This window comes from Lactuca sativa, chromosome 4 (assembly GCF_002870075.4).
Source record: "Lactuca sativa cultivar Salinas chromosome 4, Lsat_Salinas_v11, whole genome shotgun sequence".
Classification (NCBI taxonomy): Eukaryota; Viridiplantae; Streptophyta; class Magnoliopsida; order Asterales; family Asteraceae; genus Lactuca; species Lactuca sativa.
This window is the reverse complement of record NC_056626.2, coordinates 168,258,013-168,330,101: the sequence shown is the minus strand read 5'-3', so window position 1 is coordinate 168,330,101 and position 72,089 is coordinate 168,258,013. Positions and strand designations below refer to the sequence as shown.

The 72,089-nt window shown below is 36.7% G+C and overlaps 2 protein-coding genes across 2 annotated transcripts; one reads left to right on the top strand and one right to left on the bottom strand.

Moving 5' to 3' along the window:
* The first annotated feature begins 16,724 nt into the window (after window positions 1-16,724).
* LOC111889054 (secreted RxLR effector protein 161-like) lies at window positions 16,725-17,299 on the top strand. The gene is made up of 2 exons (XM_023885189.1): window positions 16,725-16,850; window positions 17,003-17,299. The coding sequence occupies exons 1-2, from the start codon at window positions 16,725-16,727 to the stop codon at window positions 17,297-17,299; spliced, it is 423 nt and encodes a 140-aa protein (XP_023740957.1).
* A 40,786-nt stretch (window positions 17,300-58,085) lies between these two features.
* Window positions 58,086-61,080, bottom strand: LOC111889062 (protein indeterminate-domain 7). Its single transcript, XM_023885198.2, has 3 exons — window positions 60,399-61,080; window positions 59,670-60,069; window positions 58,086-59,251 (listed from the first exon to the last, which is right to left on the bottom strand). Exons 1-3 carry the CDS (start codon window positions 60,610-60,612, stop codon window positions 58,216-58,218), a joined length of 1,650 nt encoding a protein of 549 aa, XP_023740966.1. The 5' UTR covers window positions 60,613-61,080; the 3' UTR covers window positions 58,086-58,215.
* Window positions 61,081-72,089: the final 11,009 nt, after the last annotated feature.

Sequence of the window (72,089 nt, the reverse complement as noted above, 5' to 3'; positions counted from 1 at the left end):
GTTTAGTCCAAAATTTTCAAAAACCTGATTTGGAACAGTTTGCACTTTAAGAAAAATTGTTGCCTTTTCTTTTAAAACCTTTGATCCTTTATTTTCACAAATACGAACAAACTCAATTGAATTTTCAGAGATCAGGTTTTTCTTTGGTTCAGATTCAATTTTTACAAATTCAGAGCAATCTACCTCATCCTCTACAAAAATTTCACTCATGTCACTTTCATCAAATTCAGAGACATTTTCAGTGTCAAACGAATTTTCTGAACTTAATTTTGTGCAGAACGAGTCAAATTTTTGCACTGTATCAGATTTAATTTGCTCTTTATCTTTCTCATTCAAAAGTTGTTTCAACATATCCTTGTGCTCTTTGGACTGAATGTACGCTCCAATTTTGTCAAGTCCAACTTTGTATGAATCAGATACATCATCACAGGAAACAATGGATTCACATTTGTAGCATTCTGCATCAATTTCATCCTCTTTCAATTCAAGAAATGGTAAAATCATTTTGTGTATATACTTTCCTATTTCACAATCAAGATGTAGTTGAGTAATGTTAAAATATAACCTCTTTGCAATTAAACAGAAAACATTGCTTTGTTTTAACAAAGCTAAATTGTCTCGTTTTAAATAAATAACATCATCCCTAGACCTAGTCAACTCTAACTCCAACTTCTCTATCCACATCCATCTCTCTTCAATTTTGTTTGTTACCCTGATGATTTGATCATTTAGGTTAGAATTACTTAAACATGTTCTTTTTAAACTATCACTAAAACTAGAGACAATATAATTCAAATCATTTAATTCAGATTCATAACGACTGACAGGAATATTAAGAGACTGGAGTATAGATTGTACCTTGCTGATGACCTTATCGCACTTACTCATGTGTTCAGAAACAGGTCTCGTAGCAAAACGGTTTTCTGAGTCTTGGCTGCCATTACTTGCATATCCCCTCTGTTTTGAGACATCGTTGCTAATCATCAGAAATCTTACCTTGTACTCTGTCACTTCAGACTTCACTATGAAACATCCACCATGTGTGGGCTTGCAAACTTCATCATCTTCCAAATTTGTTGACCAGACTTCAACACGTCCAAACTCATCAACATCCTCCTGCACAATCAAAGTAGGCTTATCACTATCAACACTCTTTTTCTTTCTAAGCTCTTCTATCTTTTGGAGACAATAAGCTTCATCCTTCTCTTCTTCCTTCTTATCACTCGTTCTCCTTATCATGCATTCTTGGAAAAGTGATTCTTGCCATGACAGTAGTTGCACTTGTAACCTGAATGTAACATCCGAATTTCCAGGTATGATAAAATGAGTAATTATTTTAGAAGTTATGAGGAGTAACTTGACGAGTTGGTGCCTTAAATCGTCGAGTAGGATCGCGACTTGGTGGCGTGGAAAATGAATGGACTCGACGAGTCGGCAAGTTGACTCCCCGAGTCAGCGCTGTTAGCAGAAACCCTAATTCTCTCGGGTCTGGGCCTATTTAAAGGCACTTATAGCCTCCTTGCCCCCTCCCATCAGTGTCTTCGTCCCTTGAGAGAAACCCTAGAGCTATTTGTGATCTAAAGAGGAGAGAGAGGCTAATTGGAGGTCATTTCTTGGAGAAAAAGGTCAAGGGTGTTGCAAGGATCTCAGAGGAGAGTTGGTGGATCAGTCTCATCTTCATTTCAAGCTTCAGATCTGGTACAAGCTCTTGCCTCCCTTGTGTTTGAGTAGATTTCCTTTGGTTGTTAAGTTAGGGCTTGTATCACCTTATTGATGGGGTTTTGGGTGCATCCAAACCCTTTTTCGAGTTATTTTGTAGATATGGACCTTGTGAGGTCCAGAGAACCAAAAAGTAGGCTGCCATGAATGAGTAACCTTGGAGCTTTGAAGCCATGAAGCTTCAAGGGAGTCATAATGATGTATAGAGCAAAATACACCATGCATGAGCCTCAAGTTCAGACCTTTACGTGACTTTTGGGTAGTAGGAGATTAGATCTATGAGTTTGAGTTACAGATATGACCGCAGGTGGCTGAATGAGAAATTGTTGGAGCCAACTTGTCGAGTCCATGGGATGACTCGACGAGTCGTAGCGGGTTTGACCGAGTAGCCTTAACCCAATGGTGGCTCACCGAGCTGGGAGTCAACTCGGAGAGCTGAGCGAGTCCTACGAAGAATTCAGAAGATGCGAGGGGACTCGGCGAGTCGCATGGGTTCACTCGACGATTTGGGTCAAATGTGGACTGTTGACTTTAGTTTGACTTCTGTTGACTTTGGGGTTTTGGTCAACATAAGTAATAGAGACCTTGGAGGGGTAAAATGGTCTTTTACACACTTTAAAGAGTTAGAAAGAAAAAGAATCGCCTTCGATTATTTGAGTCGTGAAAAGAGTAATAATAAGAGATATTCATCCTTTGTGTTAGGAGAAGGCTAGTTCGAGATCTGAGCGTGAGGTTATTTGCTCACCTGCTAGCCGAGGTGAGTCTTTTCACTATACTTTACCTCGAGTGGTAGTTATGTGTGACCGGAAGGTCTTATGTGCTTACATTGAGTATTATGTTATCCTGTTGTATGTGGTATGCTATGCATTATGTCTTTGTGATTTATGTGCGAAGTTATAGACCAGAGGGTCCAACGATCCGTGAGGCCGGAAGGCTCACAACCAGACCGGGCCGGAGGGTCCAAGAGCTAGACCGGACCGGAGGTTCCAATGAGATACGGGACTGGAGGGTCCCGTTGAGACACATTGACCGGAGGGTCTTACAGAGTATAGCCTCGAGTGGTGAATTGTTGTATGTGGTATTTTGGGGAACTCACTAAGCTTCGTGCTTATAGTGTTATGTGTTATGTGTTTCAGGTTTTCTCAGTATCGCGGGAGGGCACCGGCTTGATTGTACACACATCAGAGACAGAGTTAAATTAAGAGGATCTTGGAGTTTTGATATGTGTGTGTGTATATATATATATATATATATATATATATATATATATACAGTTTTTGGATATGAGATTTAATGATTTGAAATTGTGACATTTTGTGATAAATGTGTTTTTAAATTGAAAATTTTGGTTTGAAAATCTACGGTGTTACAAGTTGGTATCAGAGCCTTGGTTTGAGGGATTCGGATACACCTTCGGGCATATTTGGACTCAAACTGAGGATTTGAGAAAAGTTTTCAAAAGAAACGATTTTTCCAAAACAAGTAAAAGATTTCAAGTGAAAGAGGAAAAGAGCAGTGTGTACAATCAGCCAGCGCCCGAACGGTGATTTTCCAAAATACCCTTACGTTATGTGTTATGAGATATTATGCATGCTAGAGTAGGCTAGGTATTCATATTTAGGAATAGAGTGGCCTGATTGTGATGCCTTAGCCTAGGAGTTGCTGCTATCTGTGATGCACTTTCGAGTATGTGCTGAGTGAAAGTATCCAGCAGGAATCCTTTAGAGAGGGATTTGAGTAGAGGAGTAATCTGTTGGATTAGTGTCTAAGCCCGTAACTATATTTGGTAAGTACTTGACCCAGTTGTGCATGGTCCTTTTGGGTTGCCTTCACCAAAGCAACTTGACTGGAGAAATTAAATAGAGATAGAGGTTATTGTGATCTATTAATATGTTATAAGAATAATATATTAAAGGAAAAATCATATTTGTTTAATTAATATTGGTCAATAATTAATTAGGAATTAATTTTGTGATCAAGTGTAATTAATTAAACTAGAGGGGCTGAATTGTAATTATAAGATAGTTGCAAGATAGGGCAATATTTATGCTTGTTAAAGGATGGACGAATTCAAGGATAAGGATATCCTTAAAATCGTCCAAGGATAAGTAGATAAGGGTTTTTCAAGACTTATCTTGTGGTTGCTTGGTGGGCAAGCAACTGGATAAGGATAAGGACTGAAACCCTAATCTAAACCCTATATAAAGACCCCTAGGCCTTTAGAATTCATACACATGCTCCTAAGAGGTCCCAAGGACGAATTCCATCTCCTCCTTCCTCTATCTTAAGCCTCTCCAATTGCTTGTGGTGTTTGTGAGCCATTAGAGGCACTACACTTGTGGTTCTTGCTTTCAAGACTTGGGATTTGAAGATTTAAGTTGTTATTGCAATATAACAACAAGAGGTATGTAATCCAATCTTGTATGTTAATTTCGAAAATAGCAATGCACATTAGGGTTTTATTCTTGTGTTCATAATGTTGTGTATCTAATAGTGAAAACATAGATCCAAACTAGGGTTGCATGCACACTTAGGATTGTTTGTATAAAACCCATCAGTGGTATCAGAGCCTTTGGTTAACTTGTTTTCAATTAGTTTTATTCAATTATATGAACTTGACAAATTAGGGTTTATAGCCAATAAACCCTAGGAGGCCATAGATTTCGAGATTAGGGTTTCCTAACGCTAATTTGCGAAAATCTTGAAAGGGTTTTTGAATCCTTTCCTTTCAATCCAAGATTTCGAAATCTAGGGTTTGCAAACCCTTAGATTTCGAGATTTGCCTCATTCCCCATGATAAGATCCTAAATTTTAGGTATTTGGATAATCCCATATCTTGTAATTATCCTTTAATAGTTAAATATGGTAATTAAAGATCATGAATTATCCCATCCCTATTTTCGAAATTTATAGATTTAAGGGATTAGGATAACTTAAATGTTTAAATGGTAATTATCTTTTAGATTTAGATAATCCCTTATGATTTGATAATTTAAATTAATAGTTTAATTTAAGATAATTATTAAATCAAGAGTTTTAATAATTAAAATTTTAATTTAAGTGACATTAAATTTCGAAAATTTTAATTGAAGATTAAAACCCTAGTATTTTTAAAATGTTTAAAATACACCCTATACTATTCTATTATTACAAGCTTAAATATATATATATATATATATATATATATATATATATATATATATATATATATATATATATATATATGTATAATTAAAATGCTAGTCTTACCGTTAGTAGGCCTCATTCACGAAGCCGGTCTATAAGGTGGGTATAAGGTTGCGGCCTATAAAATGGCGCTTAATGGGTGTACACTCTCACCCATCTCTTGCTTGATCGGTGGAGGGTCGTTAGCCGAACGGGTAGGATAGGGCAACCTCATTCTCTCATTAAAAGTATAATAAGAAATACAAAGTAACTACATGTTTTCTAAAATTTCCCAATCTTAGTTACTTTAGGAAAAGTGAATTTGATGCAATCCCATGAAATTACACTTTGCACCTTGCTAAGAAGTTAGTGGAGCGTGCGTGGTTTACCGACACACTAATTGGTTCTAAGCGAAGGTGGCAAAGGGTGATTCGTTGTTTATCATAGTTCGATGGAGCGTGTGTGGTTTACCGACACATCGAATAGGTGATCGTTACAACGAAGGCACCATGTGAATTTGCATGGTAATTCACACCCACTTTGTGATCCTCGATATCCCAATCACAAACGAGAGGGGCATATCGAGATTTAAACATGCCATTGAAAAGTTTCAATGAATCTCATCCGAACCTAGGAATTCTCAATACATTTAGAACTTAGAGTTAGGTTTTTCATGATGGAGAATTAGTGAATCGTCATTCACTTACCTTCAAATTATGTGCATTTAGATTACGACATCCCTTTTCTAAGATGTAAATATTGTTGTTGGATCCTAGCCCTAATTTTTTCTAATTGGGTGATAATTAGGGATTCATATTCTAATCTATCTTTGTCCTTTCTATTTGTAGATGTCGAAGACAAACAACACTGCTGATAGTTCTTTCACATTGATGAGCCTTTGTCAAAAGGTCACTTTCGATGGGACGAACTTTAGCGAATGGATAAGATACATTCTCACGATCACTCGCTACGAGGACAAGGAGTATGTCCTTGATGAAAAGCTCGAGAAGATCAATCCAGAAATCGCTACTCCGGCTGAAATGAGTGCTTTTGAGACTCATGAACGTGATGCAACGAAGGTTCACTGCATCATGATAGCCACAATGAACTCCGAATTCCAAAAGTCCTATGAGGACATGTATCCATACGAGATGCACTAAGACTTATTGGAGAGATAACACCAAAACGCGAGACAAGAGCGTTATGAGATTTTCACTAACATGATTTCCGCTAAGATGGGTCATGGAGAGTCTCTTACCGTGCACCTGCAAAAGATGCAAAGGTATGTCGATTGTCTTCGCAAGTTGAATGTTGACTTTGGGGAAGACTTGGCAATCGACATGGTGCGTCACTCTTTGCCTCCGAGCTACAATCAATTTAGGATGACCTACCACATGAACAAAGAGGAGGTCACACTAAGCAAGCTCCAAGGTCTTTTGAGGGTCGCTGAGAGCAACTTCAAAGACAAGTCTGTTGCAACAACTCCCAATCCACCCACTGCTCCTGTCTTGGCTATTGGTCAAGGGAAGTGAAAGAAGAGGAAGGCTTCATCCAAGAACCAACGCAAGGTGAAAGCCCGAGATGGTGCCTCTTCTAGTGGGACCAAAGTTGATCCCGCTAAGCCCTGCTCTAACCCTAAGGAGGATGAATGTCACCACTGCCACAAGATAGGACATTGGAAGAGAAGCTGCCCAGAGTACCTGCAATCCATCAAGGAAGGAAAGATCAAGCCATCTTTCGCAGGTATATACACAATTAAATCTAACATTCTAATCATGCTATTTCTTGGGTTCTTGATACCGGTTGTGGTTACCACATTTGTTCTAATGTGCAGGGACTAAAAAGAAGTAGGGATGTGGAGCAAGGAAGGATAAATCTAATCATGGGAAACAGAAGATCGTCGCCTGTAACCAAGATTGGAGTATATTCTTCAGTGCTTAGGAATAGTTTATGTTTAGATTTAGAAAATTGTTGCTATTCGCCAGAAATGGCCAGAAACATCATTTCATTTCATGGTTTGTTTAGACAAGGTTTTAGATTTTCTTTTAATAATGAGAATGGTTCTATTTTAGCTTATCTAAATGGTGTCTTTTACTTTGAAGCTATACCATGTAATGGAATTTATGAAACTATTATGATTGTTGATAACTTAGGAAATGATGTTTTGAATATAGATTCTTCCAATAGTTTGGATAAAGCATCCTTGTGGCATATTCGTCTTGGACATGTCAACAAGAAACGCATAGCCCAACTCCAAAAGGATGGAGTGTTGGAGTCATTCGACCTTAGGGAAGATGACACGTGCGAGTCTTGTTTGCTTGGAAAGATGACTAAGTCACCCTTCGCTGGTACGTGCGAAAGGGGTGAAGGTTTATTGGACCTAATACATACCGATGTATGTGGACCGTTTAAATCAACCATGAAGGATGGGAACCACTTCTACGTGACTTTTACCGATGACTATAGTAGATATGGGTATATCTATTTAATCAAGCAAAAGTCATAAACTTTTGAAAAGTTCAAAGAGTTTAAGAATGAAGTGGAGAATCAATTGGGCAGGAAGATCAAGATGCTTCGATCCGATCGAGGAGGAGAGTACCTAAGTCTTGAATTCCACGAATATCTCAAGGAGTGTGGAATAGTTTCGCAATTGACGCCACCTAGGACACCACAATTGAATGGTGTGGCAGAAAGGCGTAATCGAACCTTATTGGATATGGTTCGCTCTATGATGAGTCGTGCTTCACTATCAATCTCTTTTTGGGGGTATGCCTTAGAGACTGTCGCCCATATCCTTAACCGAGTCCCTACTAAGAAGGTTGCCAAAACACCTTACGAGATGTGGACGGGGAAAGCTCCTTCGTTGGCACATATCAAGGTTTGGGGTTGCGAGGCTTTCGTAAGACGAGACACTCACGACAAACTTGAACCTCGAAGTGAGCGATGTATTTTCATCGGCTACCCACAGAAATCCTTTGGATATCTCTTCTATAGAACGAAGGACAATGTTGTCTTTGTTGCGAGGAAAGGAGTTTTCCGAGAGGGAGAACTCATAGGCCAAGAGGACAGTGGGAGGCAAATAGAGCTTGAAGAGATTCAAGAGTCGATAGATGAAGGAACCTCTACCGCAGGCACTCAACCCGAGGAGGAAACTCCGGTTGAACCAATTGACGAGTCCTTACCTCTTAGACGTTCCGATAGAGTTAGAGTTCAACCCCGGTTTTATGGTTTTCATATTACTACCGAAGGGGACACGTATATTAGTGATGGTACACTAGTAAATCTTGATGAACCTAATAGCTATAAGGAAGCCATGGCAGGCCCGGAGTCTGCGAAATGGAAAGAGGCGATGGATAGCGAGATCCAATCCATGTATGATAACCAAGTTTGGAATTTGGTTGATCATGTGCCCGGACGTAAGACCGTTGGGTGTAAGTGGATCTTCAAGAAGAAGACCGACGTGGATGGAAAGGTACACACATATAAATCGCGATTGGTTGCGAAGGGCTTTACTCAAACTCCCAGAGTTGACTATGAAGAGACCTTCTCACCAGTTGCGAAGATAAAATCTATTAGAGTGATGCTAGCTATTGCCGCATTTCATGATTATGAGATTTGGCAAATGGATGTCAAGACCGCTTTCCTTAATGAAAAGTTGGCTGAGGATGTTTACATGGCTCAGCCAGAAGGATTTGTGGATCCGAAGCATCCGAATAGAGTGTGTAAGCTTGAGAAGTCCATTTATGGACTTAAGCAAGCATCTCGCAGATGGAATCTCTGCTTCAATGAGAAAGTCAAAGAGTTTGGATTTGTACGAAGCGAAGATGAGTCGTGTGTATATGTCAAAGCCAGTGGGAGTATAGTAATCTTTCTAGTTTTATATGTCGATGACATATTACTCATAGGAAACGACATCCCGACTTTGCAGGAGGTTAAGTCCTGGCTCAGGAAGTGCTTCGCTATGAAGGACCTCGGAGAAGCTTCTTACATTTTGGGAATAAGGATAGGAAGAGAAAGAAGTAAGAGACTAATTGGACTTAGTCAGAACACTTACTTAGAGAAAGTACTAAAACGTTTTAGTATGGAAAACTCGAAGAAGGGAGAATTACCGATACAAAGCAATGCCAAATTGAGTAAGACTCAAAGTCCGAGTACCGAAGCTGAGATAGCTGAAATGAGCCGAGTTCCATACGCTTCCGCAGTTGGCTCGATCATGTACGCTATGACTTGTACTCGCCCTGATGTAGCCTTTGCTTTGAGCATGGTTAGTAGATATCAAGGGAACCCTGGCAGAGCACATTGGATTGCTGTGAAGAATATCCTTAAGTACCTTCGGAGGACGAAGGAATGGTTTTTAGTCCTCGGAGGGAGTGATGACTTGAAGGTGCGAGGGTACAGTGACGCCAGCTTCCAAACCGATAGCGACAACTATCGTTCGCAATCGGGCTGGGTCTTTACCCTAAATGGAGGAGCAGTGACTTGGAAGAGTTCCAAACAGGAAACAGTAGCTGATTCAACGTGCGAATCAGAGTACATAGCAGCGAGCGAAGCGTCGAAGGAGGCAATATGGCTGAAGAACTTCATTGGTGACCTTGGAGTTGTACCCGCCATAAAGGAGCCCATGGAGATTTTCTGTGATAATGAAGAAGCGGTTGCCTTGACCAAGGAACCGAGGGATCATGGTAGATCTCGACATATCAACAGAAAATATCACTTCATTAGACATCGTATAGAAGAAGGACAACTCGTAGTGAAGAGGATATCATCGGAAGATAACCCAGCAGATCCGCTTACGAAGGATCTGAGTAGGGTTAAGCACTTGCAGCATGCTAGGAGTATTGGGCTGAAGGATGGTATTAGCATAGATTAGATAGTTTTAGAAACGTGTAATAGATAAATGTCATTGACATTTGATGATTAAATAAAGGAGTTTTATTTATAAGTAAAGCTACTGTCATATGTTAATTGTTTAACTATTGTTTCAATTTTCGCATGTTTTGACTTCCAGAATAATTGAGTTTATTAGGAATAATCGAATTATTCAAATTATCCACAATCGTTCATGTGTTGGAAGTAGATATGAATGAAGATTGTCATGAATTGGTGCGTAGATTGTCTAAATGGTATTAGACATAGCAAAGGGTTGATGCGACGTTCGTGAGTGCTTATGAACTGGTTTTGAGCATTGGAATAAACCCGTGCTTGCTGGAATCACCGTATGGAATATGATATATAAGAGGTGATCGCAAGACGATAATATCATATAGTCTTAAAACCTAGATATATGGTTTATTATTTGCTAATTGATTGTACATTGATAATGCGAAAACGCATTGGTAACTCAATGTTATAAAACGCATTGTTGTGTATAGTTGATTATTGAATAAGTAAATGCATATAAGTCGAAGTTTATCTGTAAATTTTATCCTAAGAGGGTAGAAGAGATATCTCGGCCGCTCGATGATTTGATTTGACTTATGTGCCGGGCCTGGTCAGAATTAAATTGATGTGTTCGATTAAGTTCTATGTCAAATAAATCGGGGATCGAGAAACCTAAATGCTTGACTAATCATTCCATAGAATTGTCAGCATGATATCTAACAGAGGAGTGTACGATCCCTTATCTAGAGGACAGGTTACTGATAAGATCAGAGTTTGACAGCGTCTTTGAGAGCTACGATTGCTAATCGGGTTGCACGTTACATTTGTGGTTACTAGACTTATCCAAGTGGGAGACTGTTGGATTAGTGTCTAAGCCCGTAACCATATTTGGTAAGTACTTGACCCAGTTGTGCATGGTCCTTTTGGGTTGCCTTCACCAAAGCAACTTGACTGGAGAAATTAAATAGAGAGAGAGGTTATTGTGATTTATTAATATGTTATAAGAATAATATATTAAAGGAAAAATCATATTTGTTTAATTAATATTAGTCAATAATTAATTAGGAATTAATTTTGTGATCAAGTGTAATTAATTAAACTAGAGGGGCTGAATTGTAATTATAAGATAGTTGCAAGATAGGGCAATATTTATCCTTGTTAAAGGATGGACGAATTCAAGGATAAGGATATCCTTAAAATCGTCCAAGGATAAGTAGATAAGGCTTTTCAAGGCTTATCTTGTGGTTGCTTGGTGGGCAAGCAACTGGATAAGGATAAGGACTGAAACCCTAATCTAAACCCTATATAAAGACCCCTAGGCCTTTAGAATTCGTACACATGCTCCTAAGAGGTCCCAAGGACAAATTCCATCTCCTCCCTCCTCTATCTTAAGCCTCTCCAATTGCTTGTGGTGTTTGTGAGCCATTAGAGGCACTACACTTGTGGTGCTTGCTTTCAAGACTTGGGATTTGAAGATTTAAGTTGTTATTGCAATATAACAACAAGAGGTATGTAATCCAATCTTGTATGTTAATTTCGAAAATAGCAATGCACATTAGGGTTTTATTCTTGTGTTCATAATGTTGTGTATCTAATAGTGAAAACATAGATCCAAACTAGGGTTGCATGCACACTTAGGATTGTTTGTATCACAAGCATGTTCTGGACGAAAAGTGTCTGGAGGAAGAGCGAATCTGATTATCCTCATCGCATTGACATTACTTAACAGCTTTTCTTTTTTGTCTTGAGGAACATCTTTAACATCAACAAGAAGAACATTGTATTCTGTTTGACTCTTAATAACCCTCCTTGTGGCAGTGTGACTGAACGTCTGCTGAATCAGAGCTTCCCAAATTAATGTTCCATGATCTTCAAGACCAAAAATGTAGTCTTTGAAGTGTAAGGCCCAGACTTCATAGTCTTATGGGAAGAGAATAGGGATCCTGGTAGTAGAACCAATATTGTTGGATAGATTGAAGGAAAGAGTATGAGGATCTTCCGGTTGTATGATGTTGATTCACAAACCTGTAAAGAATCAGATGTGTAAAACGATAATCGAGTTTAGTGCAAAATAAGGATCAAGATCCAATGTCTACCATCGATGAAATGATGAAGGCAGCAAGAACAGATCCAACAAAAGTGGAAAACCCTAATTACAGTCGATAGAAGGATTGCATATGTTTTACACAATCTCCTGCTCCGATACCAATTATTGAAACAATAAACTTAAGATCGATAGATCCTTTAACAGAAAAGTGAATCAAAACAAGAAGAAAAACTGATCAAGAAATTCCGAATGATTATATTATTAAAGCCTTAGAAGAATTTTGTGTGAACTTCTCTATAAAGGCGATGTAGGGCAATACAATTGATAACCCTAAAAACGTTGCATGCATGAACTATAAATAGTCTAACGCTAAAGTCATTAATACTCGGATGGACAGGCCCAGCCCGTTACATTATGGACTATTCTAGTACAAAACAATTGACTCAAAATTAGTTATCCAAAAACCACACATGGTGGGTGTTTTGTAGTAAAGTCCGAATTGCAGGAGTATGAAGGAAGATGCCTAATGGTTCAGGAAGGGGTTTTCTAACAAAGGGGCTATGCGACTGATGGCGGCCAGGCCTGAGGAAATTGTTTTGCTGTGAAGCATGTTTCTGAACAGGTGAAAGAATGTGATAAGGTCATCAGTAAGGTACACTCTATACTCCAATCTCTTAATATTACTATTACTCGTTATGAAACTGAATTAGATGATTTGAATTATACCGTCTCTAATTTTAGTGATAGTTTAAAGAGAACCCGTCTAAGTAATTCTAATTTAAATGATCAAATTAGAAGGGTAATGAATACGAGTGAAGAGAGAAGATTATGGATAGAGAAGTTGGAATTAGAGCTCACTAGTTCAAGGGATGATGTCATTTATCTTAAGAGAGACAATTTGGCACTTTTGAAACAAAGAAATATTTTCTTTTTAATTGCTAAGACTTTATATTTCAATATCACTCAATTGCATCTCGATTGTGAAATAGGGAAGGGTTTGCTCAAAATGATTTTTCCCTTTCTTGAATTGAAAGATGATGAAATCGATGCAGATTGTTACAAGTGCGAATCCATTGTCTCTTCTGATGATGTTTCTGATTCTTATCATGTTGGACTTGAGAAAATCGAGGAATATATTAAGTCTAAAGATCACAAAAACACGTTAAAAAATTGTTATATTAAAAGGATAAAGAACGAATCAAATCAAATACTATACAAAAATTTGATTCATTATGCGAGAAATTAAAATTCAGAAAATAATTTCAATTCTGAAAACATTTCTGAATTTGACAAAAGCGATATGAGTGAAATTTCAGTAGAGGATGAGATAGATTGTTCTGCTTTTGTTCACAATGCTGATGAGCCTAAGAAAAAGTTGATTTAAATGCAAAAGCCACAATTTTTCCCAAAGTATAAGCAGTTCCAAACCAAGTTTTCATAAAACTTGGACTGAACATAGATGATACTTCAAAACTAACGTCCATTGTTAATAATGATAATACTGATGGTTGGGATGAATACGTTTGGTCTTGAACAATAGACAACACAAAATAAACAAAAGGTCTTTCTGAAATGACCTCATGGAAAACAAAAGGAAAATATGTTTCGGAACCACTAAATCGTGTAGACCTTCATTATCATCAGGCAGGTCCAAGTGGCACGAAGGTTGTCCCCAGTGAAATCTCTTCTGAACAACATGAAACGCTAGTCAGAAAATAGAAACCTAAGTTTAACGTTCATATGTCTGATGAAGAAATTGTTGCTAAGAAAATGTAAATGGATGCTAGATATAGGAAAAACTTACACGAAAGAAACTGTTTTTGGAAAAATAAGAATTCCAATCAAAATTCTGTTAATTCAGAAAGATTTTCAATTCAAAATACGAATTATTCTCCAATTCAGAAACCAAAATCAAAATCTTTTTCATAACTACAAGTTTCAAAACCTATTGAAAAGCCAAAATCTAATTTTCCTCCAAAAACACAATTTTCCAAACCTATTAAAATATCTATAAATATAAAGGGCAAAGGTAAAGTTGCTTCAGAACCCGAGAAATCTCTCAAGGAATACGAAGCAAACTTGAAAAGGGAAGAAAAGGCTTTTGCGACAAAGATGGCTCCGAAATATAAAGAATTTATTCAACGAAAGGCTCCTTCTGTTGAAATTAATCTCGGTGATAACAAATTAGAAGTTTTCAAAATCTTAAAAGGCAAGAATTTTGTTTTGCCGAAGAGATCGTTATGGGTTGATAAGTCTAAGATTTTTCCTGTTCTTAAGAAATCCTCGCCAGGACCCGAGATGGTTTGGGTTCCTAAATCTCTTTGAATTTTATAGGTAATGCGTGATGAACAGTACAACTCTAAATGGTTTATTGACAGTGGCTATTTGCGTCACATAACTGGAAGGAGAGAAGAACTAAGAGAATTCTGATCATTGAAAGATGGTGCCAGAGTAAAGTTTGGAAACAACGCCATAGGGGAAATCAAAGGCTACGCGATGATTATGAATGGCGATTCTCCATCCAAAAGGTAGCTTATGTAGAAGGCATGCAACATAACCTAATAAGTGTCTCGCAATTGGTTGTAGGTACTCGACTGAAAGTGTCATTCGATGATGAGGGTTCAGAGATAATAGAGAAGAAATTAAAATTAGTGCTTCTGAAATCCAAAAGAAAGGGAGAAATGTATCCTTTGAACTTAAAACGGATCAAAGGGAAGCCTTATATTTTCCTTCTTATGAAAGCATCCTCAGATGATAGTTGGTTATGGTACCGAAGGCTCTCTCATCTGAATTTCAAGGATATCAACAGACTTGTACTTGGCGATCTTGTACCATGACTACCTCTTCTATAGTTTGAGAAGGAACATATGTGTGCTGCTTGTGAACTAGGAAAGCAAAGTAGAAAGAGTCATTTGACAACCATCAATACTAAAATAATTGAGCCACTGGAACTTTTGCACATCAATCTTTGTGGCCCATCTACCATCGAAAGCATTTGTGGTAATAAGTATATTCTGGTTATTGTTGATGACTTTTCAAGATTTATGTGGGGTTTCTTTCTTAGATAGAAATCAGATGCCACTTCGAAGTTGAAGGATTTCATCAAGCAGATCGAGCTTTAATTACGAAAGCTCATTTAGAAAGTTCGTAGTGATAACGGTTCTGAATTTAAAAACCAAGCATTTAAAGAATTCTTGACAGAAAAAGGGGTTCCACACAGCTTCTCTGCTCATTACACTCCTTATCAGAATGGTGTTGTTGAAAGATGAAACCCCTCTCTTTGCGAAGCTGCAAGGACCATGTTATGCTTCGCGAATATTCTGCTTTACTTTTGGGCTAATGCCATCGGAACTATTTGTTTCACTCAGAGCTGCTCCCTGATCAATAAAAGATTCTTAATCACACCTTATGAGATTCAGAATAATTAAAACCTAACGTTAAGTTCTTTCATGTCTTTGTTTCCAGGTGTTTCATATTCAATTCCAAAGAGAATAAGAACAAATTTGATGTGAAAGAAGACTAAGGAATCTTTTTAGGGAACTTTCTTAATTCAAAGGCATATAGGGTTCCGAACAAGAAATCCAAAAAGATCGAGGAAACCTATTATGTCACCTTTGACGATAATTATCTAAATAACTATTAGAAAACTGATTGTCCATCTGAGGAGATTTTTCCATCGATGAATCCTATGACAATTCATCTTTCGAATCTTTATGAGGAATTTATGAACTTATTCGATGAGCCTGATAGATCCATTTCCTCAGAATCAAAGGCTAAAAATAATCAAGAGGACAAATTGAAAAAGATAGTAGATGACGCTGCTAATAACTTTGAGTTCACTCAAGTGCCTTCGATTCCTAACGCCTCTGAATTTCCAACATAGGAAGAACCTTCTGATTCTCCATTACAGAGGGAGGGATCCTCTTCAAGCTCCAATTCTAATCCTCATTTCTAGCGGGAGAATCCTCTATCAAATGAAGGAACAAGTTCAAATGTCCAGGGGGAGAATGAAAATAATGATTCTGATGTACCATTGGAATTTGAGGAAGTTTATGCCGAAGTCGATCCAACTTATGATCCATGTTTTCCTCCTTTGACCAAATGGACTAAAGATCACCCAAGAACTCAAGTGATTGGAGATTTATCCTCATGAATTCTAACAAGGGAACAAAAAAAGCGAAACAAACACATTATTTTCAAAAATGCAATTTTGCATGTTTAATTCATTCATTTCCAAGATTGAGTCTAAAACGGTGAAGGCTGCTCTTGATCATGTTGATTGGGTTCAATCCATGCAGGAAGAACTCAATGAATTTGAGCATAATAAAGTCTGGAGATTAGTCCCCACTCCGAAGGATGTTTCAGCCGTCAGAATGAAATGGGTGTTTTGGAACAAAATTGATAAGGGAGGCAACGTGATTTGCAATAAAGCACGATTAGTTGTGAAAGGATACTGCCAGGAGGAAGGTATAGATTACGAGGAGACATTCACACCGGTTGCAAGACTTGAATCTATTTGGATTTTTCTTGCATATGCCGCTCAAAAAAACTTTGAAGTTAATCAATGGATGTGAAGTGTGCTTTTCTGAACGGTGAACTCGAGGAAACGGTCTATGTGGAATAGCCACCAGGTTTCATAAATGAAAAATATACAAATCATTGTTTTGTTCTCGATAATACTATGTATGGATTGAAACAACCTACAAGGGCATGGTATGAAACCCTTACACATTTTCTGAAACAATCCAAATTTAAACAAGGCTCGGTTGACCCAACCTTCTTTTGCAAGAAAGATGGTGACCACTTAATGATCATTCAAATTTATGTTGATGACATCATTTTCGGATCCACAAATCCTAAATTAACTGCTGAATTCCAATATTTGATGGAAACTAAATTTGAAATGAGCTCAATGGGTCCTATTAGCCTTTTCCCTGGTTTAATCATTAGACAGAGTTTAGAGGGTATAGTCATTAACCAAGAAGAAGCCTACACAAAGACCTTGCTTGCGAAATTCGGTATGGTGGGTGATTCAAAGGTAAAGGATCTAATGGGGTTTGGAACGAAGCTTACGCCATCCTTGGACAAGCTGACTACAGATATTCATCTATATCATCAGATGATTGGGTCTTTAATGTATCTAACATCGAGTCGTCCAGATATAATGTTTGCTGTTTGTTATTATGCTAGTTTCAAGCAAATCCATGTGAACCTCATATGATTGTTGTAATGAATATATTCCGATACCTCAAAAGAACCACCTCTCTTGGAATTTGGTATCCTTCCAACTCTGGTTTCTTTGTGCAAGTGTATTCAAATGCTGATTTTGGTGGATGTGGTCTCGATCGCAAAAGAACCTCTGGGGGATGTCAGTTTCAAGATGGAAAACTTTTTAGTTGGCAATCCAAGAAGCAGACTTGTGTCTCCCTATCTACTGCAGAAGCTGAATACAATGCAATTGCTTCATGCACTTCTAAAGTTGTATAGATTCAAAATCATCTAAGGGACTATGGGATCAACATGAAAGGATTCCATTATATTGTGATTCAGAAAGTGCAATCAGAATCTGCCATAATCTAGTGTAACACTTAAATACAAAACATATAGCACGACGATATCATTTTATAAAGGATCACGCTGAGGATGGAAATGTTGAAGTACACTTTGTTAGATCCTCTGATCAGTTGGCTGATATCTTCGTAAAGGCCTTACCTGAAGCTACGTTCAATCGTATTTTACAAGGTTGCCGAATGATTGAAGCTGACTTAGTTCCAAAACCCCTCTCGTAATAGGAATTTACTGTGCATGTTCCGAGCTTCAGAATGGTTCGGATTTTGCAGTTCATATGGGTTTTGGAATGCCTCTATATACTTTGTACATTTACTGTCTTCCGATTGATTCTAAGCTTCGAAATGCTTTGGAAGTCACTGTTCATTTATGCTTATGAATTTATTTTTTTACTATTTTTCTTTATTATTTTCTGTTTTTCTTTCATTTGTTTTTAGAAAATTATAGAAATAAAAATCAAAAATATTTTCTTTATTTCTACTTTATCTTTTGCAGAAAATTTAAAAATCAAAAATATTTTCTTTATTTCTGTTTTATCTTTTTCAGAAAATCCAAAACTCAAAAATATTTTCTTTATTTCTGTTTTATCTTTTTTAGAAAATCCAAAAATTACAAAAATACTTTTCTTTATTTGTGTGTTATTTTCAGAATATGTTCATGATTTTGGTGTAACTTCTTGTTACCCCCAATTCAAAATGATGGGGCAGGTATAATTTCGAATCTATGTCCTAACTAAGTGTCCCTAGAAGCATATTGCTGCATGTTCATATTTCTTTATTTGTGTGTTATTTTCAGAATATGTTCATGATTTTGGTGTAACTTCTTGTTACCCCAATTCAAAATGATGGGGCAGGTATAATTTCGAATCTATGTCCTAACTAAGTGTCCCTAGAAGCATATTGCTGCATGTTGTCCTAAATCTCTTAAACTTTATGTTTGAAGCGTTAATGAAATTTTGATTCCGATCATTTCTTCCCAATCAGGCTGAAAAATCACATAAGTCATGAGCTACCTTACTCTTCTCACAATGAGTGAAGAGTTGAATGCTTTGTCACTTCTTTATAGCAGAGGTACACTTTCTTCTTCGAAACCTACCTCCTATTTCTCAATCAAATTCACATTCATAAAACGTAACCCTTGAGACTCTCAACAATTACCACTGAGATTTATGGTTACACAACATCTGTGTTGATGATCTTAAAATCATTATTACCATGATTTGAGTGAAACCCAAAATCCGACACACTTTTCTGAATGGACGGTGAACAATCAAATGTTCTAGCATTTTCACCAACGAATTGATGATTAAAACCTTTTTGTTTGTACGATTATCATGTGAAATCTCATTTTTCTTTTTGAGTGATCTTAATGAAATGTTCTTGAACGAAGTTGTTTCTTCCTAAAAGATCTAGATTTTTTACTTTTCTTGAGATTTCCATATTATCCAGTCGCTTAAGCAATATCCAAAGCATACTTGTTCTTATGGCTACAATGGTTAAACAAATACTTCAATCCGATTTTCGAACTTATGTTGAGTTTCAGAATTTGATGGAAGCTTAAACCACCCATGCAACTTACTAAAAAAAATTCTTACACTATTTATTAATAAATAGATGATTGTAATTCAACGAGAGGCCACACCAGCACTTCCGAGAGTCTCTTAACTTAGAAGGAAGAGATCGTTGCCTGGGATCCATCTGAATTTCATGTCATTTTTCTTTGACATCACAAAATTCCAAAATTTTATTTTGCTTTATTTCTTTTTCTTTGGCACACTCTTGCACAAAAATCTTTATGATTTTTCCAAGTCTTGTATTAATTCATGTGGATTATTGCTATTCCGAGAACAAGTTATGGTGCTAGAAAGGCGGTTCCCTGGGGATAAGGTTTCAAAATAGGAGCATATATTTCAAATTCCTTACATTATGCATTTCACTTACAACGTGCTTGAAATATACAACTGCCACATTGTCACACACCCGAACCAGACGGCAGAAACGTCTGGGGGCTTGCGTGTGACATCATCTTGTAATATCATCACAGTTGTATATAATTGAAACTAGACAACACCATCATCATACATATCAAAATACAACCAACATTGTTTACATCAAGTACAATATCTTACAACACATGTCCAATATATTAAATGTATGATGATAACAAAATAAAATAAATTCCACATTTCCTGCTGACCTTTCCGCTTAACGATTTCCTAAGAATACAAGTTATTTTGAAAACGTCAACATATATAATGTTGGTGAGTTCATAAGCATATTTGAATGAAAAGTTTTGAATTATTTATAAAACTCAAGAAAATCCGATATTTTCAAAAATAAAATGTTTTGAATGTGATATATCGAAATCAAGTATTTATGCATGAGTGCTTTCAGTATTTGGCATGTACAAAATGTAATCCAGATAAAAACCTAGTATTTTCTGTTGCAAGTAAAAGATATTGTTTAACTATGTATTACCCCAGAAAATCTTATATTTTTTGTTTATAAAAGTGTTGTGGTCTCAACCCTAAGACCGAATAACAGTATATGTAGGTTTTTGTATCCATAAGATTTTATAGGTATTCCATAAAATTATGTTGGAGAGGATTTCTAAGTGAGCCGTTTTAACCATACATGATTATGACGAATTCGCTTGTCGTTGCGTCCTTAGGCGTCGACTTGATTTACGATAAGGTTTGTCACACACTCACACTAGACTGGCCTAGTCTAACTGTAGTGAAAATGTAACAACCCGAAGTTGTTCATCACCGAAAACCCGTTCTACCCGAATAACTCGTCGGAGATCGAAATGTCCCATTATCATTTTTTGGCTTAGTTATCTAAAATTTTATATTTATTTTCGTTCAATGAGGGTCCAAATCATTTAGGAACTCAAGAATTTAGCCCAAAACAATTATTTCATAAGTTTTAGAAATATCCTCGTCGGGTGACGAAAACTCAATCGGGTGCGACCCAAAGCATCGTTTAAGGCCGGTATCGGGTAGAATTCCACCGTGTCCAAGTTTTAGGGACTATATAAACATGTTTAAGCACTCATTTGAAGCTTTTTCCTTCTCTCTCTACTCTCTCTCTAACCTCTCTCCAAAATCCAAAGATTAAGTGTCCAAAACTCAAATTTAAGGCTTCAAATCCTTAAGGTACCTTCCTAGCCTTAATCTATAGCATGTTTAGCTTCCAAATTAGACACTTAAGCATGAAATTGGACAAGATATGTGAGTTTACGGCCCAGGAGGCAGCCTAGGCCGTAAACTCCATTTTGAAGGGTTTTTAGCCCTTAAACTCCTTCCTAGACTCAAATGGACTTTAGATATGGCTAAGGGGCTTCAAGATATGGACTTAGAACACCTAAAACTATAATTTTGTGGACTTTGAAGGAGTTTACGGCCAAGGCATAAGCTTGGGCCGTAAACTCATGAAAATGGTGTTTTACATGTCTTTAAACCCTTCCAAATCACCCCTACAGCTTAGATATGAATTATAGGACTTTGATTCTTGCATTTGGACACTTGAAACATTAATTTTGAGGGACTTAGGTGATTTTATGGCCAAGGAGAGTTCTTGGGCCGTAAACTCCATAAAACTTGGCATAAATCTCATTCTAAGGTGTTAGAAAGCCATCCAACACCACCAAAAGCCTTGGAATAAATCAAGGGACCAACCAAAAATACTTTAAGGGCCTAAAACACATCTTTTATGGTATTTCTAAGAGTTTACGGCCAAGACCTGTTCTTGGGCCGTAAACTCCAAAATTTTTGGTGTTAGAATGCAAACTACACACCCCTAAGGCCCTTAGATGAATTTTAGAAGTCCATTCATGCAAGTTTTAGACCTTGAAACACCTTGTAGCTCCCTATATTAGAGTTTACGGCCATGAAGGGGGTTTCATGGGCCGTAAACTCCATAAATGCCTCATATGTCACTTGTAAACTCATTTCTAGGCTTGTGGGAATTTTTAGAATCACATGTGATTGATTTTAACAACTTAAAAACACTAAATCTTGGAGAATTGAGAGTTTACGGCCAAAGAACCCATGCCTAGGCCGTAAACTCCCTTATGTGTTGTAAATGATGTTTTTAAATTAATCCAAGCCTTAAGAAAAATTAATCCAAGCATTTCCAAGTGTCCATATCCATTTATAACCCAAATTTGCACTCTAAACCACCCTACCATGAGTTTACGGCCATAAACTCATGGGGAATGGGTGTTTTTGACCTAAAACTCTTGTATAAGTTTACTCATGGGGAGTAAACTCAAGTCCCAAGTCCCTAGTGTCATTTCTCATCCCTAAACGCCACCCGGGTCCCTCCAAACACTCGTATCGGAGTGTTTTCGCGACTAGAAGCAATGGTCCCTATCCAACAATCAATCTATGTCCTAATTAGATACAAATGTGTATCTTTTCATTATAATTAGGAACCTCGTGTATTTACAAGCCCCGGATCCACTCTTAGCATCCAAATCGTCATACTTCTCGTCCGGTGAGTTCATACCCCTACGCCTTTTTCACTGTTTTTAACTGTTTTCAGGGGGGAATACAAGCAAACCAAAACTGTTTTCAAATCATAATATCTATGTATTTCAAATAATATCTGGCAAACTTATAAACTCTTTTACTCCTTATGTATTATGTTGAGCATAAGGAATGATTTATTAATTACAACTAAATGGATTTTAGTTAAGAAAATAACCAAACTAATTAAATTATTATGGGAATAATTTGGGGTTCTATGTTTCTCTTTATATCACTTACTGATCTCTGTACTAATTTATTAGATAAACTATGTCTGATTCAGTTTATCTCCGTATCATTCGAATGTTTTGCCAGATAGTCTCATTGTATGTAACTATTTTTACTGTATCATGTCTTAAAACCTTTGTATGTTTGTTATCGTATATGAATCCTGTGAATAGTTTAATACTAGTTTGTGAGATAGTCACTACCCTTTATGGATGATCAAGTAAATCCTCTCCGGAAGTGTAACCAGAGTCTCCTGGAGGGAGAGCGAAGAGTTTGTGAATAGATCTATTCGGGACTGACAATCCCACACCTTAACTGCTAGCTACAGTTGGGCGGTCACGCCTGGGGTGACAAATTCTGGATATCATTCGACGTCTGACTAACGTCAAGGAGGTCTCGTTGTCGTATCAGTATGGTTACCCGACTCACAATACGTATTAATATGAACTTATTCACAGCTAGGATCTGTTTAGAATCTATATCTTGTTCGGGATGGTAATCCATGGTCTTGTAATCTATATCTCGTTCGGGATGGTAATCCCATGGTTTTATGTCTATACCTCGTTCGGGATGATAATCCCATGGTCTTGTGTCTATATTTCGTTCAGGACGGCAATCCCATGGTTTTGAAACTAAATCTTATATGGGATGTTAATCCCATGATTTTATCAAGCTATCTTATATCTAGTTTCGGGATAGTGATCCCATGGTTTATCAAACTAATTATATCTACTTTCGGGATAGTGATCCCATGGTTTTTATCGAATTATCTTATAAATGGTTTGGGATGTTAATCCCAAGGTTTTCAAAATATTTTCTATCTACAGTTCGTCAAAATTATAGTTTTGTATATTAAACTATACTATGTGTTATTCTATCAATCTTGCATTTAGGAAAATATGGGATTTTCCTGGGGTTAACTTATATCTGATAACAGAACTGTAACGAAAGATAACTTAACTACTTTACATAAGAAAATATGGGATTTCTTGGATATCAAATCTTTTCAAAAAAAACTAAAGGAAATCGATACATTTTCACAAAACAAAACCGCTTATGAACTCACCAGCTTTATGCTGATTTTCAAACTGCTTGTATTCTCAGGTCCAAGTTAGACAGGTACCCGGCGATATCTTTTGGTGAAGATGGAGTGCTCCAAAGACTCGTCTCTTTTGTTCATATGATATATGTATAACTTTTGTACAATTTACTTTTGAACCAAATGTAAATTTTCATATATAAGTAATGTAATGGTTGTTTACTGTGATTACTATGTACATTGGATTTGATACACGACATGGAGTCAACCCCGGGAACGTTTCCGCCTTTGGTTTTCGGGGTGTGACAGATTGGTATCAGAGCCCTTGTTTATAGTGAACAGAGTATACCAAACCTTACATGGTATAAAACTATAAACATTAAGGGGCCTAAGTGCTCTGAACTAAAAGTATCCTACAAGATATAAGTATTTTCAAAAGTATTTAAGTATGCCGAGCCGTCGAAATCCGTAGCTACAAGTAGAACAAAACATAAGTAAATGGGTGTTGTACACTGCGGTTAAACCTGGGCAGTTATGTAGTCGTGTCTAGGGTCTATATAGCCTGGCCAACTATATTCGTTCGAGACACGGCCAACATGTGCTTGGGAGTGACTGTGGCATGCGGCATACCTAAAACTTACCCAATATCCCAAACAACAAATCGTCGCTGCAGCGAACCATGAAATACTATGGGAGTATTTCTCGAGCCGATCCTTTGTAGAAATTCTCGTATACGCGTTCTTCCTGGATTAATTCTCTAACGATAAAATGTTCTATCTTGATAACTCCTTTCTGCTTTATCGCTTTGTATGATGCTATATTTTCCATGATGAGATATCTCCTGTCCCATATCTCTTGATTCAATTCAGAGGACTTATGATCCTCTCTTTCCTGATCTTGTTAGATCACGATGCCTCCAAGAAAGAGACCCAGCTCAACGAACAACAACAATCCTCCTTTTCAACTTGATCTTGCATCACTTCAGACAGTTCTGACTGCTGCAATGGTAGCAGCCATGTCGCAAATGAACTCTAGAAATTCAGGAGGTGATCCCCAACACCAAAACCCAGAAGATAGCCAGGGACACCAAAAAGGGGGTTCCTATAAGGATTTCATGAACGCAAAACCGACATTCTTCGATGGCACAGGGGGTGTCATTGCCTTAACCCGATGGTTCGAGAGAATCGAATCAATCTTTGAAATATGCAGCTGTTCGGAGTCTGATAGAGTCAAGTTTGCTGCCTGCACCTTCCTAGACAAAGCCCTGACTTGGTGGAATGGCCGAGTCAAATCCTTAACTTTACCTGTAGCCAATGCTATGGGTTGGGAAGCTATGAAGGAGCTTCTTCTCGCAGAATATTGCCCTCGGGGTGAACTTCAGAAACTAGAACATGAACTATGGAACCTTAAGATGAAGGGTTCTGACATAGCTGCTTATACCTCAAGATTCGATGATCTGGCATTACTTTGTCCGGGAATGGTTACCCCGGAAAGTAAAAAGATAGAAAGGTTCATCTGGGGGTTGACCCAGCCAACAAAGGGGAATGTATTGGCTGCGAAGCCAGACACGTATGACAGTGCCAAATGTCTTGCGAAAATCCTGATAGATCACGAAGACAACTCTGATGAAGAAGCTACTACCCCCGAGCCAGTCACTAGTGGAGGCGGAAGTAAAAGGAAATCCTGGAACAAGCGTAAGGCCCAGAGTACGCAAGGGTCTTCTAAGAAACAACAAATGGTAGCAGTTCATGCTGCTACTGCCCCTGTTGCTGTTTCAGCTGTAGGTTCCACAGCCCAAACTCCTGCCAGTGGATACACTGGTACTCTTCCTTGGTGTAGTAAGTGCAACTACCACCACCGTATTCCTGGTCCATGTCGCGAAAGGATCTGCGACAACTGTGGTAATAAGGGCCATCTTGCGCGAACCTGTAGAAAACCAGCCAAGCCAACAAACCAGTCGTCCGGAGCGGGAATTAGTCAGGCCTGCTACAATTGTGGTGAAGCTGGGCACTTCAAAAGAAATTGTCCCAAGACAGCTACGACCACAAATCCCTCTGATGCCGCAGGTATATCTCCCTTTGATAATTCTTATGCTTGCAACTCTTTTCGATTTTGGGTGCAAAAAGGGAAACCTGTTATCTATCTATTCGAACATATTCTAAACTCAATCCTTTGAATGTAATCGAAATGTATACCGTCGAGACGACTAACTAGTGAGATAGAGAACACTAACTTCGTATTTATAGATTGAATTCTCGGCCCGGAAGACTATTCTATTCCATTCGATTTATAAAGGGGGAAACTTTCCATGAAAATACTTTGATGCCATGTTTAACCAGAAATGACCAAGTTTTTGTTCGCGTTGTTATCTTTACTTTCGAAAGGGCCGCTCGTTAGATCTTTTTCTCGACCCGATTCTCGTGATCTCCGGCATCAAACTTTCGTATCATTCTATGCCTTAGAACTCAAAAGTTTTCCCAATGTAAATTATCACGCATCCCTCGTTTCTGTGATTATTGAGCAACGGGAAGTTAGCAACTATTCCCTCTAAATGTCTATCCCGAAGGACTCCCGGAAGTTTCTTTCGAGCATCTAGTTTAGTCTCACATCAAACCTTTCGAGATCTTCGTAGAGATCGATTCTGTAACCTTCAGGTTTCGGATGCCCTTAGAGCTTGGTAATATCTATCTAGACCATCACGTCTCGAATCCTTAGAAACGTCTGCTCAACGAAAGCCTAGTGATTCCTTTGAGGAAACCGAAGTCATTCAGGGTTGGAGCTTCCACGAGAAAACAGATTGATATCGTGAATTGAGAGAGAGTCAAGAAGCGAAACCAAGGCATGTTCCAATAATGAGAATTCACTAGAATGCCCAATAGAGACCTGATTCCACTTGAGAAAGTGAAGATCCGAAGCAACAAATCCATTCGTATCTCATTCCAATCCATGACCTGTATCTTATTCCTTGAATTTCGGGACGAAATTCCCTCTAACGGGGGGATAATGTAACAACCCGAAGTTGTTCATCGCCGAAAACCCGTTCTACGCGAATAACTCGTCGGAGATCGAAATGTCCCATTATCATTTTTTGGCTTAGTTATCTAAAATTTTATATTTATTTTCGTTCAATGAGGGTCCAAATCATTTAGGAACTCAAGAATTTAGCCCAAAACAATTATTTCATAAGTTTTAGAAATATCCTCGTCGGGTGACGAAAACTCAATCGAGTGCGACCCAAAGCATCGTTTAAGGCCGGTATCGGGTAGAATTCCACCGTGTCCAAGTTTTAGGGACTATATAAACATGTTTAAGCACTCATTTGAAGCTTTTTCCTTCTCTCTCTACTCTCTCTCTAACCTCTCTCCAAAATCCAAAGATTAAGTGTCCAAAACTCAAATTTAAGGCTTCAAATCCTTAAGGTACCTTCCTAGCCTTAATCTATAGCATGTTTAGCTTCCAAATTAGACACTTAAGCATGAAATTGGACAAGATATGTGAGTTTACGGCCCAGGAGGCAGCCTAGGCCGTAAACTCCATTTTGAAGGGTTTTTAGCCCTTAAACTCCTTCCTAGACTCAAATGGACTTTAGATATGGCTAAGGGGCTTCAAGATATGGACTTAGAACACCTAAAACTATAATTTTGTGGACTTTGAAGGAGTTTACGGCCAAGGCATAAGCTTGGGCCGTAAACTCATGAAAATGGTGTTTTACATGTCTTTAAACCCTTCCAAATCACCCCTACAGCTTAGATATGAATTATAGGACTTTGATTCTTGCATTTGGACACTTGAAACATTAATTTTGAGGGACTTAGGTGATTTTATGGCCAAGGAGAGTTCTTGGGCCGTAAACTCCATAAAACTTGGCATAAATCTCATTCTAAGGTGTTAGAAAGCCATCCAACACCACCAAAAGCCTTGGAATAAATCAAGGGACCAACCAAAAATACTTTAAGGGCCTAAAACACATCTTTTATGGTATTTCTAAGAGTTTACGGCCAAGACCTGTTCTTGGGCCGTAAACTCCAAAATTTTTGGTGTTAGAATGCAAACTACACACCCCTAAGGCCCTTAGATGAATTTTAGAAGTCCATTCATGCAAGTTTTAGACCTTGAAACACCTTGTAGCTCCCTATATTAGAGTTTACGGCCATGAAGGGGGTTTCATGGGCCGTAAACTCCATAAATGCCTCATATGTCACTTGTAAACTCATTTCTAGGCTTGTGGGAATTTTTAGAATCACATGTGATTGATTTTAACAACTTAAAAACACTAAATCTTGGAGAATTGAGAGTTTACGGCCAAAGAACCCATGCCTAGGCCGTAAACTCCCTTATGTGTTGTAAATGATGTTTTTAAATTAATCCAAGCCTTAAGAAAAATTAATCCAAGCATTTCCAAGTGTCCATATCCATTTATAACCCAAATTTGCACTCTAAACCACCCTACCATGAGTTTACGGCCATAAACTCATGGGGAATGGGTGTTTTGGACCTAAAACTCTTGTATAAGTTTACTCATGGGGAGTAAACTCAAGTCCCAAGTCCCTAGTGTCATTTCTCATCCCTAAACGCCACCCGGGTCCCTCCAAACACTCGTATCGGAGTGTTTTCGCGACTAGAAGCAATGGTCCCTATCCAACAATCAATCTATGTCCTAATTAGATACAAATGTGTATCTTTTCATTATAATTAGGAACCTCGTGTATTTACAAGCCCCGGATCCACTCTTAGCATCCAAATCGTCATACTTCTCGTCCGGTGAGTTCATACCCCTACGCCTTTTTCACTGTTTTTAACTGTTTTCAGGGGGGAATACAAGCAAACCAAAACTGTTTTCAAATCATAATATCTATGTATTTCAAATAATATCTGGCAAACTTATAAACTCTTTTACTCCTTATGTATTATGTTGAGCATAAGGAATGATTTATTAATTACAACTAAATGGATTTTAGTTAAGAAAATAACCAAACTAATTAAATTATTATGGGAATAATTTGGGGTTCTATGTTTCTCTTTATATCACTTACTGATCTCTGTACTAAGTTATTAGATAAACTATGTCTGATTCAGTTTATCTCCGTATCATTCGAATGTTTTGCCAGATAGTCTCATTGTATGTAACTATTTTTACTGTATCATGTCTTAAAACCTTTGTATGTTTGTTATCGTATATGAATCCTGTGAATAGTTTAATACTAGTTTGTGAGATAGTCACTACCCTTTATGGATGATCAAGTAAATCCTCTCCGGAAGTGTAACCAGAGTCTCCTGGAGGGAGAGCGAAGAGTTTGTGAATAGATCTATTCGGGACTGACAATCCCACACCTTAACTGCTAGCTACAGTTGGGCGGTCACGCCTGGGGTGACAAATTCTGGATATCATTCGACGTCTGACTAACATCAAGGAGGTCTCGTTGTCGTATCAGTATGGTTACCCGACTCACAATACGTATTAATATGAACTTATTCACAGCTAGGATCTGTTTAGAATCTATATCTTGTTCGGGATGGTAATCCATGGTCTTGTAATCTATATCTCGTTCGGGATGGTAATCCCATGGTTTTATGTCTATACCTCGTTCGGGATGATAATCCCATGGTCTTGTGTCTATATTTCGTTCAGGACGGCAATCCCATGGTTTTGAAACTAAATCTTATATGGGATGTTAATCCCATGATTTTATCAAGCTATCTTATATCTAGTTTCGGGATAGTGATCCCATGGTTTATCAAACTAATTATATCTACTTTCGGGATAGTGATCCCATGGTTTTTATCGAATTATCTTATAAATGGTTTGGGATGTTAATCCCAAGGTTTTCAAAATATTTTCTATCTACAGTTCGTCAAAATTATAGTTTTGTATATTAAACTATACTATGTGTTATTCTATCAATCTTGCATTTAGGAAAATATGGGATTTTCCTGGGGTTAACTTATATCTGATAACAGAACTGTAACGAAAGATAACTTAACTACTTTACATAAGAAAATATGGGATTTCTTGGATATCAAATCTTTTCAAAAAAAACTAAAGGAAATCGATACATTTTCACAAAACAAAACCGCTTACGAACTCACCAGCTTTATGCTGATTTTCAAACTGCTTGTATTCTCAGGTCCAAGTTAGACAGGTACCCGGCGATATCTTTTGGTGAAGATGGAGTGCTCCAAAGACTCGTCTCTTTTGTTCATATGATATATGTATAACTTTTGTACAATTTACTTTTGAACCAAATGTAAATTTTCATATATAAGTAATGTAATGGTTGTTTACTGTGATTACTATGTACATTGGATTTGATACACGACATGGAGTCAACCCCGGGAACGTTTCCACCTGTGGTTTTCGGGGTGTGACAGAAAAACTCAGGTGTGGGGTGTCATCCCGTATACACAAACTCTCGCTCTCCCTCCAGAAGACTCTGGTTATAACTACAGGCTACGATCATACACTCTAGAGGTGTCAACCGACATGTCTCATTAGCAACCTTGACTAAGTTTACGTGATTATTGCATTATGTTATATAATGTTTGCTTGTATGTTCCATGTTTTTAATAAAATATCCAACGAGTATGTAAATGAATGTATGAGGCCCAAAACACATGTAGTAAGCCCAATATGGCCCATTAAACATGTAGTGTATAGTTTGGGTCCAATAAGCATGTATATGGGCTACTAAGGCCCATTAAACATGTAATGCATAGTTTAGATCCAATTAGCATGTATTAGATCCAATTTGCATGTATATGGGCCACTAAGGCCCATTAAACATGTAATGCATAGTTTAGGCCCAATAGGCATGTAATTCACATCTTTAGTCCAATTGTATGTAAGTTGACATTTTTGGCCCAAGGACCCATAAGTTGATGTATCCGACCCATTGATATAAAAATTTACATTTTTGGCCCTTTTTTTTTTAAATAAAATGACATTTTATGCCCAAGTTTTGTAAAAATAACATTTTCGGCTAATATATATATATATATATATATATATATATATATATATATATATATATATATATATATATATATATATATATATATATATATATATATATATATATATATATTTCGGTTTTCAGCCCGTTATTATAAGAATTTACATTTTAGCCCATTTTTAATAAAAACTACATTTTCGGCCCAAATTTAGTATAAATAACAATTTAGGCTCAAATTTGAATAAAGTGTCACTTTTAGCCCATAAAACCGTAGATTTTCATTTTTGACTCAAATTTGTATAGAATGACATTTTGGTCCACAAAAATCATAATTTTTACATTTTGGGCCCAATAGCCGTAAAGGCCCATGATATGGCCCATTATGCGAAAATTTCACTTTTGGCCCCTTAAATGTCACAAATATCATAAAGACCCACTTTTTAAAAAAAAATGGCTATTTTGACCCTTGCAAAAACCGTAAATGTCTAGAAGGTCTCATTTTTTTTGTTTATTTGTCAAAAAATGGCCCCTTTTCAAGATTTTGTTTAGTTTCTTATGAATCTTCACATGTTTAACACATTTATCTTTATAGTAAGTTGTAGGAAGTGTTTTAGTTTAAAAATATCACAACTTTTAGTTAGAATTTTCGAGATCTATGGTGTTTCATCACCTAATCATAACTTAAATCAAGTAAAACACCCATAACATGCATAAATAGATAGATCTACCACATGTGCAACTTGTACTCTCCCCCAAAACATGTTAAAATCGACAACAAGGGGTATGAAACTCATTTTGCTTTGAGTTTCTCGGTTTGATGAAGAGATGGAAAAAGATGATGTGATTCTCGGCCTTAGCAAGCTCATTGAGATGATTTTTGAACTTAGATGATCCCAGTGATGTATGATCCACAATTTGGAGCAAATGAGTAACAAGTTTTAACAAAATTATGAAGTTAAACTTGGTTAAGTAAGAGTAGATTACCAATTATGGATGAGGACTTGATGGAAACTTCTTAGAAGAACCCTCCAAAGGTCACAAAATTTTGAGGAGTAGAGAGGAGTTGTTGTGAGAGTCTTGAAAGTGTTTTAAAGAAAATAGGAGGTGATGGGAGGGTTTGTTCGGCCGAGGGGTAGAAGAAGAAAGGGAGAAGAGATTAGGAATTTTGCATGAATGATAATAGATCTCCTTGAGATATGTGATTATCTAGATACATGCTAGATAATTATTTGTTGTCAAGGTTTAATCAAACCTTCTTCCATTTATTTATTTATTTATTGTTTGTTTTGGGCTGAGAATTAGGCTAGGAAGAAGGGAAATGGAATAGTTTGGGCCCATTCTTGGTTTTGCTCGATTTTTATGTAGATTAATAATGTTTTTCGGCCCATTGGGCCCCTTATTATGGTTCTCGGCCCAATGAAGCCCAATGAAAGAGTTTACAACCCATTAGGGCAAGTGAAATCGTTTATGGCCCAACAAAGCTCATTAGAGATAAGATGTATTATTCTACATTCACATGGTCCAAAATGCTAAAGTTTCATGATTGTGGGTCCAATTAGATCCCAATTAGGGTTCCTAGGCCCAAGATAGTCAAGTTGAAGGTTTATTGGTCCATTAGGCCCAATAAGAGAATCCTAGTTCATACTATACTTGAACCGAGATTTTTAGGGTTTTCAACACATAATTGACTATAGGAGATGTAGTGTATAACATTTTGAGCTTTACTGAAGAATGTTGATTAAGTTTGTTGTCATTGAATGAGCATAGGGTATAATATCAAATTAGGGTTACAAATATCACAATAGAGGATGTTTACGTGAGACTAGAATTTCCTAGCCGTAAATGCTAGTTGTAACATCATCCCCCCATTAGAGGGAATTTCGTCCCGAAATTCTTTTGAGAGATGGACTCAAGAATGATACAATAGATGAGGGTACTTCTGCTTCATCTGGTATTTGCGTTCCCATGTGAATTCCACTCCACTCTTAGCATTACATCGAAGTTTCACAATCGGAATGCAGCTCTGCTTCGTACGCTTCACTTCCCTATCCAATATCTCAACTGGTTCTTCGACGGACAGGAGATTCTTGTTTATTTCGATATCTTCTAAAGGAATAACAAGAGTTTCTTTTGATAAACACTTTTTCAAATTCGAGACGTGGAAAACGGGGTGTACATTGCTGAGCTCTGAAGGTAGCTGCAACTTATAGGCTATTGGTCCAATTCGGGCGAGAATCTCGAACGGTCCGATGTATCGCATGTTCAGTTTTCCCCATTTTCCAAAACACATCATTCCTTTCCAGGGAGAGACTTTCAAGAGTACCCGGTCTCCGACTTGGAATTCAAGAGGCTTTCGTCGTTTGTTAGCATAGCTCTTTTGCCGGTCTCACAATGCTTGAAGTCGGGCTTTGATTTGGATTATCTTTTTGGTTGTTTCTCGAATGATCTCTTGCCCCTTGAGGGTGCTGTCTGGTGATTGTCCTTTTTCTAGTTGGATGTCACCCACCTCAGCCCAACATAGAGGCGATCTGCATTTACGACCATAAAGAGCCTCGAAAGGAACAACCTTGATGCTCGTGTGATAACTGTTGTTGTATGAGAATTCCACCAAGGGAAAGTGGGTATCCCATGACTTGCCGAAGTCAATCACACATGCCCGTAGCATGTCTTCGAGTGTTTGTATGGTTCGTTCACTTTGGCCATCGGTCTGAGGGTGATAAGCGGTGCTCATGTCCAATTGTGTTCCCATTGCCTTCTGAAGTGACTGCCAAAACTGTGAGGTAAACCTACTATCTCGATCCGAGATAATAAACATTGGCACCCCATGAAGTCTTACGATCTTCTTGATATAGATTCGCGTCAACCTTTCCATCTTGTAAGTTTCTTTTATTGGCTGGAAATAAGCAGATTTTGTTAACCTATCGACGATTACCCAGATAGCATCCAATCCATCTGTCGTCTTAGGTAATTTGGCCACGAAGTCCATCGTAATCCTTTCCCATTTACACTCGGGTATTACGGGTTGTTGTAATAGTCCCGTGGGCTTTTGGTATTCCACTTTCACCTTGGCGCAAGTGAGACATTTGCCCACGTAAGTGGTGATCTATGCCTTCATATTTGGCCACCAATAATGTCGCTTTATGTCCATGTACATCTTATCCGAACCCGGATGGATGGAATATCGTGTCTTGTGGGATTCGTTCATGATCATTTCTTTGAATCCCCCAAGTTTAGGGACCTAGATTCTGTCCATGTAATAATAAGCCCCGTCCTACTTGACTTCAAAGTTCTTGTCCATCCCACACAATGTTTCATTTGTGATGTTCTCTGGCTTCACCGCATCAGTTTGGGCTTCCTTGATTTGTGAGGTTAGGTGGAATTGGATTGTTATTGTTAAGGTCTTCACTCGACAATCTGAGTATTCTTTTCTGCTTAGGGCGTCGGCTACCACTTTAGCCTTACCCGGGTGGTACTTGATCTCGCACTCGTAATCATTTGGTAGCTCAACCCATCTTCGCTGCCTCATGTTTTATTCCTTCTGATTCAGAATGTGCTGGAGGCTTTTGTGGTCGGTGAAAATGGTCCATTTTGTACCGTAGAGGTAGTGCCTCCAAATCTTTAGGGCAAGACCACAACTCCCAGCTTAAGATCATGAGTGTTGTAATTTACTTCGTGTGTCTTTAGCTGTCTGGATGCATAGCCTATCACCTTTCTGTGCTGCATGAGGATACAGCCTAACCCTTGATTCGAAGCATCACAGTGGACTACGAAATCCTCAGTTCCCTCTGGTAAGGATAACACTGGTGCACTACAAAGGGCTCGCTTCAGGGTTTAGAAGGCGGCTTCTTGCTTTTCCGTCCATTTAAAAGGCACACCGTTTTGTGTCAACGCGGTAAGGGGTTTGGCTATCTTAGAGAAATTCTAGATAAACCTCCGGTAGTAGCCTGCGAGACCCAAGAATTGATAGATTTCTGTTGGGGTTCTCGGGACAGCCCAACCTTTAATGGCCTTTATCTTGGAACGATCTACGTGAATCCCTTCTTTGTTAAATACATGACCCAAAAAGTTTACACCGCGGATCTAGAATTCGCATTTGGAAAGCTTCGCAAAAAGTCTTTCAGCCCTTAGGGTTTATAAGATTTGACGGAGATGTTGACCATGCTCTTCTTTGCTTTGAGAGTAGATAAGAATATCGTCGATGAAGACAATCATTAATTTATCCAGGAATGGGTAGCAGACTCAATTCATGTGGTCCATAAATACAACAGGGGCATTTGTTAGACCGAAGGGCATCACGACAAATTCTTAATGACCGTACCGTGTTCGAAAAGCAGTTTTAGGAATATCCTCTTCCCGAACTCAGAGTTGATGATAATCGGACCATAGAACTATTTTTGAGAAATAACTAGCTCCTTGAAGCTGGTCAAATAGATCATCGATTCATGGAAGTGGGTACCGATTTTTGATGGTAAGCTTATTTAGTTCCCTATAATCGAAGCACATCCTGAAGGATGCATCCTTTTTCTTGACAAACAAGACCGGAGCTCCCCAGGGTGAGAAGCTTGGTCGGATGAATTCTTTGGTCAGCAGCTCGCTTAGTTGGCTAGATAAATCCTGCATTTCGGCGGTTTCTAACCTGTAGTTCTGGAAATACATCCGGGAAGTCACATGCCCCTGGAATGTCCTAAATGTTTACTTCCTCTTTGGTATTATCCACTACATGAGTGAGGAATGCGTAGTTCTTCTTGTGTAGGCACTTTTGTGCCTTGATGCACGAGATAAGGCGAAGATTTGCGCCAAGTTTATCACCATAGATCATTAGGGTTTCGTGATTGGGGAGATGAAGGCGAACGACCTTCTCGCAACACATAATATCAGCATGGTGGGGGCTTAACCAATCCATGCCGATTATCACATCAAAACTCCTAATATTTACTGGCATCAAATCTATTTGAAAAGAGTGATTATTTATTGTTAATGTGCACCCTACATATATATCTTTGGTTGTTTCAGTTTTCCCATTAGCCATTTCCACTGTGAAGGATTCGTTGAGCTTCTGGGGTTGTTGATTTAGTAAGTGTTTAAACTTATTACTAACGAAACTTCGCTCTGCCCTACTATCAAATAAGATGCATGCGTATGAGTTGTTAAGTAGAAACGTACCTGTAACAACTGTTGGGTCCTGCACTGCTTCACCTTGACCCATTGTCAACACTCTTCCTGATGTTTTTGCCTCCTGATTGTTTGCTTTGGGGCAGTTATGCCAGAAATGGCCGGTTCCTCCACACCCATAGCAGGTGTGACTGGCCCCAGTATTGTTGTTGTTGTTGTTATTGTCGTTGTTGCGGTTGTTTTTGTTATTGCTGTTGATGTTGTGGTTTGACTATTGATTTTGTTGTGGATAAGTTCTGCAGTTCCTTGCAGTGTGACCCTTTTGGTTGTAGCTTGTGCAGTGCATCTCTCTGCATTCTCCCTGATGGTGAATATTGCATTTGCTGCACTTAGGTAGGGTCCCTGAATATTGTTTAGGATTATTTGGTGTGGATGAGGCTGCAGCATGTGGTGTTGTGGTAGCTTGAGTAGTAGCATGGACAATCACAGTTTGTTGTTTCTTTGATGCTTCTGAATTTTATTTTCCCTTCCGCTTGTTGTTTTTACCTTTCTTGTTCTCACCTTCTTTCTTAACTTCCGTTTCTCCTACTTTGGCACCCTTTTTGTTTCCATGATCGTACAATTTCTTGGCTAGCCTCTTTGCACTATCATACGTCACAGGGTTTGCTGCAATTACATTCCCTTGGATTAGCGCGGTCAATCTCCAGAAGAATCTCTCGATCTTCTTCCTTTTAGATGTGATCATTCTGGGACACAAAAGAAACAGCTCACTAAACCTTCATATGTACGCATCGATGTCGGAGTTTTGAACCGTGAGGTTCCATAGCTCTTGTTTCATTTTCTGAATTTCTCCCCTTGGACAGTACTCAGCCAACAACATTTCCTTAAGTCTTCTCATGGCATCGCGTTTGCCACTGGGAGCGTCATGGCCTCTACATGACCATTCCACCAAGAGATAGCTTGATTAATGAATGTGTAGGCTGCAAACTTGACCTTGCACCCATTCGGACATCCTTAGATTTCAAACATTGATTCCACCTTCTCTATCCATCGTTTCAGGGTTATTACGCCTCCCGTCCCATTGAAGGTTCGAGGTTTGGCGTTGGTGAAGTCCTTGTAGGTGCAGGTTCTTGTGGTTCCGTGGTTTGTTCCCTGATTTGTGCTTCCGGTCCCTGCCCGTTGTCTTCTCCGTTGTTTCCGTTGCGAATCTGTGCAAGTGCTGCAGTGACCACAACGGACACTGATGCTTGGAATGCGACTGAGTTTATTTCTGTTGCAGTCGGTGTCGTGTTGTTTCGACGGTTGGGTCTTTGAGGCATCTTTCTGTCAAAGAACGGAAAGACGTTGAGCACCCAATGTATTTAGTTTCACGACTTCTTGGTTATAGTATAGTGTTAGTGATTTATTTGTGTATAAATGAGTGAGTGTATACAATCAACATGTAGTAAAAGTAATAGAACACATAGCAGATCACAACAACACGATAAGATATATATATATATATATATATATATATATATATATATATATATATATATATATATATATCATTTCCACTAGTAATAATCATTTTAATATAGGGAAAATTTGCTAAGAAAGGCATACAGTACATGGGGAAACATATGATCTGACAACATGACGACCCTATGAGTAGTGTAATCACTTAAACATATGGTCGATAGTACATAGAGTTAAACATAAAAAGAAAATCATAACGATAGTGCATAGATGTATTCTAGCTGCGTCGGGTGAGTCTGGTGGTGCTGACGATGAGGTAGAGGCGCCCTGAAGTCTAGCCAGGTGGTGCTCGGCATCCCGAAGCCGGGCTTCCAAAGCTGCCTGAAGCGCCTGGTAGTCCCTGACTACCTCATGTGTCATCCTCTCCGTGCGCTCCATTGCAGATCTCATGGCCACCATCTGGCCAGCAGTTTCCTATGCCTGCTCGCCGATATCTCGCGTTCTCCTCACTATCACAGGCAAGGCTCGGTCGGCGGGTCCACCGTGACTCAAGTCGTAGTAGTCCTGGTTCATACCAAATGGGGGTCGCACCCCTTGCTGGCGGCTCCATCTCCAGATGTCGTGTGCCCATGGGGGCGTAGGTCCATTGTGTCCCATCCTGTATGGGGGCACCCTATCCATGTACGGAGGATTGATAACTTCGGACCCCGTGTCCGAGTCATATGTGTCGCTGCCCTTATAATGCCCGTAGATCCGGGCTAGTCAATTTATAGACAATAAGCGTCAAAAATAACTTTTGATAGAAGATTGTTTAGAATAAATAATCTTAACCAAGTTGTAGTATATGTCACAAGGTTTCCGTGCATATAAAGAACGCTGAAATCCGAGTTATAACGAAGAAGTTATGACCTGTCGAAGTTTCGCGACAGATTCGGTACGACGCTGTAGGACGTAAATAGTGAATTTACGAAAAAACAATATTTAGCCTTAGTGATCTAAATTAAAGTCATAGAATACGTTAAACCGAGAGCGTGCATAAAAAGAACGTCTAAATCTGACTTCGTATGAGGAAGTTATGATTTTTCGAAGTTTCGACTTAGCAGTATGCAGCCCAAAGTTCGAATATGAGATCGAGTGATTTCTAGCTGAAACAATCTAAACGAGAATCGAAGATCTCTTCGATAGTAGTTCAACGGTAAAAAGACAGACAAAAACGGACGTTAGATGAAGAAGTTGTGAATTCCTAACGGAGTTTTCCTGTCCCGGCCTACTAAAAGTAATATAATAAAGTCAAAATTAGCCGATGGAGTCTAAATGAAAGTTGTAGAGCATAGTCTCACCTACGCGTGGATATAAAGAACGTCAAAAACGGAGCTCATATGTAGAAGTTATGGATTTCTGAAGTTTTTAAATAAATAAAATAAATAAATAAAAATATTAATTTGGAGCTTATCCGAAGTCGTGACGCGTCCGGTCTGATCCACCTAGTACGCCCATCGTACATGTCGACAGCGGAGTATGCCCAGCATAAATCGGGGTTTAGCACCCTATAAATAGAACATGAGGGCTATCGATCTTGTTTGCTAATTTTCCACTTCTTCACCCTTTTTCTTTCTTCTACTTGGCAAGAAATACGCCCCCAAGCTCCGATATCATCTCGAGACCCGAAGCAAGTCCCAAAGCCCTGAAGATCCCAAGAAGAAAAGAGTTTCCGAGCCGAAACTCTGCCCACGAGAAGCCCGATGTGTGAAGATATCTCGGTTTCATCGAAGATTATTATTTTAAGAGCCGTAGTGCTGTCCGAGCATCGTCTTATCATGTGAGTGCATAGTCTCTTTCATAAACACGATTTAATACAAGTATTGTTGAATGTATTAAGTATACGTTTTGAGTGAGTGTGTAGTTACTTTCTTCTAACACATAGATATGAAGTATTTGCTATGAAATACATGTTATGTGTTTATATATTGTTTGTTTACTTGAGATGGATGTTGAATGAATGTTTTATACAGGTTTTTAAATGATTTAAACTATATATGTAATTTATATCTACAAATATGTCGGGTAGAACATGGGTAGATGAAATAGTTGGTGTGTGAGGAAAGATGAGTTGGAGGATGAGACGAAAGATGATATAGATCATGAGATCAGGGTGGCAGGTGAAAAAATGAGTGAAACCTTTACCTAAACGATGGCCCCGTCATTCAGCAAAGTAGGGATGACAACCATGGACTATTCTAGACAGTCCAATGGAACATAGCAGGCTTGCAACTTGTAGGCGTTGTGAACTTGATGTTCACCGGTGTACTCTAAAAACCCTGGTGACTATGAGACTTAGTGCCTAAACCCTCGTGACTATGAGACGTTGTACCTGTTGTATAAACCCTGACGAATATGAGACGTAGTGCCTGTTGAATAAGCTTTGGCGTCTATGCGACGTAGTGCCTGTTGTATAAAACTTGGTAGAAATAGACTTTGTGTCTATTCCTTAGGTTAACCCTTAGGAATGAATGAACGAGGAATAGCTGATTCTTAGGGTAAAACCTTAAGAAATAAAAATGATAATGGGGATGGGTAATTAGGTTGATTCTTTGATGATTAAATATAATAATTATATTATTGTGGGTTGAAAATCCTATATGCTCACCAGGCTCCCAAGCCTGACCCACTCAGTTTTCTTTGTATAACACATAGTGGCATAAGAGCATAAGTTGGTTGGCATGACGAGAGATTTTGGATTATAGATCAGTAGTTATAAATAACTGTTGTAAGGTCTATTTTATAGTGTTTATGCTTTTGGTATGTATCGGAACATGACATCTCGAGATTTTGTTATTTAATGAAAATACATTTCTTTAAAGAAATGTTTTGATAAATTCTTATCACATTTTGTTTTGGGAACAAATTCGGCAAGAATTTTCATTAAACGATTACTCTGATTTTAAAACAAAGCATAAACAAATCGGTCTTTTATGGCTGTTAAAATTGAGGATGTCACATCCCTCTACCTCCTCCTCGTCCGAGTCGGCTACCGGTTCTGCCGATCCTTCCATGGGTTCCTCCTCAGGTTCTTCCGCGGGTTCTTCCTCGGGTTCTAAACAGCCACCATTTCCCTTATTTGGGAAATAGGGATCCCCAGGATGATGAAATCCGGCTATAGAGTCTGCACGAGGGGTGTAAGACGTTGTAAAAAAATGTATGCATATAGTATTTCCAAAATACTCCTATAGTATTTTAATTATTTGTGTTTGAGTTTCCTGAGAAGTTTTGGATACAAGGTAAGCTTCTAGGTCCATTTCCCGCCATGATTACTCCAAACACATGTTGGTCATATTTTGAATAAATATAGTTGATCAGGCTATATTTATCCCCAATATGACTACATAACTGTTCTAGTTTAATCACAGTGTTCCATTTCCTCCAGAGACTTTTAGCGTTATAGTTTTAATGCAAACCTAGGTATTCATTCTATTCAGAGTGTTTTAGTCCCATTGTATTTATAGTTGCATATCAAGTATGATTAGATATGTCAGTTCACTATAAACAATGCTCTGATATCAATCTGTCACACCCCTGAACTAGACGACGGTAACGTCCGGGGGCATGCGCGTGACTTCATCTTGTAATATCATCACAATTGTATATAATTGAAACTAGACAACACCATCATCATGCATATCAAAATACAACCAACATTGTTTACATCATGTAGAGTATCATAAATTACATGTCCAATATATTAAATGTATGATGATAACAAAATATAACAAATTCCACATTTCCTGCTGACCTTTCCGCTTAACGATTTCCTGAGAATACAAATTATTTTGAAAACGTCAACATATATAATGTTGGTGATTTCATAAGCATATTTGAATGAAAAGTTTTGAATTATTTATAAAACTCCAGAAAATCCGATATTTTCTAAAATAAAATGTTTTGAACATGATGTATCGAAATCAAGTATTTATGCATGAGTGCTTTCAGTATTTGGAATGTATAAAATGTAATCCAGATAAAAACCCAGTATTTTCTGTAGCAAGTAAAAGATATCGTTTAACTATGTATTACCCCAGAAAATCCTATATTTTCTATTTATAAAAGTGTTGTGGTCACAACCCTAAGACCGAATAACAATATATGTATGTTTTTGTACGTATTCCATAAAATTATGTTGGAGAGGATTTCTAAGTTAGCCATTTTAACCATACTTGATTATGACGAATTCTCCTATTGTGCTGTCCTTAGGCGCCGACTTGATTTACGATAAGGTTTGTCGCCCTCGACTGGCCTAGTCTAACTGTAGCGAACAGCTCAGGTGTGGGGTGTCACCCCGTATAGATCTATACACAAACTCTCAGTCTCCCCCGAGGAGACTCTGGTTATAACTACAGACTACGATCATACACTCTAGAGGTGTCAACCAATATTTTTCACTAGCAACCTTGACTGAGTTTACGCGATTATTGCATTATGTTATATAATGTTTGCTGGTATGTTCCATGTTTTTAATAAAATATCCAACGAGTATGTAAATGAATGTATGAGGGCCAAAAGACATGTAGTAAGCCCACTATGGCCTAGTAAACATGTAGTCTATAACATCAGTCCAATAAGCATGTATATGAGCCACTAAGGTCCATTAAACATGTAATGCATAGTTTAGATCCAATTTGCATGTATATGGGCCATTAAGGCCCATTAGACATGTAATGCATAGTTTGGGCCCAATAGGCATGTAATTCACATCTTTAGTCCAATTGTATGTAATTTGACATTTTTGGCCCAAGGACCCATAAGTTGATGTATCCGACCCATTGATATAAAAATTTACATTTTTGGCCCCTTTTTAAATAAAATGACATTATATGCCCAAATTTTGTAAAAATAACATTTTCGGCCCATATATATATATATATATATATATATATATATATATATATATATATATATATATATATATATATATATATATATATATATATATATATATATATACTGACATATTTGGCCCAAATATTTATATATTTCTGTTTTCAGCCCGTTATTATAAGAATTTACATTTTTAGCCCATTTTTAATAAAAACTACATTTTCAGCCCAAATTTTGTATAAATAGCATTTTAGGCCCAAATTTGAATAAAGTGTCGTTTTCATCCCACAAAACCGTAGATTTTTATTTTTGACTCAAATTTGTATAGAATGCCATTTTGGTCCACAAAAATGATAATTTTTACATTTTGGGCACAATAACCGTAAAGGCCCATGATATGGCCCAATATGCGAAAATTTCACTTTTGGCTCCTTAAATGTCACAAATATCATAAAGACCCACTTTTTAAAATAAAATGGCTATTTTGACCCTTGCAAAAACCGTAAATGTCAAGAAGGTCTCATTTTTTTTGTTTATTTGTCAAAAATGGCCCTTTTTCAAGATTTTGTTTAGTTTCTTATGAATCTTCACATGTTACACATTTATCTTTATAGTAAGTTGTAGGAAGTGTTTTAGTTTAAAAATATCACAACTTTTAGTTAGAATTTTCGAGATCTATGGTGTTTCATCACCTAATCATAACTTAAATCAAGTAAAACACCCATAACATGCATAAATACATAGATCTACCACATGTGCAACTTGTACTCTCCCCCAAAACATGTTAAAATCGACAACAAGGGGTATGAAACTCACTTTGCTTTGAGTTTCTCAGTTAGATGAAGAGATGGAAAAAGATGATGTGATTCTCGGCCCTAGCAAGCTCATTGAGATGATTTTTGAACTTAGATGGTCCTAGTGAAGTATGATCCACGATTTGGAGCAAATGAGTAACAAGTTTTAACAAAATTATGAAGTTAACTTGGTTCAGTAAGAGTAGATTACCAATTATGGATGAGGACTTGATGCAAACTTCTTAGAAGCACCCTCCAAAGGTCACAAAATTTTAAGGAGTAGAGAGGAGTTGTTGTGAGAGTCTTGAAAGTGTTTTAAAGAAAATAGGAGGTGATGGGAGGGTGTGTTCGGCCGAGGGGTAGAAGAAGAAAGGGAGAAGAGATTAGGAATTTTGCATGAATGATAATAGATCTCCTTGAGATATGTGATTATCTAGATGCATGCTAGATAATTATTTGTTGTCAAGGTTTAATCAAACCTTCTTCCATTTATTTATTTATTTATTGTTTGTTTTGGGCCGAGAATTAGGCTAGGAAGAAGGGAAATGGAATAGTTTGGGCCCATTCTTGGTTTTGCTCGATTTTTATGTAGATTAATAATATTTTTCGGCCCATTGGGCCCCTTATTATGGTTCTCAACCCAATGAAGCCCAATGAAAGAGTTTACAACCCATTAGGGCAAGTGAAATCGTTTATGGCCCAACAAGGCTCATTAGAGATAAGATGTATTATTCTATATTCACATGGTCCAAAATGCTAAAGTTTCATAAATGTGGGTCCAATTAGATCCCAATTAGGGTTCCTAGGCCCAAGATAGTCAAGTTGAAGGTTTATTGCTCCATTAGGCCCAATAAGAGAATCCTAGTTCATATTATACTTGAACCGAGATTTTTAGGGTTTTCAACACATAATTGACTATAGGAGATGTACTGTATAAGATTTTGAGCTTTACTTAAGAATGTTGATTAAGTTTGTTGTCATTGAATGAGTATAGGGTATAATATCAAATTAGGGTTACAAGTATCATAGTAGAAGATGTTTAGATGAGATTAGAATTTCCTAGCCAAAAATGCTAGTTGTGACACACATCTTTCAAGGCTGATTTATCGGGATATAGAAACGTCAAAGAGTGATTTTCTCTCACCTATCATGACGTATATAACAGTATCGAAGGTTTATTTTCTCTTACCACTCACAAAGTATTCAAACGTCTAAAGGTAAAAACCCCTTTCTCTCTTCACTGTTCATCGTCTTCTTCGACTGCTACAATGGTCGGATCCACTAAAACAACATCCTTTGCTGATCAATCAACATTTGTGATCATGCTGAATCTCAAGGCTGGTCAAAATCTCATTCTTGATCTGTACTTGTCTCGATACAATGATCTACTAAAGCCGATGATCGAATGTATGAAATATTCTCGACTTGCACAAACTTTAACAATGGCAGAATCGATTCAGCTGGTTCATCTCTCCAAGGTGTACTCTTCTGCAGCATAGATTCAGGCTGATGGTCTCATCACCTTTAAGGTTGCCACTAATAGGACCTCGATCAAAAAAGCTCGTTTCTACAGAATGTTAGGGCTCGATTTGTCTAAAGGTCTTGTTGATCTTGACTCGATTTCGTCAACTGATCTCATCAACATATTTTACCAGATGGGATATATTATGGATATCTCGTTCCGGTCAAAGTTCAGGGAGCCCAATCTTCCTCCAATATGGAATGGGCTATTCACATTATTGTTTAAAAGCTTTTTGAAATGAGTAGTAGGTTTAGATAGTGCAGGTAAGATCTTCTGCACCATAATTTATGGCCTCTACTATGGGATAAATCTTGCCTTTGGTTCCATCCTCTGGACGCAACTCATTCAGAGTACTTGGTCTTCTACTCGCAACATTGAGATCTTGTGTGCATGTTTCTGGTCAATTGTTGTAAAACGAGCATTGGTTCGCTTCAAAGTTCCTATCTTAGATGACTCTATTGTTGTTGTGATTCCAATCCTTCGAACGTCGACATTTGTGATATCTGACCCACCTAAGTTCACATTCGTAGGACCAATTCTAGAGGTGATGCTTGCAAAGGTGCCTTCTTAAAATGAGATAGTGAATGTGTATCGCAAGTTTCCTGGTTCTGGTGCTCGCCCAATGCCAGAAGAATTGCAAAAGACGATTGAGGAGACAAACAAACCGAAACGGGGTGCAAAGCGAAAGGACAAAGTTGTTCCTTCTGAGGAAGTCAAGACTCCGAAGAAGAAGGTTAAGAAAACCGCTTGCAAACCGAGGTAACCATCTCTAATGGTTCAGGAGGCCTAAAATCCAGAACACATTCTGATCTTCGTGAGGGTGATCAAGTTCAAAACAAAGTGGAAGATACTGCAGCCACTTCGATACCACCTACTATAACTCTAATTCCGAAGGTATCTACTCCCCTTACTTCATCTACTACCATCTTTGATTCTTTCAAATGAACACTACACCATCCTCTCCAATAACCACTTCACCTTCAATCATAACCACTATACTAGTAACCATTGCTCCTCTACCAAAGATCTATGTGGGTGTTACTATTCTACATATTTATGTTCCCCTATCTAACCCATTCTTTACGGATTCCACGACCACAACCACAACCAAGGTTAGTACACCTGAAGTCACTGTCAACGTATCTGATACCAGGGCAGGTGTCGATTTTGGTGTTACTAAGGGTCCTGGCACATCTACTGCTTCACCTTTCCGAGAAGATGACCCAGACATCATTTTGGGGATGATCAAGAAGCTTTTCAAGATTTCACTTTCAGCACCTTTAACATTCATTAGAACAACGATGGTGATGATGCTCAAATGACTCAAGGGCAATTTAAACACCTTAGTGCCAAGTTGGATTGAATTTTGGAGTCTTCTGTCATTTCTTCCAACTATGAGTTCATGTTGAAGTGACACATAGCAATGGTTGACATGCTCACAAAAGAGAATGCCAAAGTCCTTGCCGATTCTACAAGGATTATCCAAGCTTCTGAGAAAACCATTGCTGAAACAACTGAAAAAGTCAAAAAACTACATGATGATGTAACAAAGTTTATGGCTGACTTCTGAAGATCTTCAGATGAGAACACCGAGTGTGTTAATAACGTTATTGCACGTCTTGGCTCTACACTACAAATAGAGAAAGAGGCATTTTCGTGTGTTCGCTCCATAATTCAAGTTGACAATTCTGAGCTTAATATTGTTATTGAGTCTAAGATTGAAAAACTTTAGTCCGACCTCGCAGCAGAAAACAAACTCATGGACAAACTAGCTCAAAAGACTGAAAAGGCTATGGTCCTTTCGTTAAAGTTGAATTACGCCAATAAGCATTTGTATGAATTGGAATCTGATAAGGTTGTGGTTAAAAGCTATGTTTCAAATATTAATCAATATCTACAAAGCCTCGTTGAAACTCATGATTCGCTTCTTACAGTTTTGGTACGACAACATCTTGCCGACAAACTCAAACCGGTTTTTGATTTGCTCAATAGACTTGAAGGTGTTTTAGAAAGTGATGCTCTTCCGAAACAAGGGGGAGAAATTAAAGAAAAACCCAAGCAAAAGACTGGTGAACCAACTTGTGAAACCGTGGAAAATCCAAAAATGAATCCTAATGATTAGATGTATAATGAAGCTTCTGGATCTAAAGGAAAAGAAAAAGTGATTGATGATGATGAAGAAGAAGAGTTGTCTGAGGGTGAAAAGCTCATAAGGAAGAAGCGTGGTAAGGAACCTGATGAGCTCTTGTGAGTTTGTAAAGATTTGGAAGATCAAGAAATGGAAGCCAAAATTGTGAAGGTCACCCTAGAAACTCAGAAGTCCCTCTTTCCTCCGTGGAATCTTAAGAGGATTCAAAAGGAAGCAGTTGATGATCTGAGCACTCATTGATTGGTGCCTTCAGTATCATTCGAGCTGGAAAATACTGTTGACTCTCAACTTGACTTTCCGATCACTCCTAGGGCTTTTCTGTTCAGATACTTCGAGAAGATTGACAAGGCACCACTCTCGGATTATGATGTTAATCACATGCTCTTATCTTTCTATCTAAAGTATGGAAAGCCTCAATTCCAAAGTTGGAGTTTACAGAATATTGTTGTTGTGAAGGTTTATACTTCGATTGCAACTGAAAACTTCATCAATGTCAAATTCAAAGGATTCAGAGGAGCCAATTATTCAGAAACTGAATTTACACTTGCTGATTTGCCATGTATGAATCCTTACAATTGGATTTCCTTGTTCCTGATCTTGTCCAAAGATGAACAGAAGTACAAGCCGGTTGTATAATGTTTGCTACAGATGCTTATCTGATACATTCACGAGATCGCAAATATGGATGTAGAAATAGCAGTCGTTCTGAAAAAGAAGCCAATTCAAAAACCTGAGGAGGATTCGAAGGATCTCAACAAGATGATGCTGGGAAAAATTAGAAAGGAAAATTGGAGCGGGGTATACCAACAGAGAACTAATCAAATAGTTCAGAGGTGTATGTTTTTCCTGCTGGACAAAAACTTACACTCAACTTCGAATCTGAGTTAAATTGTGGGACTGATTGAATTCGTTAAAACGAACAATTCCACTAATTAGAAATGCTTTGCCGATATGATCAAGTGGTACATTACAGTTAGAAACACCCTTCTGAATTTGATGTCGAAGCTATTCAAGGTGTAGAAAAGGCAACAACAATAGAAGAATCTCCTTCACAATTTGACACAAAGGGGGAGATTTTTGGGCTTATTATTGTATTGTGTCAAATGTGAATACTAGAATAGTATCATTTACAACGGTTTGGGCCTGTCCATCCATGATTAAGTTTTGCTAGGGTTAGACTATTTAATGTGCATGAACGTATCTTATTAGGGTTAACCATGGTATCAGCCTACCAAGCTCTCACAGAGAAGTTCACGTTGAACTCTTCTAGAGCTTTGATAATCTAAACATTCAACACTATTTTGATCATCGTTCTTGTTATTTGATTCACATTATTGTTTATAGAATCTATCGATCTATTTTATTGTTTTTGCACTTCCAATGCCTTGGTGAATATCTCAAACAGCTAATCAGTGGATGGAATGTAAAATAGCTCCATTTTTCTCTTTTGAACTATGTCCCTGATGAAATGATGACAGATGTCGATGTGCTTGGTCTTAGAATGTTGCAATGGACTTGGCATCATCTGAATGACAATGGTGTTGTCACAACAAATAAGTGTCTTTGAGAAGTTTAGACCGTAATCCAAGAGCTAATTCCGAATCCATAGAATCTAAGTAAAACACCTTCCATTGGCAACATATTCATCTTCAACAGTAGAACAAGCTACTGGTTTCCGGTTTTTGCTGGACTAACTTACCAAGTCACCCTGAAGTGCTTTTGCAATCGATGTCACATCGACTGTGATCGAAATCAGTGTATCCCACCAGATTGAACTCAGAATCATGGTGGTACCATAATCCTAGATTGGGTGTATGTACATTGTATACTTCTTTGGTAAAGTAATAAAAGAAAATTTTAAGGCATAAACACAAAAATAAACTAAGAATGTAGCAACTTATGTTTAGAAATCTAAGAGTAGCAAGGCATGAAGCAAAAATAAAATAAAGTATCAATGTCTAATCCAATAACATTAAACCATATAATTGTCATTGTACCTTAGTGCAGTAAGCACGATTTTGTTTCCAGAATCAATCACTTTTCCCTCATGGCGATTGAAAAGAAATTTATAACGAGCGTCACAAAGTTGACTGATGGAGATGAAGTTGCCTTTCAGACCCTCTACATAAAACACGTCCTTCAACTTAATCGTCCTGCATTCAAAAGATAGAACACTTGTAACAACTCTTCCATTATTGTCACCAAAAGTTACCATTGGACCATCCTTATCTGCAAAATTTGTTAAGAGGGACTTGTAACCGATCAATTGTACATAACTTCCATTGTATATGTACCAAGTTTGTCCAAGATTTGGACTTGATCCATTAATAGCGTGAGAACTATCAGTGTCATATATGCTATCAGGGGAATAATTGATAAGTTCCATGAGACCTTTAACATTCAGCCCCTCATCGTCAGATGTATCCTCTTCTTCTACTAATTCTTCATGATCCTCTTGTTTTGCAATGAAAGCTTTCGACATAGAGATTTTATCCTTCTTCATGTGAGCCACCAGTTTCTTGTGCAAGGCTTCACAGTTCTCAGGATTCTGGGCTTGTTTCTTCTCCTTGCAGTCCCTGGAAAAATGGTCAGGGCTTCCACAATTAAAGCAATTACTTGAGTTTCTATTCTCTGAAGTGGATCTCATTGGAGAATTGCATCCCTTGAGCTGAGCTCTTCTAATCCCGTTTGATCTACTTTCTTTGTAATGCTTGACGATAAGTGCAACGCTGACAACAAGCTCATCGTCGAGATCTTCATCACTCTCTTCACCCTGATTTGAGTTATCTGAGTCGCTGATGTGCTTCATTGTTTCCTTTTGAGACACCAGTGCAACAAAATTTTCCTTTCTTGAGTCCTTCATGATTTCTTTATGAAGAGATTTGGTCTCTTCATAATTTCACAAATTACCAAACAAGGAATTCAGATCCATGGTATCAATCTTTTCACCATTCTTAAGAACATCATCGTGATGTTCCCAACTTTTTTTGAGAAAATCTAGAAACTTTAGAACCAAATGAGATGAATGATTGATGATTCCCAGCCCGTGCATATCATTAACCAAATAGTTAAACCTATCAAAGTTTTGGGTTAAAGTGTCACCTTGTTGAGAAAAGAAATGCTCATATCTACGATTGAGATTGTTGATGGTCGTGGCATGAAATTCCACAGTGCCTTCGTAAGCCACCATCAGCATATCCATCATCTCTTAGGTTGATTCACAATTCTGTACGTGATGATACACAAGGTATGGAAGAGAGTTTCCCATAACATCATTGGCTTTTACATCAAGACTAAGCAGTCTCTTGTCGTCGTCATCATAACTCGTCTCTGGATTTTTCTTCAAGGGCCCAACGGGAGCATTATTGGCCATGGGTTGGTACATAGGAACATGGGATCCTTTTTAAACGATATTTCTCATCTCATAGTCAATGGTTTGAAGAACGACCATTGCCTTCCTCTTCCACATAGCGAAATTGGTTTCATCAAAGGGAGGAATTTTGTTGAGACCAACGGATTTGGGATTCGACATGATTACTTGAGTGTATCACAAACCTGCTCTGAAACCAACTGAAGGTTTCTAAGGATCAGATACACTTCAAATATTAAGAACAAACATAAACTAATCTAAGAAAAATAAAGGACATAAAGTAAATAACACAGGGAGTTCTCCAAATTATTCTTTCACCAAGAAAGGGTTTTGTCTTCACCAAGAAATAGGTTTTCACAAAGACGATTGACACAAAGCAAAACTCACAACATTTGGGTTTACCCCAATGTTGTATATATACTAATCTATACAAGTATATCCCTTGATTGAAGGGATTACGTCTAATCTATACTAAGAACCGATCTTATCACAAAGATACCAGATATGCAATCTATTCTATACTTATCTATATCATTACCTAATATACAAAAGGTTAAATAGAATAACTATTCTATGCGCTGACATTGATAAGATTGATACATTGGTGCTGTTGATGTTGTAGAGTACATGATGAAGCTGACAGATGTGTTGTAACATCCCGAGATTTGGCAGGTATTCCTGAACACTTTTCTATCATTACCCTATCATTTATAGTCCTTGGGGTTGGAAGTGAAGAGCCAAGATAAGTTTAAGGGCCAAGTTTTGCAAACTTGGGCTAAGAGGGAGTACGATGCGCGTACATAAGAGTACGCTAAGTGTATTAAGGTCTGCCTTAGTACGGTGGGCATACACTTGTGTATGCTGGGCGTACACTTGTGTAAGCTGGGCGTACTAATGCCAGGGTGAAACCCTAACATTTAGGGTTTGGTGCCTATATAAGCAACATAATGAGCACCAAAACCTCTCTTACCTCAGCCTCCATAGATTACATTCGTCCTCCCCAAACCCTAGCCTCTCCTTTGTGTGTTTAAGCTTATTTGGTGTGTTCTTGAGTTCTTTAAGAGGAAGTTATTACATCAAAGAGTTAGAGAAGAAGATCAAGCTTGTAGATCTGAAGTTAGCTTGTGCTCAAGAAGCTCCAGAAGGTAAAAAAGTTCCAAACTTTATGCATATATGCATAGATCTCGCCATTTTACTTTAATAGAACCATTTATTGTCCCAAAATCCATAAAGTGGTGCATGTTGTGTTTTGGATGAAAAAGGGTTGTCCTTCTAGACTCTTGAAGGGACCTTGAGTGATAAAAATGAGGTCCCATTAGCTGTATGTGTCCCATGCTTGGAGAAATAAGATCTTAATGGATTAAGACCAAGCATTAAGAACTTTGTAGACGTCCAAAGTGATAAAGTTCATGTCTTTATAGATCCTAGGCATGTTAGGTCTCTGGATCTGAAGTTTGGGCTTAAGTGCTTAAGCCATTAAGCACTTAATAAGGTTTTGGCAAACTGTAGAGTATGCCAAACATAAATCCAGTACGCTCAGCGTATTGGGTCAATCACCCCGATGGTGGTTAATGACTGGACGAGTATGCCCCGCATACGTCCTCTGTTGGGCCTTTGTCAAATGGGCTTCGTATTTTGGGCTGATTATGGACTAAATGGAATTAGGCCTTTGCTGGACTTTATGAATAAGATATTATGGGCCAAGTTGGGATAATGGATCATGGGATTAGGCCCAATAAGGAAGCTGGTCCCAATTTAGTAAATTGGGCCAATAATGGACTTTATAGAAAGACTTTCAAGTTAAGGACTTGGTATTGGGTCTTGGCCCAATAAAGAGAATGGACTTAATGAGGAATGTGGACACTTAGTCAAGGAAGTTATTTTGGGTATTAACCTAGTATTTATTATGTGACAGTTCGGGATTTACGGTGAGACAACAGTCAGAGAGTTACAGTATTTCAGCACTTCTAGCGAGGTGAGTTGTCCTCGCTATATCAACAGGGTCTAAGGCACCAATGCCGGCCCTTATCAGATTTGTATCCGAGTTTATTGCATGATATGTTGTTGATTTACATCCTGGTAGCTAGGATGGTTGTTATGTTAGAGATTGGGTAGATCAGTATCTTGGGTATATGATGGTTGCCATGATTAGTGATATGTTAGATCTGTATCCTTAATTGCTTATATGTATGTGCACATGTTTGTTGCTTTGGGGGAAAGGGTTGAGGCTGTGTGCAGTAGACCAAGACACCCTGGGCGGACCGAGTAGACTGCAGGCCCGAGCCGAGAAAATCTAGTCAGGCCGAAGGCCCAGCGAGCGGTCCGGATAGGCTGAAGGACCAAAGAGGGCGGTCCATACGCGTCGAGGGATCGGAGAGCAGTCCAGATAGAATGAGGATCGGGATTCAGCCCAGTCAGATTGTTGGCTCATTATGCATGTTGTTTCTGTATTTGTTGATATGATATGATTATGGTTATATGAGGTTGGTATTTTGGGGGAAACTCACTAAGCTTTCGGGCTTATAGTTTCAGTTTATTGTTTCAGGTACTTCTGGTGATCGCGGAATGGCGAAGGCATGATCGTACCGCTCCTCCAGCTGTTATGATTTTATGATTTGATACTGGGATACTCTGATATTTATTATTTTGAAAACAAGATTTGTAATGTTAAATGGTTTTAAAATGTTTCGAAAAAGTTTAAATTTGGCATGATTTTTATGGGTGTTACATATGTAGAGTGTTTAACTCATCATATCATAAGGTGTGACCTTACAATAAAAACTGCAAAGGCTCGATTATCATTAATTTTTTGCTCATCAAGTCTAATTTCTTAATCTATTTTCTTTCTTGCGTGGCTCTAATTAACTTTTGTTCCTCTGTTCCAAAAATGATCTCTTGCAAACCACTATCAATCGCTATTATCGATATTTAATTAGGTTCGATTTGTACTTAATTTGTATTTGGGATCGTTAATTTTTACATCCGCATCAGTTGTAATCTACCTACAATTCCTCATCCAACTTTTAGCCTAGACTAGTTCAACCAAGTACACATGCCTACCAGGCGATTGTTGAAATGTCAAATTCATTGAAATGGTAGATGCTTCAAGATATGCTCTTGCCGTAACACTATTTTGAAAAGGGATTATTCCTAAACACCACCCTCACTTTATTGGAGAATTTTGGGGGTGATATAAGCATTGTTTTATGTGCATAAATTGTTTAATTAAATGATGCTTATGTGTTTATTGGACCTATATTCAAGGATTCCAATGCTTTAGGTTACTCTCTCCTTCTGGAAAAAAAAAGAGAAAGCCTTTATTATACAATTGTTAGAAGATGTTGTCAAGTGAGACATACAAAAGATGCTGTCAAGTGACACATTTTTGATTGCTGAAACATGGGACTCCTAGTTTAATTGTCAGAGACTTTAATTTCCACAAGGACGCGGGTAAGAATCAAACATTGTTTTTCTTTTTCAATAAACTAATTCTATTAATTAATGTTGATTTTTGATCATCAAATTTTGGTGTTGTAGGTATGAATTCCAGATAATTGGATTGTTTGATTATCGGCCCAGAAACAACAAATTTTAACTTATCCAATATAGTTGGATTTGATTATCAGCTTAGAAACTTAAAACGAGTCTCAGTGTGTAAGAGTACCTCAACATAATGGATTTGATGATTGGCTCAGAAATTTAAAACCCGATAAACTAATTTTCCCATGTTTCTTAATTATCACTTTTTTCCCTCTTTGAATTCTTAGAAAATCAATTCGGTTTAAAAAACTTGTTTTGATAGAAATAAGGAAACATGATTAGTAACTCCACAAGTTTTGTAGTATTCTATTCTTACAACATGAACAGGTACAATAAACTCATTCTTATACAGTATGATATTTAAGAACACATTTTTTATGTAACATTTATATTCTCACATAATGAACAAGTTCATTCTCACGAATGTATTTCTCATTCTCAATAATTCTAAATGCTTCTAACTCAATTGTTTTTTTTGCATTAAAGTAGTTAAAGAATTTAATGTTCATGGTGTTTTTCTCTTGCATGTGTTACTTACATGCTCACATAAAGTCATTCTGATGGCATGCCACTCTCAAAAAATATTATTTTAACAGAATGACATTGTATTTTGAAGTGTCATAGGGGGTCAAACATACACAAGACATCTAGGAGCGACTCAAGAAGGTCAATGGGGATTCTTTCAAGAATGACAATATTTTTTGCAGAAGATTCCAAGAAGGACATGTTGCAAACGAACAAAGGAAGGATTTTTTTCAAGAATTTTTAGAATGTTTTTAAAGAGTTTTATTTTTTGAAGTATTTCACTTTTTAATGGCCTTTAAATTTAATTATCAGAAAAGTGTTATTGTTTATATTAACATTTTCCGAAGGAAATACGATCTTATTGTTCTTACTCTAGGAGAGTAATTGAAGATTTACACATATTATTTCAGAATAGTTATTATTCTAACTAAATACCGTTCTGACAGAATAAAATAAGTTATAACAAGTTATGATTAAAATTTAAATTAGAATTGAATTTGAATTAATAAAAAAATCAGAATTATCCTTTAAAAATCGAAAATTTTCTTTTTTAAATATAGTTTAATTAACTAAAATACCCTTATAATTCATTTTGAGTGGTAATAAGGTATATGATATTCCATTGTAATATCATGGACCCTCAAATTATAGTTATTCATTATTTTCATCCATTAGTCCAGAATTGTCCCTACGACCACACAATTAATGTCATCCACATTCTAACATATATATATATATATATATATATATATATATATATATATATATATATATATATATATATGGAGAGAGAGAGAGGAATATTCAATTAAGAAAAATGTTGAGAACGCGAGAATGAACATGTTCACACATTTTGTTATAAGGCGCTTAAGCGCTCCAACATACCAGTACGACGGAAAGATAATAATCATATATGAATAAGTATATTCATGTATGAATATTATGTATTATATTCAAATATTATTATTCATATATGATTACGAAAATCACATGCCTGCTCCCTCTCTTTCCTCTAAACGTGGAAAATTGGAAGAACATAGCCCCTACCGAAGATAGGGATATTCCAATCCATCTGCCAATCACTCATCTTCTGGATGAAATTCTAGAGCCGATCATAACAATATCTTCTTTCTTGACTCCCATGACTTAACTGGCACTACCATCGAGCAAGGCCCTTGAGACCTCAAAATTAACCAACTTACCTAGTTCTGCACCATCAACCCCAACCCTATATGGCTACTAATGCCCAACCAATCACCAGACTCATCCTCAACCATAACCATAAGATCAACAGATACGGTGTCACACCCCCAAACCAGAACCGTGGAATCGTTCGAGGGCGGATGACTTCATGTAGTATCGTAACAGTGCATACATAGTAAAGAAAGTAAAACAACCATCATATATATATAATTTAAAAGTTACATTGCTGAATAATACTTGTTTCAAAACAAATTACAATATGATGACAAAATGAGTTTTAAACTGAAGCCTTAGCGTCACTTATCCAAAAGCTGAAGTTTACCTGTATTACTGAATTTCTGAGAAATACAAGTAGATTTGAAAGAGTAGATCAACATTTAAGCTGGTGAGTTCATAAGTATTTAATGTCAATGTTTGTATAAATTTGAATGAAATTGTTTGTAGATGTTTGAAAACTCCTAGAAAATCCCATATTTCCTACTAGTATAAAAGTAGTCTTCTACCAAGACTCGCTTGTTTCGAATGTTTGCTTCTAGAAATCCAATATTTTTCCATAAGCGTGTGGTAGTTTGAAAGTTCCAAAACTGTAATGAAATAGTGTTTTTCATGCCTAGAATAGCAGTTTTATGTATGTATAAAATCACTAAGGCATTTGATAACCCCGTAAATCAACGTGTTTTTAATACTCCATGTGAGTTTTATAACCACGCTATTGACCTAGACTGCCTGTGACAACGTTCTTCAGGCGTTGGAATGTTATGACGTTTGTCACCCCAGACCTACCGGTCTAACTGTAGCTAACAGTTTAGGTGCGGGATTCTCAATCCCGTATAGATCTATACACAAGTATGACGCTCCCCCTACAAGAGATTATAAGATATGATACAAGACTTTAACTGCATACTTGAAAGTACATGAAGTTGAATGTCTCACAAAACTTAGTATCAAATAAATTTATGTATGAAAAGTCCAATTATTCTTGTATATGAAAGTATTTCCTTGATATTGTACGTATAGTATGTAAAATCTCATGAATATCTAGTAAACTATACCTATTATAGTTTTTCCAAATGAGTGATTCGTTTGTATGATAAACCCTAGTGTAGTGTCGACATTATATGTAAAGTATAACATTTGTAATAACATGATTGAACATTTACTCAAAATATAAATAAAGTGTTTGATATTTATATAACAAAATGTTTCATTCCAAAAGGACAAAGTGTTATCGTAATATGTTGTATGAAAACGTTTTCGTATGATAGTTATAAGTCACATATGATTTATTATATAACAAAAGTATAACAAAAGATTGATGTTTTTCACACGAGGATAACCGTGTGTGTACTTGCATTCCCCCTCCCCCCTAAAAGTGTATAAAAGCATTTACCAAACATTTGAAAATGTAGTTATAGGGGTATGGATTCACTTAATAGATTGAAGCAGGTGAGACGAAAACCGAGCAAAACTTCGACTTGAGAAAGTTGATTTCTCAGGATTCTCGGGAATCTCGGGAGTGTAAAACCTTCCTTCGGAACTTGGATGTGAAGACCGGGGCTTCAGAATGGCTTTGAGGGTTTAAACACAGAGCTTCGGCACGAGAAAGAAGAGAATTGAGCAATGAAACCCGAAACCCTTTGAGCTCTATTTATAGCCCAATTTTTGGGTCCCACGTCGTGGCAAAAGGGTTGCCCACATCGTGGAGTCGATCCTATCCCCTTCCATGGGCGAGACGTCTGTTGCCAACCCTGAAAACCCATCAATCACAGTTCCACGTCGTGGCCATCTGTGCCATGTCGTGGCCAGCTTGACAGCCTCGAAATAAATTGTATCAATAAGTGTTAACTTGTTCAACAATTCTTAAAAGTGGTTAACTTGTTCAAATCATAACACTTCCTCACTGTCGGATTCCATAATTGTTAATCAACTAAAAGTGTGATATATATATATATATATATATATATATATATATATATATATATATATATATATATATATATATATATATATATATATATATATATATATATATATATATATATAGAAATGTGCAATGAAGAACCATTTTAAACAACAAAACGAATGAACCAATTTTATTTATATATTTTCAATCACTTACGGTGGACACGTACATGTATCAGAATTAACAAAAAACTCATTTACTTTTTTTTGTTTTTTTTTTTAATTTTTATTTTATGACAAATCTTTTATTGAAAAAACAAATGATTATAACAATTTCATGAAATTTAATCATTTTTCCATAAACATCTATATTGATATATAAAAAATGATTTAAAAAAGAACTTCGTTTTGTTTTTTTTAATATTTAGGTTTTTTTAATTGATAAAATATAATAAATATATTAAAATTCATAATTTTTTTACTCTTTAAATAAACAATTATATTGATGTATTAAAAATCTTTCGTTTTTTTTTTTGAAATTTTAGCTAAGATTCACATTGTAAATGTTGAAAACTTGATTATTCACAGTTCATATATTACACTGTTAATAATAATAATTCAAATTTACATTGTGAATAATGACAATTAAATTATATATAGTTTAGATTCAAGTTTAAATAAAATTAATTTGAGAATTTTACAAAACTAATTTTCATAAAAAAAACATATTTCACTTTTGTTGTTTAAAAAAAAATAGTTGAAATTAACATCATGAATAGTGTTTTTTTATAAGTGTCCATATTTAACCTTCATGTTTGGTTTTAAAAAGAAGCTCACACAGAAATAATGTTAAATTTTTTGATGGTAAAAAATGAGTATAATATTTGTGTATCTTCATGAAGAAACGATTTATGTTAACAAGAGGATGCATATAACAACACCTTAAGAAAAATTTTGGCCTCCAAAACACAAAAATTACAATAAATGCCTTGATCGGTTAAAGTTGCTCCAACAAATTATTATATCCTTTTTTAGGCTATTGCTATTTTTTGTAGAGAAATTAAATATTCAAATATTTTTTGTTTTTATTTATCCTCCTATCATATCGATAAATAGATTAAATAATTATTAATTTAATTAAATATGATAAATATAAATAAGATATAGAAAGATATTCTCTATTTTTTATGGCCCGAGTTAAAAAAATCCTTGTTTTATATTTGTAATAGATAAAATATTAAACTGTATGGCACCATTTCAGGAATCTTTCCATTGTACTGGATCAAGGATCCAATGTTACCCCATATGTTTTGTTATCTGTGTTGTTAAATCTTTGTTATATACAAAAAAACATAAGAATCTCTATTCCAACAAAACCCATACGAATCCGAGTAAAATGAAGCATATTAAACCTACTTAATAATTGTAATTTTGTAATAAATTGTTTGACCATGGTTTATGCATAGCATCATGCATCACGTGTATGAAGTTCCAATGCGAAAATAGATCATTAGGGACTCAAAAGCTTCTTTACTTTTGTATTACAGTAACAAAAAAAGACATGAAAAAGTAACTAAGAAAAGGGCAAAACCCTAATTTGATAAATTAATCCATTAATTACCTTGCATGCATGCCATGGTTTAGGGGTTTGGTTTATGCTTAAGAATACCACCATGGCCATGGGAGGGAGCTTTCAGCCCCAAGAAATCTCTTGTCATCCCCTCATTGCCCATAACTCCACCTCCAATATTACCACCATTGCCATTACTCTTAGCATCATTCATCGCCATCATTTGACCATGATGCAGTTTGGATGAATCCGAAGGATGACTTTCAACTAGATCTCCATGCAAATCACGATCATGATCATGATCTTCTTTCTTTGCATCCATGATTTGACTAAACGCATCCTCAAACGTCGACACATCGGCAAATCCATCAGGATTCATCATCATGCTCATGCTCATATTCATGCTCATGTTCATGGGATGAAGAAAAGATGGTGATGTATGAGGATGATGGGGTAGGGGTAGGGGTAGAGGTGGGGTTGGGTGGGGTGAAGGTGAAGTTGAAGGTGAGGGTGAGGGTCCACCTGCACATGCACCATCTTTAACATTTCCGAAAGAAGCTAACGCCATCATCTCTTCAGGGTCAAGGGAAGACATAAGTAGTCCAGTTGAAGCACTTGTACAACCATTGTTGTTACCAATAGTTGCAGAGTTAGTAGACACGTGAGCTCGGTATTGCTGGTGGTGGTGTTGGTGTTGGTGGTGGGGTTTCAACATTGATGTAGAGGTTGTACATTGAGCTTGTATACTTGTACTCCTGTTGCTTAGGTGACTTGTACCCATCTGAGCTGCTTTTTGCAGCAATGCAGTAGCTGACATGTACGCAGATGGTGCTGGATGGTAGGCTGTCAGGTTGGGCCCACTGCCACCATGACTAATACTGCTAGGGCTACAATCTTTTTCTTGGGATTGGGGTTGGGTTTGTAGCCATGGAAATGGGTGTTCTTCTTTTTTCAAAAAGGTGTTGTGAATCGGGTTAAGAAGATGAAGATCGTTGAATCGGGTCGGGATTTGACCCGGAATGGATGGGTCTATTCCAGTGATTGCTCGTGCACTTTCTTCTGCTAGTGCATCACAGAAAGCTCTATGTGTGATGAAACTATCCCTCCTGTACATTTTTTAAGATTTAAAATATATAAAACTGAAAAGGACAATAAATATACCATGAACAACAACAATCCAAACACAAAAAAACAAAAACTTTGCAGAAAAAAGAAAAAAACCCATCTCGCTATTAGTTGTTAATCCAAGAAACACAGACACCCACAAAAAAGTTTATAGAAAAATGTACTTTTTAATCACAGATAACAGCTAAAGAATCAATACTGTCAATGAATATGAAAAGGGACTTCATTTATTATGGGGTTTTAGAATTTAGGGTTCTTTAATGTCTTTCTTTAAATATCGCACATGGTTCATGCAAAACGCTCAATCGACAAACTTTATATCCTTTTTGTGTTGGGATTTGTCATGATTTTTTAGGGTTATTTAATGTTGAATTGTGATCATAAATGGAAGAATTTTACCTAGAAAAAAGGGTACCACAGTCGCATCTGTACTCTCTGGTGCCACAAGTCTTGGAATGAGCTTTCCAATCGGATTGAACTGCGTACCTCTTTGAACATTTATCACATTTCCACTTCTTTTCACCATGTTTTCTGCTAAAGTGTTTCTTGATCCCAGTCAAATCGCCTAGAGCCCTAGATGGTTCATGGTGCACACAATTCACTTCTGGACACACATACACTTTCTTCCTCACAACTTCATTCTTGTTCCTCTGCTTCAACTTCCATGGCAGATTGTGTCCTCTTCTGTGAAGTTGTAGATTCTGATCTCTTTGAAACCCTTTGTTACATATCTCGCACACAAATCGATTCGTCGCCATTAATGTCTTCGGTGATAAAGATATCACTTCTGCTTCTGGATCTACAACATGAAATAACATATATAATCGATATCATACATTCCCGTTCCTGATTTTCTTAATTGTTGTAAAAAAAATCAAATGAGTTTCATTAATTTTGAAGTAATTAACTATTGAAACCCACAATTTATTTATGAGAGTCATTGAAAAAGATTAAAGATTTAAGAGATTTTGAACCAAGGTCAACTGATAGTCCCTCGTTGACTACATCACTGTTACCAAACTTGTACCTTTCCTTTCAAATTAATGGAAATTTTGAAAAGCAACCATTTTTTTTTATGAAAATGGAGAAACTCATGAAAATTTGTTTAAGATTTAAGAGATATTGAACCTGGGTTGCCTGGAAGACTTCTTTTTTTCTTGAGTAGTGGTTGACTTTGACTTGGAGGTGGATGTGCAAAGTACTGCTGTTGATTTGGATGATAATTGCTTCCATTTTCTTGACCTTTATTCTCTGAACAAGAATTAACAGTATTTGCATAAAGATCACTCGATGCAGAACTCAAATTATCTTCCAAAATCACCTTCTGCTGTTTCATCATCATCTTGTCTCTCACTCACTCTCTCTTTCTCTCTCTCTCTAGGTGTCGATATGTGTAAGTGTATTTATATATATAATATGAGTGTATCTATGTATGTTGCATCATCATGAAAACTTAAAAGGCAAAGATGAAGAAGACAAAAGAAGAATTAAACTTGGAAAGAAGCTAATAAAGAAGAAGTGGAATCAAGAAAAAGGTTAGTTTTTGTTTGAACTATAGTTTACTTCTTGAAATCTCAACTGCTCCATATGGTGTTTTCTTTAATTTGGCATTAACCCAACAGACAATGTTTGGGTTTCTGGAAGAAACTGAAGCAGACCTTCTAAGTATTATATCATCAGTTCATGCTTTGTTGCTCAATCACACACACAAACACAAACTGGTGTGTGCGTTCTTGATTATTGGTAGAGATAGAAAGAGAGAGGTGTGGATGAAAAAAAGAAGAGCCGGAGCTAAAAAGATGAGTGTGTAAGAGAGAGAGAAGAAGAAGGGAGGGGTGGGGGTGGGGGTTGGGGGGGGGGGGGGGGGGTTAGGGTTGATGTGTGACTTAGGGTACTATTGCTTTCTGTCTTTTTCTCTCTTCTGTTTCCCAATCTCTCTTTTCTTTTTTCTTTTTGCATATTACTGTAGTAATTATATCTTTTGAGAATAAAAGTTTCAAGTTTTTCTTGCCAAGTACTTTACCCATATTCTTCACATCTTTTCCTTTCATTTACTATATATTTAATGTTTTAGATGTTTAGTTTATATAATTACCAAAGGTTTTAAATTACGGTAAGTCAGGACTCTAAGGTTTATATTTGCTATCAAGATTTAACAAAATGTGGTATATATAAAAATAAGTAATAATAGAATATACATATATATTAATTATATATAAAATTATCGCATTAAGTCACGCTTCACAAACGAATTTGTTGATAAGGCTCGAAAAAGCTTAAGGCTTTGCATTGTCGTTAACTCACTCCTAACGTTATTTACAACCTTGTAATTACCGTATAATTAATTAAATACCATAGTTTTATAAGTTAGTATAGTGGGTTTTATATTAGGGAAAATGACACAAAATCAACTAATATTATATGTATTCTTTTAATTTTTCGTCGTAACTTTAAAATTTTGCACTAAGGCCATTGCTGTTACGGAATTTTGTCAATTATGATTACTTGTCGGTCGGTTATATCTGGTAAATGAAACTCTATTACGTGGATTCTTTCATTTAAAGCCTCCAATTACATGGAGGGAAAGATTAGAGAGGGGTTTAATCGTAAGTATTGGGCTAAATTAGGTTTTCTACAAATGTTGGTGCTAATCAAAAAAGGTTCATCTTCATTACCAACGTTTACAATCGTTTCTAATTATCGACATTGTGTCATTTTTGTCAACATATGTCATTCATTATGATCCATTTATCTCGATTAATAATTAACTAGTCAAAATGTACGAATAGTTGAAGGTATGGAAATGGATAGTTCATACCATAATGACATGGAAAATAATGAAGCTTATTTTGAAGTGTGAGATTGATGAAAATATCATGCCATCTGGCAATATCATTTTTATATGAAATTTGTGATTTCAAAATACATTGTAATGTAGAAGGAAACCACATACCCAAAACCTATATGATTATGGGAAATGACTATATTGCATTCAAAACAAATTTAGAAAGAAGTTATTATACTTGAAGGTTTTGGAAATCTCAAGCATCCTTTTTACACATGCATGTGTTGTTATCAATTACCTAAACTAAGACCCAAGGATTATATGGGCAATTGGTTTTATAAGAAAATACTTACAAAAGATGGGATAGTGGGTATAAGTTTGTGTAAAGCCTTCAGAAGGGTTTTGATTTAGATTAGTTGTAAATAATATGTTGAGGGAAAATGGATATTTTTTTATATCTATTTGGGTCATTTTAATCCTCATGTTTTCTTTATTTGATTACCTGTTTTGTAAGTTGGGTGTTGTAAACAATGTGTTTGGTAATATTACTAAAACAATGAAGTCCACCTACTATTATGTATCGTTGTTATGTTGTTAATTTAGGTCAATGTTTATATATACTTTGATATTCATTTTAATTAAGTGTGGTTGCATTAATTTAGTATTACACTTTAGTTTATAATCAAATGTGGTTTTCATTACATTATAGTAACTAGGTGTGAAACCCGTATTTTATACGGGTTTGATAAAACAAAAATTAAATATTAAAGTTTAAACAAAAATTTATTTAACTTTGAAGTTTTAGATTTAAAATTTAAAAGGAAACATATTAAATAATACATGAGTATTAATATTGTAAGTTATTGATTATTTTCAATTATGACAATTATTAATTGAGGTTTAAATATGATATGTTTATTAAGAAAATATAAAAATATAAGAAAATGACAAATGAAAAAAAAACATTTAATCAAAAATACCAAAAAATGATATGTGTCCAAATTAATAAGAGAGTGACATGTGGCAAAATTAATTTCATTTATTAGAAAGGATATGTGGTTCAAATAACCTACCATTTCCATTCATATTACTAAAAAAAATATTGTCATTTTCATTATTATTAACAAATGAAACTTTCATTTTACATTTATGAATTCCATCATATTCTCATGTTTAATTCAAGATTTGCTAAGAAATTGAATTCCTAAATAAGATCATGTTTAATTCAAGATTTGCTAAGGAATTGAATTCCTAAATGAGATGCACTTTCCAGCAAAGTCCATTCTATAAAAAAAAGTATGGAATTAAATTTTTTTTTTTATGAGGAAAAGTTCAAGATTACCATAATATCATTTTTTATACCATCATCATCTTCACCGCCACCATTTGTCACTATCGCTGCTACCACTACCATCACCATAGCCACCATCTTCACCTCCACAACCACCATCATTACCTCTACTACAACCCATCATTACGGTCGCCACCTCCACTATCATCCTTGTTAGGGTTGTTCACTATTTGGATAAAAACAAATTGTTCAGTTAGACAATTTGAATTTAATTTTTTGGTTCGAATATTCGGGCTTTTGGATTGATTTTAAACAAAACTGAATAATTATTTTGGATTAGTTTTGGTTTATAAAATAAAACCGAATAATAAAAAAAAGTCAAATAAAAATTTATTATTTATTTAATATATCTATACTTATTTATTAATTTTGTAATTTATTTTTTTAAATAGGTTCAAAAAATGTCACCTAATAGAAAACATTAATATCCATTTTCTCTCGATAGTTTTTTTTATCTACAATATATAAAACTATAATATTACTTATTACTAGTTGTTTATAAATTTTAAATTACAACAAAATAATTTGTTTTTGCTTCTTTTGTAAAATTGGGTAATATTATAATTATATGTCATTTTAAAATGTTTCGGCTTTTCAAAACCAAATTATAAAAATCGATCCAACTGAATTGTAATTCGACCAGATCGGATTGGATTTGAATTTAGTTTGGATCATTCGAATCCATGTTTTGAAAACCGAAATCAATTTGGATTCACTTGATTGCATAAGATCGAACCAATCCATCCAAACCCCTGCCACCATCGCCTTCCATAACTGCTACGAAGTCCACTATAACCACCATCAACTACCGTCACCGCCACCACCCACCGACTACACCTCAACCATCACCTCCACATACTAGATATACACCAAGACCCTACCTCTACCAACTCCACTACCACCCCCAACATCAATCACTTCCACGACCACCACCGCCACCGTTCCTACCACCAAAAATGCCACAACTCACCACTACTACATCCACCACCACTACTACCCACTTCTACTAGCGACACCTCTACCACGACCCACCAACACTCGCCGCCATCGCCACTGTAACACCCCCTATTTCCTTTGGTGTTTTTTCCATTCTTTAATTAGGGGTTTAATTGTCCAAAGAAAAGTAAAAGTATGAGGTGAAGCAGAAAGCTATTAATCATAATTCCTAAGATACTGAAAAGTTGTAGTTAATCATAAGTGATGCGGGGCACCCCTTAGTAGGCGCAACGTAACTGACCCGTTGGCTAAAAGCCTTTTTTACGGTTTGAGGGCTATCTAAACACCCGTAACTCCTAGGGTTGGATCGTTTTTCGCCTCCATCATCCCTAGAGAGAGTTTCCAGAAACTCTAGCCCCTCTTTCTTTTATTTTGTGCCTTGTTTCACCTTAAGAGCTTATATTCCCTTTGTTTGTGCTTGAAGCTTGAATATCATGATTTCCTTTGGTGCATTGAAGTGAAGAACAAGTGTAAATCCAAAGAGGTTTCACCATTCTTGGACCTTTGTGACCATAAAGCTTCAAGCTTGCCTTTTAGTTTGCTAGATCTTGTTTATAGTCATTTTATGCACTTTTGGTCCCTTTTTGTTAGTAAGCTTGGAGTTGAGATCACTTCAGCCTCTTTAAGCACTTAAGATTGTTCTATGAAACTTTTGGACTTGGAAAGTCGGTGTTTCATGCATGTCCTCTAAGTCATGCAAGTTGTGTTGGCTTTTTAGGTCATTTTAGTTCATATAGTTTAGTTCTTGCTTCATTGGAGTGTTTTAATGAATAAAGTTGGAAACTTTATCCAATTAGATATTGTTAAGGACTAGATCTAGAAGTTTTGGGTGGTAACTTAATGGATTAAGTTTTTGCACCTTGACAAGAAGGCCCGGACGCGGTGTGTCCTTCCCTGGTGTGGCGCACTTTTTAGGGTTTTCTGAGGTGTGTCTATTTTAGCCTAAGATCCAACTATTTTGTCCTTTTCTGGATGCGGGTCATACCTTATAAGATGCGGGGCACCCACCTGATAAATTGTTGACATGTTGACTTTTCACCAAGTTTGACTTTAGTTAAAGTTTAGGGTTTATGGTGTAGACTGAGGGTTTGGCCTTTATGGGTGTGTAGGCGGTTCGCGAATCTGGTCTGTGCCAAAATTTGAGTATGTGATTGTGATTTATCAGATTTCCGAGCAGGTAAGTTTCCTCACTATACTATGTGTTACGCTATATACCTTTGTTTGATTGAATGTGGAGGAGTAACGGTATGTTGTTTAGGCGAGCAAGCTAGTATAGTCTTTTGTTTGATGATATGTTAGGTGAAGTGTAAAGAGTATTGGCGATCGTAGAGTTCATGTCGTAGTATTGTATGTAGTTAGAAAAGATAGCATGACAACTCTTGATCTAGGCCTTATTGCATGTTCCTTGTTTGGTTGTGGCTTTAGGATGAGACCATTTGTTAGATTGTCTATAACACCTGGTTCCTTATACACATTTAAATTGTATTTTATTCATTTTGTAGAGCAAATCGACGAGCTAGGAGCCCCAAACTCATTGAGTAGAGATCAGAAGAGACGCAGGATTTTAAGTAACCTACTCGGCGAGTTGAGAGCCTCAACTCGACGAGTAGGGCTGCTAGAATGAAACCCTAATTTTGGGGTTTTGCACCCTATTTAAGCATCCTAATCCCCACTTGCTTGCCTCATTTCCAGCCTCCAAGTCCCAAACCTTAGATTCAGAAACCCTAATGCATTTGTGAGCTTGTGAGCCATTTTTGAGTGAAACTAGGTGTGTTTTGAAGCTTGTGAAGGAATGAGAAACTTGGGGATTCAAGAAGAAGCTAGTATATCCAGAGACTCCACTTCGTCCTCATCATTTTTTTGGGAAGCAAATCTCAAACTAGCTTAGTAGCTTCTTAGATATCTTATTTATCATTTTGTTGGGATTTTGGTCCAAGAAGATTGATCATTAGGATATGGACGTCCCAAGTGAGTAAACCATCAGATCTGGAATCATGGAGGGCTTTCATGGCATAGAGTTGCAAGCTTTATGGCCATTAAATCCCCAAGCAAGCTATAGGAAGTCATTTTAGCCTTTTATGCTCCAAAAGGCAATGCATGGAGAGAAAAGTGGAAGCTTTACGTGTGTATGTAGTGTTTAGGGTCTAGATCTCTGTTTGTATGCTTTTGTTTGGAGTATGGATGGCTTGAGGACTAAGATCTAGGTCCTAAAGAGTTAGGGTTTGAGCTAAACCCATTAAGTAAATGTATTAACGGGTAAAGTTGGAAACTTTACCCTTAAAAGGACATTTTTAGTGTATATGGGAAGTATGAATCTTGGATCTGAAGAGTAGGGGCTTAATCCTTTAAGATGACCCAAATAGACTGAGGAGCTCGTCAAGCCCATAGAGGAACTCCATGAGTTAAGTTGATTTGTCCCGATTCCGAATATGGTAAAACTCGACGAGTCTGAGGAGGGACTTGAAGAGTTGACTCGCTTTATCACTACTACGAGTAGCAAGGGAACTCGGCGAGTCAGGGGAATGACTCGACGAGCTGGATTGCGATTTCATGGTTTTTGATTTATAGAACTCGACGACTTGATGGATCAACTCGGCGAGTTGAGTCAACCCAGAACGTTGACATTGACAAGAATGTTGACTTTGACCAGGGTTAAAATGGTCATTTTTCCTAAGAAGGATTATTGAATTTTAATGAAGTGTTATTGTGATAATGATATCCGGGGAGTCGTTGGAGTAAAACTTAAAGATTCCTCACCGCGAGATTTCACAGTCAGCTTTGAGATGTGAGTTTTCCTCCAGTAGGAACGGGTCGAAGGCACCAATGCTGGCTCGTTTATGTTTGTTAGTATATGTCGAGCTAGGGTCCGATGCTAGACTGTGCCCGAAGTAGGTTTATGTGTTATCGGACTTCGGTCCAATGTCGGGGCAAACCCGAGGAATGTTTGTATGCTTGGTATCTTCATGATTCTTACATGTGTCTGTTAGAATGTTTTCGGACTTCGGTCTGATGCCAGGGAAAGCCTGAGAGATGTTTATATGGATGCTAGATGTTCATGTTTATATGTGATTGTTGATATTCTTATGTATACTGAGCTTTGCTGAATGTCGGGCGAGGCCCAATGCCAGACTATGGTTCGATGTGGGGGGGGGGGGGGATGTAGTGGCCTAAGCCCAAGGTATGATGTTATATGTATGTATGTGGTTGTTTGGGGAGACTCACTAAACTTCGTTCTTACACTTTTCAGTTTTGGTTTTAGGTACTTTCGCTAGTAAGGGGAAGAGCTCGGGATGACTGCATTGCACACACCACAACGTTTAGCCTGTGGTGATTTACTTTGATATTTGGACATGTGATTTTGATATGATGTTTGAGGTACTATCCCTTATGTTTTTATGAGATGATTTGGGTTACTATGATTTTATTTATAATCAAAAATGAAATTTTTGGACCGTATTTTTGGGTTGTTTCACTGTCTATCTTATCTCTGAGTACATACAATTTTGCATTCATTTGGTGGTTGCAAATAATAGCATGGACAGATGTATGGGTCCTAAGTATATTAGGAAATGATTGCATTCTATGCAGTTATAGCGGTCACATGCCGCTATTTGAGATCGCGATTATCGCGGCGGTATAGCGGTGATATAGCGGTTTCTAAATATTACTTATAATTTATAGTTTTATATTATATTTTTATATAATTTATATATTTTAGTATTAATACTATAAGTCTATATAGAATTAATATCATCAAACCTAGAAAGTCATATAGAAACATGACCTAATATTCTATTATAGTAATATGGAAACTAGGTAGTGTCAAACTGTCTAATAGAGTTTAATTGCATTGCATGGGTTCAATATCATATTAGTAGGCCTTGGTTGATTTAAGGAGTTAAGTCCCAAGTCGTTGTGTCATAGGTGTGGGTCGATTTACAAAAAACATTAATGGAGTTCGACCATAACACCTCTAGTCTTCGTGAGTACAGAAAGAGATGAGAAAGAGAGTTATCGGTAGACGTAGTTGCTTTGAATGCTTTTAATTATGTTAGTTGTTCAGGTTTTTTTTAAAATGAAATTGTAGTGAGATCATTAAAACTAGTTTTTCCTTGACAAAGTAACCAAATGGCCCAAAATGTGAACGAAAATGGAATAGCGCCGCTATAGCGGTTATTGAAATAGCGGTGAATAGCGCCTCTAATAGAGGTACCGCAAAATGAAAATGCTAAACTGAAAACAGCAGTTCTTGACCTCCGCAAAATGGTATAGCGCCACTATAGCATCACTATAGCGCGCAATTGATAGCTTAGATTGCGTTGATGCATATGGTGTTAGACTATATATATATATATATATATATATATATATATATATATATATATATATATATATATATATATATATATATATATATATATATATATTGTAGACCAAGATACTTGGGCTCACCAGTTTTATACTGAAGGAAAAAAGGAGACGGACCACCTTTGAGTTCTAGGCTGGAGCGGACCAGCTTTCGTGCCGAAACCAAGGGGAGAGGCGGACCAGCTTTGTGTTGAAGACCAATACGTGTATGTATTGTGTGTATATTGTGATATGTGGTATTTTGAGGAACTCAATAAGTTTTGTACTTATAGTTGTGGATCAGATATTTTTCAGGTACTTCAGATGATTGGTTGGATGGCAAAGACATAATTGTACACACTCATGAACAACTTTGAAATTTTTTGATTCCACGTTATGTATTAGACTCTGATTTTATGATTTCACATTTTGGAACAAATGGTTTTTTGGGCTTTGGTTTATAAAAATGAAAAATTTATTGTGAAAAATGTGACGTTACAACTAGGGGTGTTCGTTTGGATGGATATGTTTGATCCGATCCAATCAAGTGAATCCAAATTGATTTCGGTTTTCAAAACATGGATCCGAATACTCCAAACTAAATTTAAATCCAATCTGATCCGATCCAATTATAATTCAGTTGGATCGGTTTTTATAATTCGGTTTTAAAAAACCGAAACATTTTAAAACGACAAATAATTATTAGATTACTAAACTTTACACAAGAATAAAAAACAAATTACTTAGTTGTGATTTGAAATTTATAAACAACTAATAAGAAGATATATTATATTTAAATATTTTATAGATATAAAACTTTTGAGTGAAAATGCATATTAATACTTTTTTATAGGGTGAAACGTTCCTATTTGAAAAAATAAATTGCAAAATTTATAAACAAAATTATAGATATATATTATAAATAGATAAATAATTAATGTTTATTTGGTTTTTTGGACTATTCGGTTCTTATTTTATAAACCAAAACCAATCTGAAATCTAAAATAATAACTCGGTTTTGTTGAAAGCGAATCCAAAAATCCGAATATCTAAACCAAATAGTCCAATTAGATAATTCGGTTTTATCCGAATAATGAACATTCCTAGTTACAACCAGTGTCAACCATCGTCGTCACTATCAACATCTCTAACCGCCACCACCGCCGCCACCACGCACCACTACTTTCACCATCACCATTTAGTATTTTATAATTTATAAAATATATCTTTTAATATAAATTATAAAACAAAGTAAAATTAAGCAAAAAAAAAAAATAGAGACAATTTTATCATTTTACATATTCCAATTTATTTTTCTATTACCTAGACAAAATATGAAATTAGATTCCAATTTTATTTTTTTGTTACCCAAGAATATGGAATTAGATTATAATTCCTTATAAATTCCAATTTATTGACATATTCCAATTCTTTTAGAAACATTCTCCAAATCAAACCCCACCTAAAAAAACAAACTAGGATGTCCGACCCTTAAATCTAATATATTGTAAGGAATCTAGAACAACTTAACCCGTTGGACTATAATTAACACATCAATTAGAACTTATTTCTCGCAAGTACAACATAAGAAGTAACATGTTCATATTATAACAAAATATTTAGTCAAAATTCCCCCCCAAGAAATTCGATTAATAAAACTACATCTTTTTTAAACATTTTTAATACATCCCTTATAAGGTCATCAAGTTTACTCAATTTTATCTGGACCCATATTTATGGGTGTTGCATCACATAAGTGATCAAAATCCCAACACCATTTATTATCTAGCGTCGAAGCAAAAAACAGATGCAAGGTAGTTTTGTTGTAGAGCACCCCATGAGGAAAGCCATATTCAACTTTTGTCCAATCGACTCCAATCCTATATAAAATTTGGTATGGCGAGTAAGTAATAATTTAATAAATTGTAGAGATACTAACTAAACAATATTTCTAACATTAAACATTTTTACCGAGTACTACATGGATCATGTATTTCCTTCTTGAATTTGAAGGGTACCTCAAAGCATCAAAAACCTCATGGTCAGTGTGGCCTAATTGATCACTTGGGATTTAAACACTCCAAAATGAAATGGTCCCTCTTTTGAATATCACGAGTTTCAAACTTAGAAACTCTCCTTAAAAATGTTAAAGCATGAAATACGACATCTTTGAAATTCATAAAGAACACGTTTTTGGACGTTGCCAAAAATGACCACTTCTTTATTTAGTATTATCAAAGAGACAAAATTAAGTAATGACTACTTTATTTGTAATAGGCATTGTTGTAAAAATCTCAACTAGGTCCCGATTAATCTATAGGCGCTATTTGACCGATTAGAGGACGTCTAACGATTAATCCCTACATACATAATGAGTGAAACAGTATAAAATGATGAAATTTTAATATTTTGAAGAAGTTTTATCTCAATGGAAACAATTTGATGCATGATTAGTGTTGTATTAATCATATTAACCTATTTTGTTATGATATTAGTGGTATTTATAAACTTTGATATGATATTAATCATATTTAATTTTTTAAAATTCAACAAATTAGCAATTAATGGTCCATGATTAATCCACCGATTAATCTCTGCCTAGCCGATTAATCGCTTAACCCCAATCCACCGACTAGCTAACGTCGAACGTTTTTTACAACCTTGGTAATAGGTGTGACAACCTGGAATTTCTAGCTTACATTCTTCATTTCTTATCAAAGTTAAACTCGTTTTCTTACTATTTTCTAGCACTGTTTGGAGACAAATAGAGTGTTTAAAGCCTAGTATAAGCAGGGTAGGAGTCGTGGGATAAGTATTTTGGGTGTATCGCCTTGCATTTGAGCCAATCACACCAACACAAGGTGTGTGCGGTTGCACACACGAGTGTGCGGCCACACACCCATCCCAACCGCACACTCTCCCTATATATAGAACACTTAACTATTTGGAACACTTTCTACACTTCTACAAAGCTAGGACCCAAAATCCTCTCAAGTATCATCCAAATCTCCTTGAGGATCTTCATAAAAGGTAGCATCTTTAGCCAAGAACACCAAGAACACTAGGTGTACGGCCGCACACACCATGTATGGCCGCACACCCAACCGCACACACCAAGTGTGGCCGCACACACACAAAAAGTGTGTGTTTTGACCTTACACTCCCTTGTATGACCATATACCCCTTATATACAATCGTATATGGTTGTAACACTTTAATATAAGTGTTTACTAGTCCCTAAAGTGGTCCCAAATTATATTCATATATGTATCATATATGTTAAATAGGATCTGCGTGTGTGTTCAAGTCTTCCCTTGACACTGAGCATCCTATACAATCC

What these genes read in the sequence shown, in the direction of transcription:
- LOC111889054 (XM_023885189.1), top strand. Translation starts at nt 16,725, where the DNA reads ATGGGTCCTATTAGCCTTTTCCCTGGTTTAATCATTAGACAGAGTTTA. An exon ending in GTATGGTGGGTGATTCAAAG is followed by an intron (nt 16,851 to 17,002) that starts GTAAAGGATCTA and finishes TTATTATGCTAG; the next exon opens with TTTCAAGCAAATCCATGTGA.
- LOC111889062 (XM_023885198.2), bottom strand. Translation starts at nt 60,612, where the DNA reads ATGATGATGAAACAGCAGAAGGTGATTTTGGAAGATAATTTGAGTTCT. An exon ending in AAGTCTTCCAGGCAACCCAG is followed by an intron (nt 60,070 to 60,398) that starts GTTCAATATCTC and finishes TTCATGTTGTAG; the next exon opens with ATCCAGAAGCAGAAGTGATA. An exon ending in TGTGGTACCCTTTTTTCTAG is followed by an intron (nt 59,252 to 59,669) that starts GTAAAATTCTTC and finishes AAAAATGTACAG; the next exon opens with GAGGGATAGTTTCATCACAC.